The 72,089-nt window shown below is 39.0% G+C and overlaps 2 protein-coding genes across 2 annotated transcripts in view; one reads left to right on the top strand and one right to left on the bottom strand.

Moving 5' to 3' along the window:
- LOC117300137 (small ubiquitin-related modifier-like) overlaps positions 1 to 4,200 on the bottom strand; it is a 6,199-nt gene extending 1,999 nt beyond the window's left edge. The window contains exons 1-4 of the mRNA XM_033783849.1: positions 4,060 to 4,200; positions 1,925 to 2,020; positions 1,303 to 1,380; positions 625 to 696 (exon numbers count right to left, since the gene is read on the bottom strand). Coding sequence (XP_033639740.1) covers positions 625 to 696; positions 1,303 to 1,380; positions 1,925 to 2,020; positions 4,060 to 4,128 — 315 coding nt within the window. The 5' untranslated portion in view covers positions 4,129 to 4,200. The remainder of the gene's footprint in view (positions 1 to 624; positions 697 to 1,302; positions 1,381 to 1,924; positions 2,021 to 4,059) is intronic.
- A 1,986-nt stretch (positions 4,201 to 6,186) lies between these two features.
- On the top strand, positions 6,187 to 51,440 carry LOC117300042 (phosphatidylinositol 5-phosphate 4-kinase type-2 beta-like). Its single transcript, XM_033783709.1, has 9 exons — positions 6,187 to 6,466; positions 10,196 to 10,293; positions 24,321 to 24,417; positions 41,352 to 41,504; positions 44,956 to 45,141; positions 46,437 to 46,550; positions 48,328 to 48,571; positions 49,545 to 49,648; positions 50,961 to 51,440. The coding sequence occupies exons 1-9, from the start codon at positions 6,344 to 6,346 to the stop codon at positions 51,039 to 51,041; spliced, it is 1,200 nt and encodes a 399-aa protein (XP_033639600.1). The 5' UTR covers positions 6,187 to 6,343; the 3' UTR covers positions 51,042 to 51,440.
- The last annotated feature ends 20,649 nt before the right edge of the window (positions 51,441 to 72,089 follow it).

The following is a 72,089-nucleotide window of genomic DNA, read 5'->3' on the forward strand; positions in this document are numbered from 1 at the left end:
AAATACCAATACTTGTAAATACATTATACATGATAAAATAAAAACTATTTTTGTGACATACATGATAAAATAAAAACTATTTTTGTGACATTGTTTTACTAATTTTCTCAAATACTACAGCATCTCAGTAAGTAATAATTTAAGGGAAGCTTTCTACCATCATCACCTTTAAACCGTGCAAGTTTAAAGGCAGTGGACACCATTGGTAATTAGTCAAAATAATTATTAGCATAAAACCTGACTTTGTAACGAGTAATGTGGAGAGGTTGATAGTATAAAACATTGAGAGAAACGGCTCCCTCTGAAGTGACATAGTTTTCGAGAAAGAAGTAATTTTCAACGAATTTGATTTCGAGACCTCAAGTTTAGTATTTGAGGTCTCGAAATCAAGCATCTAAAAGCACACAACTTCGTGTGAGAAGGGTGTTTTTTCTTTCATCATTATCTCGGAACTCCAATGACCAATCGAGCTCAAGTATTTACAGGTTTGTTATTTTATGCATATGTTGATATACACCAAGTGAGAAGACTGGTCTTTGACAATTACCAATAGTGTGCACTGTCTTTAATGTAAATCTGTGGACATTGTATTGTGTCAACCAGACAAAGATGAACTAAACTTACCTCTTTCGGTGTTGTGTCATCATTTACCGTCTCACCATCGAAGAGAAACCTAACTGTAGATGGGGGTTTTGTCTGTCAAAACAAATCAAGAATATTTCATAAATCACTTTACGAAGTAAAGTTTCTGAAAAATCAGGGCTAGAATGTTACAGTGGACCACCTACCCAAGACCAGGGGTTTAGGGCCAGAAATTTATGACTGAACAAGTCCAGCGGGTCTTGTCTCATTTAAATAACAAGGAATTGATGGTTCAAACAGTAGGAGGGTTAACTGTGTACTGTGTATTTACAACATGATATCATATTATAGGCTGGCATAGTACATCATTCAAAACCACATTGGATTATATTGAATGCAGGCTTGATACTTCACGCAAGCAATGAAGGCGATTGCCGCGATGCCCCCTGGTCATTGCCCTGGTGCCCTTGAGATGCTCTAGTACAAATTTGCAATTTCATCATAGGGTGCCCTTTACCAAGACGAAAATGCCTTGGTGCCCTTGCCCTTTCAAAAACGAAGCATACAGCCCTGTGAATGATTAACTGTATACTGAGTATTTTTTCATTCACCATTAGGCCCCTATATTGATCAAAATGGTTTTTCCACATTCATTGATGCAGGAGAGAAATACTAAATACGAGGAAATCAGCTGAAAAGTCACAAAATGAAGTTACTCACGCTTTTTTCACAGTACTTTTCCTTGATTTTTCTCATCGCCGTGTTCAGCTTTACTTTAAAAATGACTTCCATACCCAGCTAAAAAAAAAGGGACAACAAAATCAAACGTCACATTTCAAGACAATCACTACACATTTTACACGTATTGACTGGTACCCCCATCTTTACTCGTCTCATTAAGCGCACTGGGCACTTATATTGGTATTTACTCAAACTAGGCCCTATTTGTAAGCATAAAACCTAACTTGGTAACAATCAATGGAATGCTGTTGAAAGTATAAAACATTGTAAGAAACAGCTCCCTTTGGAGTATCATAGTTTTTGAGAAAGAGGTAATTTATCACCTTAATATTTTAAAAAGGAGAGAATAATTGTCTTTTACAATTACCAATATTTTCCAGTGCCTTTAAAGATTTTCCAATTGAAAAACCAAGTTGCCAAATGAAAACGGCCCAGGCCTATGGGTGCATATGACTCTTGTACACATATTTAACGGTTGAATTATGTTCAAACGTTCTGTTAAAGTGCATTTAAAAATTGTTGTCGTGAGTTGTCGTGAGGGGTCGTGAGTTGTCAGTATTTAGTGCGACCGGGTGTGTGTTTTTTTTTCTTTTTTACTTACTTCATCTCTGACTTTTATCCTGATTGATTCTGACGTTGAGCTGGTTCCCTTAGAGTGCTCACCATCATTGGTACCCAGCTTGTTATCGTGACCACCCTGCAAATCAATACGATAGTTATACACAAAAGCAAGCAGAATAGAACTAATTTATAAACTAAACTGTCGTAAGTCATTAAAGGCACTGGACATGTTGGTGATTGTCAAAGAAAGAGACCATGATTTGGTGTATCCCATTCCCAACATGCATATTTTATTAAAATAACAAATCCGTGAAAGTTTGGACTCAATTGGTCATCGAAGTTGCAAGAGAGTATTGAAGAAGAAAAAAACACAAATTTGTGTGTGTGAAGTGTCTGCGTCCTGTCCAGTTATTATTATTGCTGAAGTGTTCCACATTATTGACACATAGAGGCACGTTAACATAACTAGTTACAGACACCCCGGTTCACACCTCCCATAATGTGATAAGATTAAGAATAATTTGTAACAGTTGAAAACTTGAAAGTTGAACTGTGCTCAACTCCTGTCAGACATTCCCTGGTTGGGCAAACTGCCCTGCCCAGAGTCTGTTAGTGTTGTTACTGCTAGTGTTGTGATGATGTCTCAACAAGGACGTCATTCGTCAACATTTTCCTCACACTCTCGGGAGGAAGTTAAAACTGGGCTTTTACTATTTAGACTTGGGTACGAAGTGACCGACAATTCAATCAGGTCAGTGTGCTGCGAATACACTGCCCAGCCAAGTTGTGCCCAGCCTGCACAGCACACCTCTTGCTTGGCCTTGCCTTTACCGTACCAATTACACCATTAGTTGCGATAATCGTAACCCTCCATCCTCCCGACGGTCGGAGACCGGAGGGTTACGACACAAGACTGATATTATCGGTGTAACTAGCAGTTTTGACTAGTTTTTGCCAGACTCGTGATCAGATTCGTCCTTTTTTTCCACTTTCCAAAATCATGACAGACATTCTAAACACATGGAGTTGATCTTTATTGTTTGACAACGTCATCTGGAACCCTTAAAACAACATCATGAAAATATTTGGCAGAAAAAACGACAAAAACTTACCAAAAGACTGACCGAATATATCCATAATCCATAGCGGGGCCAACTAGTGATTTTGAACGTCGCACTTGCTTGGCAACATCCAATCAGCGTGACCCAACCAGCACACGGTACTTACGAGCTGTATAGTTTGTGCACGCACGATGTTCATTACAGTACATGTACATGTACATGCCTGCATGCTGCGCACTTGGTGCGGGGGATCGGTGCTTACACACACAGGCGGTGAGTTTGCAAGCTGGAATGGCCGATACGCATACGACAGAGCCATGGCTCGTCCAGATGGTGTTTGGTTGGGTCACGCTGATTGGTTGTTGCCAAGCAAGTGCGACGTTCAAAATCACTAGTTGGCCCCGCTATGGATTATGGATATATTCGGTCAGTCTTTTGGTAAGTTTTTGTCGTTTTTTCTGCCAAATATTTTCATGATGTTGTTTTAAGGGTTCCAGATGACGTTGTCATACAATGAAGATCAACTCCATGTGTTTAGAATGTCTGTCATGATTTTGGAAAGTGGAAAAAAAGGACGAATCTGATCACGAGTCTGGCAAAAACTGGTCAAAACTGCTAGTTACACCGATAATATCAGTCTTGTGTCGTAACCCTCCGGTCTCCGACCGTCGGGAGGATGGAGGGTTACGATTATCGCAACTAGTATTACACCATATGTACGTGTTCGTTGTTTAATTTAGGCTAATTTAAAAAAAATTATTCTAAATCTAACTTGTTTACTTTTATTTACACTGTGACTGTTAGTTAGTGTTATTTTTAAGATAAATAAGATATTCGAAAAAGAGAACAACTTATTTTTTTTAAAAACAAGTCAAGAAATATTATGAGATATGGGAAAGCAAACGCAGTTACTTTTTTTCACGAAACAGATGCAGTGGTTTCCGCACTGATGATGCAATGGCAAAAGAAACTGAAAATGCTTCCCTTTTTATCAACAATTGAGGGAGAAAATTCTTCGAATCTAAACATAAACAATCATAGTAAGCCTCGTTTATATATAGCATAAGAAAAATGTACAAGAACATAATCACTGAAAAATAGAAAAGTACCGTACCTGTTCTGACATTTTGTTTGACTTGTGTAGTTGTTTTTCTGTGCTACATGTGGATTGTACACAAAACATGCAACGAGCTCAGTCAATCTCACACATATCGCACACACAGTACACACACAGAGCAGTTTCCGAAACAAAATGATGCGCTTTTAACTGGTTCCCGACCGCTTCACGCACGAAGGTCAAAAGGATACAAACCACTCATTCTCAGAAACGCGGGAACCTCTGTGAACGGTTATTCGTTTCCTACGATCACTTCGGGTCCCCCACATGTGGTAGGAACTAAATAATAATTGCTTGGGTTCTTTGTCTGCGACACAGGAAAACAAACAGAGGATATAGAGGGGGCTATGCAACAGCAGCAGGCCGCGGCAAGTCAAACGAACATTGTTGTGTCCAAGTTGTTGATGCTTTTGTATTACAAATTAACACAAATATAACAAATTAAGAATTTCATTTTTTTTTTTTGCGACAATGCTTTTTTCTAGTTGTTGTAATTACTGGAAGAATATTGATGTCCTTTTTTTTTTTGCTCATCACTCTTTGGTGTCTAACCATCTAACCAAGCATCCCAGAGGATAAGAGATTGCCTCTGCTCTTGGCCTCTTCGGCCCTTGCCCATGCAGCGCAACTTGTATCGCCCTCCAAAACTATCCGTTTGCAATGACAACACACAATCTCAAAAATGCATCCGGGAACATCTTTCTTTTCACAACCTCTCCACACTTATATTTTTATTTAAAAAAAATATTGTATTCGAATTCCCCTTTGGATTGAGGTGCTCCCCCCCCCCCCCTTGGTTTCCATTAAACATGGAAAAGTGTATTTTCTCTCTCCACCAGCCCAAAATGACCACACTGCTGTCCTCGGCCCGGTGATACAAGCAGCAATCCACATAATTTGTATACAGTTAAAGGCAGAGGACAGTCCGACACTTTGGTAATTACTCAAAATAATTATTAGCATAAAACCTTACTTGGTGAAGAGTAATGTGGAGAGGTTGATAGTATCATGAGTAAGGAAAAACATTGTGAGAAACGGCTCCCTCTGAAGTGACATAGTTTTTGAGAAAGAAGTAATTTTCCACGAATTTGATTTCGAGACCTCAGATTTAGAACTTGAGGTCTCGAAATCACCATGATCACACTCTGATGATGAGCTAAAGTGGGCAACCCCAACCCGAACTATAGTCCCAAACGCTGTCAAGTTTAAAGCAGTAACTGAATAAATATAAGCTGTTCTGCCATTTAAAAAAATATGGGACGAAAGTGAAAAACGACGCAAAATTCGGACTAATAGCACGCACTACAAGACATTATGGAGACACCCGGGTGTAGACTCTGGTACCAACACTGCATACGCTTTGGCAAGAAGTTCAATATCCCGTATGCTTAATAACCATGTTTTAATCGTTAGTTCATTGAGAATAAATAAACTGACAGGTAAACCAAAAACAATAAGTGTAGGCCAACTGAATATTTTTCTTCGAAAGAAACAACACAAAGTTGTCTTCACCCCAATCAATAGGCCACTTGAAGTAGTAACAATTACACTCAATCAAGAAACTTCTAAAATAACGCAACAGCAAATTTTACGAAATCCAGAGCTTTTGATGGGGCCGTCCTGAGTCTGCTGCTGCCGCCCCACTTTTCATAATTCCAATCGAGCCTGAAGTCCTTTCTTCATCATCGCGAGCGGCGGCTCAGAAGTTTTACAAGATTGATCGTAAATCTATAGGGCGCCAACATCGGTGATGAACATTACCATTCTATAATATAAAAAGTGGGATGCCTTCGCTATAATAATTATTTGTTTTTTGTGTAGGTGACCCCCCCCCCCCCCCCCCTCCCCCACCCCCTCAATTAAACTGTAATTGTTTGGATGATACTCTAAATAACATAATCTTACTTGTATTAGAATTATTTTAATTTTAATGGCATTATTGTTGAGAAAATAATCCAGAAAATCACCAACTACAAGTTCCCCTCGGTAATTTCCGGTGCGCGGCGTCCGCTGCTCATCTGCACTTAGTCTGGCTCTCAGAAACAAGCTGTGTGTATTTTGAATCTTTTGGGTTCAAGGAACCCGACTTAAATTTATGGGCAAAACCCAGCCCGTTTAATTCCTGCGTTTGACAGTGTGTGAGTAAGAAGTCGTTATCTCCTCTACAAATAAAACTGTGTTTTTCTTCATTTCCTAAACAACCAGCGGCAATTCGTCCACACAACTTTGACAGTGTTTTCCCCACTTATTTTCTCGTGGGGCCAGGCCCTGAAATCTTAAAATGGCTGCTTTGGTGCCAAAGTCGAAGAGAAAAAAGCACCTGAAACATGTCCCGCAGAAAGTGAAGCTTTTCAGGGCTAGCGAGCCGTTGCTGAGTGTGCTAATGTGGGGTATCAACAGTACGGTAAGTAGGACAAAATTACCAACACTCAACAGATAGGTGCTTGTTGTTTATGTGGTCTCTTTTGCTGGTTGTAAATAATTGACTTTTTGTCTTTGGTAATTTCAATGAAGTAAGTAATTTTACGCATGATTTGGACCGGGTGTTTACCAAAATATCTTGTTTACAAAACATGGATGGCAAGTTACACTACAAAACATGGAGGTAGAAATGCAAATGACAGTGAAATTGAGTAATTATAATGAGTAATGACAATGTCCGTGTGTTTGTTTGTTTGTTTGTTTGTTTGTTTGTTTGTTTGTTTGTTTGAATGATCTTCCCATCATGGGAACTCGGCAAACTCCCACAAGGGATATCAACACCAAGCTGACAACAGCCAATCTCTCTCTTACAAACATTGGTTTAATAATAACATCTATTATTATGAATTACATAAATCAAAAAAATGTGATTCATTTTAATCATTAACTAGACAACAATATTTATTCTAGTCATTGTGAAATCAGCAGTTAGCTGGGGGATTTGAACCCACAACTATAATAATAATGATATAATAATTTGGGGGGCTAATCATCCATACTCGCAGCTAAGAGCTGAATTGCGAAGGATGCGGCTACAACGTGTTCGAGAAGCAGGCATGCAAGGGCGCATTCAGCTGCCAGCCGCATCAACCCATTATGACCACGGAGCACAGCCAAGATCAAAAGTGTTTGATTTTTTTCCTGAGGGAGGAAAACCGGATAGTCTGGAAAACCCTTGTGGCACAGCAGAGAACCAACGCACAACTCAACTCACTTATGGCCCTGGCCGGGAATCGAACCGGGGTCACCTTGGTGAGAGGCGAGCGCTTTACGCACAAGCCAACCGTGCCACCCAAACCTTGTGATTGCCAGTCGGCTGCAGTCTAACCACTTGACCACGGTGACTGTTCATGTAAATTGTAAACTGAAATAAATAAGTTGGCCCCTGAATGGGCCTAAATAAATGTATGGATGTACTACAGTACTATAGTACTAACTTCTGCTTTTCATGTTAAAAATAAAAATAATAATATTATGGGAGTAAATCATTAATGGCCGACCGTGTTAGTCGCTTAGGTAAAAGGAAAACCGTGCAATTTCAAAGCATGTTTGTGTGGATCATGTATTCTACTTTAACATCTTTCTACCCTATGCATTTTATAAAATCGGTTACAAAAGCTTTTCAAAGACCAACTTGACCGATCCAAGGCAACGTGTTCCTTTAAAGACAATGGACACTATTGGAAATTGTCAAAGGCCAGTCTTCTCACTTGGTGTATCTCAACATATGCATTAAATAACAAACCTGTGAAAATTTGAGCTCAATTGGTCATCAAAGTTGGGAGATAATAATGAAAGAAGAAAACACCCTTGTCACACGAATTTGTCAGCGGTTAGATGGTTGATTTCGAGACCTCAAGTTCTAAATCTGAGGTCTCAAAATCAAATTTGTGGAAAATTACTTCTTTCTCGAAAACTACTTCACTTCAGAGGGAGCTGTTTCTCACAAGTAATACTTGTCACCAAGAAAGGTTTTATGCTAATAATTATTTTGAGTAATTACCAATAGTGTACACTGCCTTTAAAAACAAAGTACAGGATTAGTAAAATACAAATTTCAACACATCCACAATGAAGACTTAAACCGCAGACAGTTCCAGTTATTTTCGTCGCTTCACAATAACAAAAAGCCCTGCACCTACATAGTAAGAGATTACATAACACATACATGTACAAGCCCAGTCAAAAATAGACTATGCAAAAAATAGTTAATGGCCGACCCTGATGTTTTGAGATCCTAGCACTAGTAGACTGACTGTGCTAGGGTTAAAACATCAGGACATACCTTAGGTCTTTTTGGTTGGTTTTAAAAGCAGTTTGCAGCGTGTAAAATAAACCATTTTGGTTTCTTTGATGTGTTGGGGAAGTGAATTTTCTTCCAATCAATGATGTATATCCTGTAAAACAGATCTGTATCCTGAGCACCAACACAGCACTAATGATTTCCTTGTACCTCGCTCTAACGTTTGTTTTGTTACATGCATGTAATTATTTCTAGCCTGCCACTGCATTTGTCTGGCGTTTTGTGAATAAATCTCTCATGATTTTTTCCCTCTCTCATTGACCTAGGCTGGATTTCACAAAAAGTAAAGACTAATCTTACGTTTTTAATATCTCTTAGAACTAGTCCTAATTAGGACTAGTTCTATTTCTTTTTGGAATCGACCCCTGATCTTGTTAGATTTTTGGAAATCTTAAAAAGTCTGTTTGGAAATTTGTGAAGGGGCACTAAGGCCAAGACCAGGGGCAACATAGGCCATGGCCTCTGTGTAATAGTTCTAGGCCTGTCATAGAGCAGTGTGCTGCACTCTACACAATTATGCAAAATGAATCAATCCAAATGACTACCAAAAAAAGCACATCATGGTTATGTTGTGGAACATTCCCAGTTGTGATTGTTTAGGTGACTGCTAGCACAAGCACTATGCCTTAAATTGATGACCATCAAGAAGCTTTCCCAAATCCTCCATATAATCAAATCGATTAGAATCTTCAACAATCAACCTATTACATGTAGTGTGATGGATCCCCACTGTGTCAGTCGTACAACTGGTTGAGTGGAAATATATGTATGGATCTCGCTTCAACCCTCCAAAATCAACCAGAAGCCATTATACACTTTCGGTACATAATTTTTATTTTTTTATATTTTATTTTTACATATTTACAAATAATTTACAGGGTGACAGAAGGTAATGGTGAAAGACTTCTTTTGAAATTATATTCCATGAAATGCTTTACTTTTTGAGAAAACATTAAAACAATATAAATTCTCGATAGCAAGAATTACGGATTTATTTTAAACACATGTCATGACACGGCGAAACGTGCAGAAACAAGAGTGGGTTTTCCCATTATTTTCTCCCGACTCCGATGACCGATTTAGCCTACATTTTCACAGGTTTGTTATTTTATATATAAGTTGTGATACACGAAGTGTGGGACTTGGACAATACTGTTTACCGAAAGTGTATAATGGTTTAAAGGAACACGTTGCCTTAGATCGGTCGAGTTGGTCTTTGAAAAGCGTTTGTTATAAAATGTATATAGGTAGAAAGATGCTGTAAAAGTAGAATACAATGATCCACACAAACATGCCTCGAAATTGTACGGTTTTCCTTTTACCTCGTCGACTAACACAGTCGGCCATTTATGGGAGTCAAATTTTGGACTCCCATAAATGGCCAACCGTGTTAGTTCGCACAGTAAAAGGAAAACCACGCAATTTCGAGGCAAACTTGTGTGGATCATTGTATTCTACTTTTAAAACATCTTTCCAACCATGCATTTTATAACAAATGGTTATTAACGCTTTTTTATAGACCAACTCGTCCGATCCAAGGTAACGTGTTCCTTTAAAGCTGAGCTATACTGTACATGTTGTGTGGTGTGAATAATGCTGCCTCAACCCGCCAAATTCAACCAGTGCACCCAGTAGGACCTACGGTATAAACCTACCTCATTTTCCCACAAATCACCTAAATTCTCCAGTTCATTTTCGGAGGGAGGACTGTTGAAGTTTACGGTCTAAAGGGCGGAGCTTAATGGATTGGCTTCAGGACACATTTTCTTATTTTGCATCCTGCCTAAAAAATTTGAGAAAATGCAAAGTGGTAAATTTAAAATATTTTGTGATTTTATTTCTTTGCAGAGTAATGAATTAAGCCATGTGACCATCCCAGTCATGCTGCTACCGGATGACTTCAAAGCCTACAGCAAGATGAAAGTAGACAATCACCTGTATAACAAGTAAGTAATCCCGGGGTCTGCCCCTTTAACTTTCCCAGTGACTACCCAGTGGGACCTAGTGCGGAGCCCCAGTGGGTGTGTCCAGGGGTGTGTTTTGGCAGTCCTAACCAACAACTGTTTCGTTCATTGGCCAGTTATTATATTAAATGGCCATTTCAAACGAAACAGTACCAAAACGCACCCCTTTAATTAAAGGGGGATGAGTTCCATACACTGAACTAGCCATCTGGACCACTTTTTAACTGGTCCTTGGGCGATTTAACTAGCATGTGGCCAGCAGACCACTGTTAGAGAGGAAGGGATATGACCAATTTGATTTTGTGATGTACTCATTTCCCAATAGACAGAGTGTACATCATGTGATATGGGGAATAATTACCAGTCACTAATCTCACGTTCAAACGGTGCAAATTGCCATTGTTTTTGATACTCTTAAGCCCGGTTCATACTTCCTGCGAATGCGAATGCGAATGCGAATGCGAAGCGAATCTTGACGTCACACATTCGCAGCGAACAATTCGCAGCAGTTGAGCTCTGCTCTACTCCCTTGCGAATAATCGCTGCGAAAGGAGAGTGTGATGTCAAATTCACTTCGCATTCGCATTCACAGGAAGTATGAACCGGGCTTTACAGTTGTAATGTTTGTCAATGATTATCCAAAATATCTTATAGCATCATTCTGAGAAAAAAATGGGTCTCAACTGACTTTTTTAGAGCAAAAATTGAAACATGACATCATTGGATTCCAACAACTAAATGGATCAAAAGGTCAAATTCAAGGTTGTTTTGATTAAATATTGGTGTGTTTGATGTTTTAAAATTTTGCAATGGAAGGGTATTAATATTAATGCGATTTACACTATTACAGCCTGGTTCATGCTTCTTGCAAACGCGATACGAATGTTGGCGTCACATATTCGCAACAAATAATTCGCAGCAGTTCAGTTGTGCTCAAATCTCTTGCGAATATCGCTGCGAATATCGAGTTGTGACGTCAAATTCACGTCAAATTTGCGTTGCATTCACATTCGCATGAAGTATGAACTGGGCTTTAGGGTGCAGATCCTGTTGTCTTCACTCAAATGAGAACTTTACCTAGATTGGAAAAAGAGTATCACAAAATTTAATTTGTAATTTCCCCTCCTCTAAGGGAGAACAATGACCCCCCTTCCCCTTGTAACACAGACCCAAAAAGACTACACTACACTGTACTAAACAAAAGCAACAATCTATGAAAATGTAACCCCTGGTAAAAGACCCTCCTCTTTTTAATTCCTTTTTCTTACTAAATCAAAACAGTGTTTAGTGATTTTTTATTATGTTTATAAATAAATGAGTATTTGGAATGTGTGTGCTTGTTCAATATATGTAGGCATTATTTATCACAACCAAACCTGGACAGACAACTTAAATTATGATCTCAGAAAAATTTTCTCGGAATATCTGGTCTAGACAGCCACACCAGAATTGTTTAATTTGGATGTGTTTGTAATCTAGTCTGTTTGCCATGTAGCATGATTTCATTACCGCCCCAAAAAATGTATCACTTACATAGATACATGCATCTGTTGCTCATCCACAAAACCACGATTATATGAATTGTATTTCAGGTGTTAACCCAGTTTTGTCAATCATGAACCAAGGAAAGAAGCATAAATTGTAGAGAGGTTTTAAATGAAAAAAACTTGAGTTTTGGGGTACCCACAGACCTGTTATTTCATCTTTGAAAGGGCAAGGCCATTTTTACTTTGCTGGGCACTTCCATTGGAAAATCTTAAAAGTCCATGGGAACATATTGAAGGGGCACAAAAAGCCAAGACCAGGGCAATGGAGACCGTGGCCTCAGTGTGATTCCAGTGTAAAACCCACAAGACTGTTGGGCTTGTATTTTATATTCATAAATACCTAAGACAGTTTATCCATTCTGAGTGGTCGAGAGGGCATCACGAGGTGTTGTTTGAACGGATGATATAACACCAGTAAAAAGTGTTGAAACATGGGCGTGACACGCGCGCTTGCACCTGTTCTTATAAGACAGTTTCTTCATTCTTATTGGTCGAGAGCAACGGCTGAAACAGTTGTACAACATCACGCGATACGCGCGAATAAGGCCAGAGTGCCACTTGAAGATGCGGGCTACATTTAGCCAATTTGGGCTGTCAAACGCAAATCAAATGTCACAAGGGGCTTGTTGCCACCTACATGTACTCATGGGGCTGAAACAGGGTTATCCTCTTGCTCGGTCTGTAAGAAGCAGTATGCACTACCCTCCCAACTTAAAGATGGGCGAAGTCGTGCTCTACCCATTTATTCAGAGACAGACCTAAATGCATGACGTCACCAAACCGCCTTTTCCTTAGAAGTAATCTGATGATGGAACAATGGAAAACGCGCCAATGCGTATGCGTGTCACACAGGATTGGCCAATGAACAACCTCCTTTTGATGCGCGTCACACAGGATTGGCCAATGAACAACCTTTTGATCTCCCAATGATGCCGTTCTACTCAATACTCAAATGATTTCATGTGCTTATGTTCTATTTGCCCTTCCCATAAAATATGCTGATTAGGGCTCATCCTTAACACTAGTCTTGGTGCAAGGCATGTGGAGCAAGTATGCGATAGTTGAGTGTGTACAACAGCGTCTTGCACCAAGACTACATAGCTGGTACATTATAACATACATGTACATGTATACTGTAATTTTCTTGTAAAACTACTATGGGCTAGTAAACACCACTTCTCAACTAATGACTGATAAAATGGGAATAATATATTTTGAGAATGCTCACATATTCATTGTTTGACCAAGCAAGTTATTGTACCACACATTGTCCAAATCTATCTCATGAATGGCTTGCAAACAAAACAATTGGCTTACAATGTATTGTTTTGCAATTTATCAAGTCTTAATCTACATACATGTAATAGCCCATTTAACAATAACATATCAATGCGCTTTACATTCACATTGTACATAAATATTGCACTTATTCTCTCTGAATGTAAATATTACGTACAATGCATTATATATTGAATGTTATTACTAATGTCTTGAGAATGTCTCTCATAGTACATTCAGAGCATCTCTCTCGCAGCCCGGGGCAGCTGCTTAGCCTACAACTCAGGAGCAGCAGTCTAGTGTCCACTTCGCACGCCTAATTGAATAACACCAATCAATGTGTCAACAGCTAGCACCTGGAGCTGTTACAACCAACCCCTACTTCTCAATAAGAACAGCGTACACTTCAATGTTATTGTGCTCGCTGCAAAACTGGGTTGATTTCCTGCAAGAAGCAGGAAGCAATTTTAACCGTCTACAACACTTGAAACTGAAAACGGGTGCACGTGTGTATGTAACCATGATGTAACTACAAATTGAACAGCTTTTCTTGTTTGGAGTTATTGATCATGATCATTATCGGGGCAGCCATTTGTCGGCTATCTTCTCGATGGTAAATCCAGGAAGTGAACTTCCAAGTCAGCCCTTTGGGGGGAGTACATGTAGGTGTGGTGGCAGTTGTCAATTATGTCGTCGGCAGTGTGCATCCCTTTGCATTTGCAAAGGAGGATGAGTTAATCGTCCCAATTTCATAGAGTTGCTTTTAAGCGCAAAAAGCACAAAAACAAATTATGCAAATAAGAATAAGGTTACCAGCCAAAATAGCATGCCACTTGTATAATTTGTGACTGGTATCCTGCATCTTTTTGCTGAGAAGAAAATTTTAAGCATTAATTTTGGCTTTAAAGCAGCTAAATGCATTAATTTAGATCCAGGCCAGGGCGGCCAGGGTGGCTAGGGCCAGGAACACCAAAACTGGAAACACAAAGGACAGGATTACCACAGCCTGGAACACCAAGGCTACAAATACCAAAGCCAGGAACACAAAGGCCACGGAACGCCAAAGCCAGGAACACCAAGGCCAGAAACATCAAGGCCAGGAACACTTGGGCCAGGGGTCGATTTCACTAACGCGTTTTGGTCATCGCAAGCGCCAAAATCGATCGCTAAATCTAAAATCCATCGCAACTTAGCGATTGATTTTTAGCCGACGATTTCACTAAAACTTAACGATGAATATACTTGTCGCAAAGTTTTATTTAGCGATGACAATCTTGCGATGACATGTTAGTGGTCGCAAAGTAAAAGTTCATCGCAAACTTATGATACATTGCGCCATTATGTGCTTATAGTTATAGCTGTGTACGTTTTGACGTATAAATTGTCCGTGATTTAGAGTAAAATGAGTGGCGCTACATTATTTTAGTCTTGCTGTCTTTTACCTGATAGACTCAGATTGCCGATGACAACTATCAGCGACGCAACTGCAGCAAAGAGCCCCTTAATAACGGTAAAAAGGAGATACTATATGGGTTCGATTATTTTAACCATCATTTTTAGAATGTATTGGCAAATTGACAGTGTGAAGCTTAGTATTATTTCTTCCTCCATGGTATTATTAGACAGAGATGTCAGAATTTTCATCAATCCCGCCGTTACAACAGATTTACGAAAACTGTTTATTAAAATCTAAAATTATAATAGAGGCCATAGGCCTATAAATGCTTTAACCCTTTGTAAATGAGTGCCTAAACATTGTGCACAATGCCATTTCATTTCGAGCGACGACCGACGATTTTGTTGCGGGATGTCAAAGGTCACTACTTTTAGCCTCGTACAAAAACTTTATTTCCCTTTTAACGTCATCGCAATTGCCATGACTTTAGTGAAACGCAGAATTAGCGACATCGCAATTGCGATGGATTTGAGGTTAGTGGAAGTGTGTTAGTGATGATCGCAAACATAGCCGTTAGTGAAATCGGCCCCAGGAACACCAAGATCAGGAACATCAAGGCTAAGAACACCAGGACAAGGAACATTTAGGCCAGGAACACCAAGATCAGGAACATCAAGGCTAGGAACACCAAGACAAGGAACATCAAGGCCAGGAACACCAAGGCCAGGAACATCAAGGCCAGGAACATCAAGGCCAGTAACATCAAGGCCAGGAACACCAACGCAAGGAACACCGATGCCAGGCACACCAACGCCAGGAACACCAAGGCATGGAACACCAAGGCAAGGAACACCAATGCCAGGCACACCAAGGCTAGGAACACGAAGGCATGGAACACCAAGGCAAGGAACACCAATGCCAGGCACACCAAGGCTAGGAACACCAAGGCATGGAACACCAATGCCAGGCACACCAAGGCTAGGAACACGAAGGCATGGACTACTAAGGCCAGGAATACCAAGGCCAGCAGGAACACTAAGGCCAGGAAGACTACAGCATGGAACAGTCAAGGTCAGCAGGAACACTAAAGCCAGGAACATCAAGTCCAGGAACACCAAGTCCAGGAACACCAAGTCCAGGAACACAAAACCAGGAACACTTAGGCCAGGGACAACAGAATGTATGCCATTATAACCTGTATAGATTCCAAGTTCATCATGCAATTCCAGCCTTACATTCCAAGATGAAATTGGTTTACACAGTCGTCACCCAGGCCCCTCCTCCAAAGTCATGATACGTTTTGTGGGCTGGCTGCCCTGACATGACTAATGTGTAATGTGGAACAGTCATCAGGATTTTGCAGTGCACATTAAAGTCGATTTCAAACATTAAATTTCATGGATGCATCCTAATGTACATGTACACGTCCAGGGGCAGGTTCTCCAGAATATTTTGATATTTGGACAAAGCATGCTGAATTGAAACAAGGTCTTTGAAACGTTTTCTACATGTTTGATGTTTATTTTGGTTCTAGAAGGCCTATGGGTGCAATCTGGAGCAATAATGTTCTCCTGGTGATTTTTGTGAAATTTGGGAAGTTGCGGAATTCCCTTGATGGGAAGATAAACAGTGTGGCCTCAATTGTACATTTTCCTCTTCTGTTCCGTACATGTCACTCTGTACCAAATTGTTCGGACTAAAAAAGACATTTTCTTTTGATCTTAAAGTGAAATACTGCGTGCTAAGAATAATATGTAATGTACAACAATGTACTTGTTGTGTACAATTTTACTGTCAAATTTGAGACACCCAGCCGCACGTACATACTGTTCATCGTACATACATGAATCATGTTTCATGTACATGCTACTGTATGACGAATGACATTTTTATCCGCTGCTCAGGAATTCTCATAAATTTCTTACCCTGGGCATTTAAAGAAAAAACTTTATGTATGACATATTATAGTAGAGACTACTGCTGAGGTATCAGCGTCAGAAATCTCTAATCGTCGGCTGAATTTTTGCAATATTTTAGTTGACAGAGAACAAGGCTCTGTATGTTTGCAGTCCTTCGTTAAAGGAATATTTGCTAAGAAGAAAAATAACTTGTACATGTATAAGATTACAGATTTACATAAAACTTATACGGTCTAATGATGATGATAGTAGAAAACATCCCTTTACTTGAAATATTTCAGTTTGAAAAAATGTCATACATGTTTGTACTTGATGAGAAATAAATGAAACTAATTTCCCGTTTGGAGTTAATGCTCAGTGAGCGTTTTATACATTTTTTTTTATCAATGTCATGTAAAATATGTTTTCAGTTTTTCACTATTTTCTTGTGACCCACCCAGATGGCCGATCATTGTCAGTTTAATGCATACATGTACTGTATGGTGGATTACATGAAGTGCTTACACTGCCAGCAACTGCTTGGTTGGCAAAAACAATTCGGGGCATACCTTTAATCAACAAATTTATGACATATAGTTGAGACTACAGTTCTTGGTCCAGTTTCATAGCGCTGCTTAGCAGCAGATTTTGTGCTAACTGTGCAATTTCCATTTCATAGCGCTGCTTTTAACCGTTGGCACACGAAAAGGCATGCTAACCTTCAAGTGCTTACCACACGAAAATAACTGACGTCACAATGCAAATTCATGGTAAATGCGCAATATGGTCGCCCAATTTTTTTACTAGCCTGTGGCAAATTTTTCGGCTAGCACGTAAATTTGCTTACCGTTAAGCAACGCTATGAAATAGGGGCCCTGGTATCAGCGTCAGAAAGCGCTAATCGTCCGCTGAATTTTTGCAATTGGTAACAAAATTTAATTTTATAGACAAAAAAAATGCGCGAGACAAGTCTAGAGATCATCTCCCCAGTACTGTTTCTCCATGAATGAGATTTTAAACATTAGCTGAAGTGATGTAATTAGAGCTGTCTGCTGGCAAAGTCTCAACCTCATGACTTGACATTGAGAACAGCTCAAATGATTTTTGAATTCCGAGAATTGCTTTCTGTTGTCGGTCAAAGGCACTGGACACTATTGGTATTTACTCAAAATTTTTGTTAGCATGAAAAATTACTTGTTGGTAAGGAGCATGGGAGACAGGCTGTTGATAGTGGTAATTTCTTACTCGTATAATAAAAGATTTCCTTGGCCTAAAGCCTAAATGCATCTGAATAAGGGCTTCTTTTTTTTTTTTCTTTCGCTTTCAACCAATTGAGTCCAAATTTGTACAGGTTTGTTATTTTATGCATACTGTATGTTGGGATACACCAAGTGAGAATACTGGTCTTTGACTGTTACCAATATGTATCCAGTGCCTTTAATCATGGCAACGTTGAATTAAATATATTATCTACCGGTAACTATCTATCTACATGTACTGTTACGAATTTGGATCGGGTGAATAAAAAACTAGTCACACAACATGTAATGTAGGCAGGCAGCCATCTGTGCTCCCATGGGTGAACGTAACTTGAATCTGAGCACTTTGGAAATCATAGCTCCATAGTGATATCATGGAGGTAGAGTATCAAGTCCTGATACATACAAAATGTAGCTCTATGGTCAGATCATTGGCAAATTCTCCACTATTGATGGTGGTACACCGTATCTGGCACACAGTTGCATTTATGTACGATCAGAAAAAGATGGCAGGTCCCCAAGTTCTGGATCCGCTCGGTTGGAACTTGCTGTAACAGAGATGTTTTTTTGATGCAAATTCTCCACTATTGACGGTGGGACACTGTATCCTGCACACACTTGCGCAAGTTTGATCAGAAAAGATTGCAGGCCCCCAAGTTCTGGATCCGCTTGGTCGGAACTTGCTGCCGCGGAGATGGTTTTTTAATGCGTGCGCTGATCCGCAACCGTCCATCCTCACGCGACACTTTATAATTTTGGCACAAGGCGTCGGCAATCATCTTAGGGCATGTACGCGCTGGTAAATGTATCTGGGATGGCATATCGATAACAACGGACCACGATGATTGTTACCAATATTGCACTTGGGGCCATGAAGGTGGGACAAAATTAATAGGGAACTGGTCGACGATGCTCCTATCGAAAAATGTTCATGCCTTGGTATCTTGTTAATGTGTACACACCCGCTCTTCATAACAGGTAATGGGACACCTGTGTGCATATTATAATCACAGTTATTGATGTGGAGCTTAATACGGAATTGCTGTTTGCCGTTTATATTACCGGGGGCCAAAGTCATTGTGGAGTCCGGGAAAGAATCTCTTAATCAAATATTTCTTCTGCACATCGTTAAAGGGGAGGGATGTGCTTTTAGTAATTACTCCGAAAATTTGAAGCTTTTTTGTTAATTGAGACTACAGATCTGGTACCAGAGAAAGAAGTCTCTAATCATCTTACGGATTTGGCTAATTAGCGGAAACAGAACAAACTGGATGTTATAATGCAGTCTTTCATTTCAAAGCGAGGGTATCCTTTGGTAATTAGTCCAAAAATTAACGACTATGAAATCTTACTTTGTTATAGAAGCACTGTACAGCTGTTGACGCTGTATAACATGTTGAGAAGGGGTTACAAAACATTTCTCAGATCGTGTAATCCAATTTCGGATTATTCTTTAAAGGCAGTGGACACTATTGGTAATTGTCAAAGACTAGCCTTCACAGTTGGTGTATCTCAACATATGCATAAAATAACAAACCTGTGAAAATTTGGGCTCAATCAGTCGTCGAAGTTGGGAGATATTAATGAAAGAAAAAACACCCTTGTCACATGAAGTTGAGTGCGTTTAGATGCTTGATTTTGAGACCTCAAATTCTAAACTTGAGGTCTCGAAATCAAATTTGTGGAAAATTACTTCTTTCTCGAAAACTACGTTACTTCAGAGGGAGCCGTTTCTCACAATGTGTTATACTATCAACCTCTCCCCATTACTCGTTACCAAGTGAGGTTTTATGCTGATAATTATTTTGATTAATTACCAATAGTGTCCACTGCCTTTAAGCCTGGACATTAAAGTGCTCCAGATTTTCAGCAATATCTTAAAATCGCAACCACCTTTTGAATTGAAATTTTCACGGGTTAATTTGACTACATAGATCTTCATTCCAAGGGGTTAAAATTTATTGGGTATTTCACGTTCCATATGGAATTGCCTGTCTTGCGCGTGTGTTGCTATACAATATTTGACTTTCAATGGGGTTTGTTGGTTAGGGCCAAGACATGAGGAATTTGTTTTTATAAAATTAAATATATCTGGAACCAATGTATGCATTGTAGTTGTGATGCTGGAAAAAGTATGTGCAAATTATATCATACTAAATTAACATTTGTCATCCCAAAACAATGTAATATATTATATAACCTGTGTCTGCTCAGCATGTTTGTGAAAGCGGTATAAAATTACATGTAGACTCACAAAATGATAGAATGGTAGAAAAAGGACACACTAATAGGCTACATTGTACATGTAGGTCTATGTACTTCGTAAGCACACATCATGCACACATGTTCTAATAATGAACATGTACTATGTGTGCTTAAAGGAACACGGTGCCTTGGATCGGAAGAGTTGGTCAATAAAAAGTGTTTGTAACCGTTTGTTATAAAATGCATTGGATAGAAAGATCTTTTAAAGTAGAATACAATGATCCACACAAACATGCCTCGAAATTGCGTGGTTTTCCTTTTACTCTGCGAACCAATACAGTCGGCCATTTATGGGAGTCAAAAATTTGACTCCCATAAATGGCCAACCGTGTTAGTCGACGAGGTAAAAAGGAAAACCGTGCATTTTCGAGGCATGTTTGTGTGGATCATTGTATTCTACTTTTACAACACCTGTCTACCCATATGCATTTTGTAACAAACGCTTTTCAAAGGCCAACTCGACCGATCCAAGGCAACGTGTTCCTTTAAATTCAAACAGCTTGTGTTGTTCATGTACTAGGTCTTCCTACAGTGCCTGTATAATTATATTACTCCACAAGCAGCTTCAGCATTACATATACGTGCCACTGATATATTGTGCATGTAATTTGCTCGTTGACACGATCAAGTTCTAGATCCATAGTGACAAGTGGGAGCAATCAGTCGACGGGTCCTGCTCTGAGACAAGTGACCTGAACGAACGCCTCATCAGATGAACACATGCATTGATGGAGATTGTGAAGGGCACTTATTGCTCGATGTTGCTACGTTCACACGGTTCCGTGAGGTTCTGGATTATTTTCTGTCTTTGTACAGGTGGAAGTTTGTGCAGGGTTTTGAAGTATGCGTGGTTATGTATGGGGGATGGGGAATAATTTGTACTGCTGAGATTATGAACACTTTTATTACAAAAACTTGCTGTTGTTATGTTCACACAAATCCATGAGAAATGAACTTACATGTGTACGCACACTGTACATACTGTAATATGCATCCGTTTGTACACCAAGTCTGTACATAATTAATAAATAGTGCCGGTATCCACAAAAGTGCTCATGGCACTTGGTTGTCCTCCAGCGGTGCAAAGTTCAAGAAAAATGGAAACAATCCAATGTCTATGGAATGTTACTGAAATATTTATAAAAAAAGATGAGTCTTCAGGGTTGTTCATATGTCATGTCAGCGTTCTCCTTAACACACAAAAACCAGTCTGAATTCTTGCCTAGTGGCTTGTTCAATTTTGGCGGAAAAGCTGACTGACGAGTAAAACAACAAAGTAACTGGTCCTACTGGTTAATCATTGACAAGTTTGGAGGAAACCAACCCTGCAAAGCAAGGCTTGAATTTGGTGAGAGAAAAAAACGAAGAAAAAAAAAAAAAAAACACAGGGCATGGTTTTAATCGAAGCGATATATCGCGATATATCGTGACATCGATTAAGTATCGCAATATCGCTATGTACTTCCTAGATGAGACATCTTGCACCCCATATGTTTGGAGTAAAACCAGCAGAATAGGTCATTAGAACACCTCTCTTATGCTATGACTGTCTCTTCTACAACTTTCACTGGGAGTTTGAAGACTGATGATGTCAAATTTAATTAATCGCGATGATTATCAAATATCGCCATATACTGTCGGCGATATATCGTGAATAAAATAAATCGATATCGCCCAAGCTTACATAGGGCTCAAAGGTTTCCATGACCAGAATCAAGCATACTGATCGAAACATCGAGTTGAAAACAATGGTTCCTGTCAGAAGCACCCCAACAACTCATTAGAGATAGTCACTACTTGGTGTTACCGCAAACCTTTCCATTAGACCACAATCGTAATATGACAACAAAAACGGGTCTTACACAGTAGGCATGATGTTTTTCCTACTTAAGCCTGATTTCTATCCTTGTTTCGCTTGGGAAAGTTGTGATTTAAATAGCCTCAAAAATATTTTAAACAATGCACCGTATGGACAAGTAAGTCAGCCCTTTAGTTTTTGTACTCAAAACTTGTTTTCTTACTTTTTTCCAAGAACCAAGTATCATGCTGGACACAGTATCAGGATGAAAGTGTTTTTATTTGATCTTGCGGGTAACAGTACTTTCATATTGAACAAAACTGAAAGATATTTAAGAATCAGACTCAAAGTCAACATTTGATTATTAAAATAAAATTAAAGGGGAGGTTTAATTTTTGTTTAAACCAAGACTGCCAGATAAGCCAGACTCCAGTCGTAGTTTTACAGGCACTCTTAAAGCTAAACAAAAATTGCCTCAGTGAATAAAAATAAAATTTGGGAAAACTTGCATATGTTGAGCATTGGGAAGCAACAAAACTATGAATTAATGGAAATACAATTTGAAAAGGAGAGTTTGAGAGTAACTTTGAAGTTGTGTACATTATAAATATGACAAATAACTGTTTGTGACTGTAAATTGTACATTCAGGCATGCTATAATTCTTCCTACTCAGTGGAGTGTGTTTTCCGATTATGTTGCCCTTGGACAAATCAGATCTACTAACTCCATACACTCCCACTAGAAACCTCCGTTCTGCTAACAAAGACACCCTCGTTATTCCTAAAGTTACCACCAAAGCATATGGTCAACGTAGTTATCAGTTTGCTGCTCCTCACTTATGGAACAATCTCCCTCTACACATCAAACAAGCCACCACGATCTCAAGTTTCAAGACTCTTCTCAAAACATATCTGATTAAATCTTCACATACTTAATTATTCTTTTGTTTTCCTCTGAGCGCTTAGAGACTTTCTTTTGGAGGTGTTAGGCGCTATAGAAATACGGTTGTTATTATTATTATTATTAATTGCTATTTATAAGGCCTGACAAATCTAATACAGCCTACACCAGAAGCCAGACCTAATTTTACTGGATAAAATGTCCTACTTTTTTCCTCGGATGCAGTATCATGTCTTGTGTACACAAGTATTATATGTATTCAGTAAGCCTCTGTTGACTTAGAGGTGGAACTCCGAATTAACCGAAGACCAGAGAATAGTATGTGATTACAATTATAGACATGGTAGAAGGTCATGACTTCCTGTCGGTTACACGTATTCCTATCACTTGGCTTGATCCAGTGCAGTTCCTGTTTTTCTGGCACGACGCTGTGAATAACGACACATTTCTTTATCTTTATCAGAAGGAAAAACATTGCCATACCGGATTGGATTTGGAGCCCCTGGTTTTTTTTTTAGTTTTTTTTTTTGGTCAGCAACCTTCGTGGCTGTTTGTGAACAATGAATGCTGAATATTTACATGGGATGGGCTGGAAGCCTCTGTCTGGAATGAACAGAGTTGAATAAACTAACACTTTGTAATCTGTATTTATGAATATCTTGGCAATAAACAACTTACTTTCCCCGGCTGTTTCTTTTTTCTTAATAAAAACCCCAGTCCTGTCCTTGTTTGTCTTTCTATACAGAAAGAACAAAATGAGCAGCTGTGCTGTATGGGTTATCTGTAATAAAGATGGTTCAGATCATGGAGCTATCTTTGTTACATGCAGGATATATTTACAGGGGTGGATTTCATTTTGAACATGTTCAAAATAAGCGTTGGGAGAGCTTGAAGCTTCCCATCCTCCCACGTTTGGCCCACAATTGGCCCACGATTGGCCACGCTCTCGGTATTTTTCCATCGCAGTAGAAGGGGCGTCTATGTATGACCGGGGTATAACATTCTGCAGTAAGCAGAGCCATGATTAGCCCATTACACTCATGCATTTTTACTCAAGTTCTCAATAAACACACCATACAACCAACCTGTGAACATTTTAAAGGATGTGGGTACTTTTTCAAAATGTCCATAGATTTACATTAAACTTACAGGGTTTGAAGATAATGACAGTGGAAAGCTTCCCTTCAAATATTACTTACTGAGGTGCTGCAGTTTTTGAGAAATGAGTAAAACAATGTAATGAAAATACATTTGTAAATGATTAAAATAGTTTTCGTCTCATGAGACGAAAACAATTTTCATGACGTTGTTTTACTCATTTCCCAAAAACTACAGCACCTCAGCACGTAATATTTCCAGAGAAGTTTTCTACTATCATTATCTTCAAACTGTGTAAGTTTAGTGTAAATCTGTGGACATTGTGTTTCTTGTCCTACAAAAGTTACATAAACCCTTTAACAGCCAATGGTTCAAAGTTGTTACATTAGTTTCTTCAGAGGGTACATGTAAGCTGTCTACTTAGCCCAAAACTTCTGTGCTAAGCGAGTTTTGATCAACTTTCCTAGAAATGGACCTGGGTGTAAACTTCGGATCATCTAGATAACCTTACGAATTCCAGTAATTTTTTAATCTATTTTTTTTTCTTCTCTTTTTTTTTGCAATTGTAGAGAAAACCTACCGAGCCACTTCAAAGTCAAAGAATACTGCCCTCTGGTGTTCAGGAATCTAAGGGAACGCTTCAACGTCTCGGACCTCGACTATCAGGTTGGTAGAAATAACGTAATCAATGTGTAGTGAAGAGGTTTTCAACTAGTGGTTTAAACCAATGAGGCACGGTTCTTGATAAAGGCCTCGGCAGGTTTAAACCACTAGTTAAAAAACAATTCAACACACTTTGATTCCCATTCATATACCTTTTCGGTAAAAAAACATCAACACTTTTTGGTCAAAAAGTAAAATAAATGCAAATATTATAATTGTTCAATGATTTCTTTCAACACAACACCCCTCCAGCTATGAAATGGTAAGGCCCTCGGGTAAACAACTCCTTATAAGGGAGTGCTGTGGGCGTCGTGCGTATCACGTGATGTGGCGCAACTGTTCTAGCCGTTGCTCTCGACCAATAGGAATGAAGAAATTGTCCTGCTCACAACCGGTCATAAACATTGGTCATTATCAAAGGTTTAAACACCCCCACATGACGCGCTCTCCACCAAGGAATAGCGAAACTGTCTTAGGTATTTATGAATATTTGTTCACACTACATAGTACTCGATTCCCTGGGGTTTCCCGCGGGGATTAACGGACGGCCTTTTAACACCACGGTTGCTTCACCCCTGGTCTGCCCTGGTAAATGGACATACTTGTGGGGAATATAGCCACCCCAGTTCGAAGCAGGGGTAAATATAGCCACTCATGTGCATACTTGATATGTGCAAATGGCGCTCTCTGCTTTCTCTTGGTTGCCATTTCTTCCCTCAGTTGTACAAAACACCATGGACCCGGCCACAGCGTGCAACAATTGTATAATATCCCCCTGTTCCCAATCCATCACTAGAGGTTCATGTTTTTTTAAACCTTTTAAAAACAAGAAAAGTACATTTATTACTGTACGTACAGTTACAGTATGATTGTACAGTCCAATTAAATTGGGCAACTCAAGGACTATATAAATCCAGCAATGCAAATTAATTCAGTGAATTTTGCAGGTACCATGGTCCATTACAATATTATATGCAGGCATAATATTTTTCCTATCTTAGATTGGTTTGTTGTTGTCCCATAAGAAATATCGATACAAATGTGATGAAATAGCCTGAAAAGTCTATTAAAGCATTGTACGTCAACCTTTGTACTTCAATAAAAATGTTTGTATACCGGGTTCTCCCCAGTTTTTTTGTTTGTTTAACTGGGGCGGCATTCGGGACCCACTGAACCCACGTAATAATAATAATAATAATAATAAAAACCAAAAGTTTGCACATATCGTCAAGCAATAGACTGATTGCGCTGCCAATGTTTACATCACGTGACCTATAGTGGGTATACATAGAAAAACACAGCTACACAGTAAAGACATGGGAAGACTTGTACCAAAGGACCATAATTGGCTGTATTTCCAATAAATAACACTTTTTAACTAAAAACTTAACCCTTTTTATAAAGTTGAATATTGTGACATTGATTTAAAAAACATTTGTGATGAACCAATTTGACAATCTCCCTGTTTATGGAAACTTTGTACCTAATCATGTATGATGAATGTATACACATGTCCCTGATTGGTGTGCAAAATCTACCTGATTCTTGAAATGTTTGCCCTTTTACAAATTACAGTATGTTGAATAAAATTCTGAATATCTCCCTGATTGGTGTGCCAAATCTACATGATTGCAAGATGCAAATGTTGGCAGCTCTGTTATATCATAGAGAAACCTTTCTCTATGGTTAGGCCCCATAAAAAAAAAAAAATTGTTGATCGTCTTTTTTTTTTGCGGATGGGGGAGGGAGGGAGGTTTTTTTTTTGGTTTTTTTTGGTTGACATGCCAAATATGAAATAAAGAATAAAGAAATCATCACAATCACTATAAATCAGAGGGTTTGTGTTTTTGATGTTTTCAATAGTTTTGTCAAACAAATTTAACTCCTAGATGACATTTTCTGTAAACTTTTTCAATCAACTAAGCACAGTGTAGCCCAAGTAAATGTTTGAAGAATTGTTCTAGTTTTGCCAACATGAATAACAACCTTCTTTGAAAAAAATATCAGCTGAAAAATATGGGCAGTAAAAGTATAAAGAGCTATCCAGACATGGAGAAAAAAAACAAAAAAAACAAAACAAATTGGGTCGGGGGGGGGGGGGGGACGATCAACAATTTTTGTTGTTTATGTGGCCTTACATCTACATGTACATACATGTGCCTGCTTGTCCTGTAGCTTGCCTTTTTACATAAATCACTCTGTTTTTACTACTGGTCCAACATTGCAGAACACTGACATTGATAAAACCACTTGGTGATTTACGAGCAATACACTACATGTACAATCATGGAGGAAATGGTACAATGTAGTAAGTAGCCTACATGTACATCGTGATGTAGATAATGTGTGTATACAAATACACTGTATCCACCAGTTTTCTCCAGAAGACGATCAGTGCATACTGATCGAAACGTAGAGTTGAAACCAACGGTTCTTTTCAGAACCACCCCAACTCATTAGAGATAGTCTACATGGTGTAACCACAGATCTTTCCATATTGTATGCACTACATTTGTATGTATCCACTTACAAAAATTTGTCAACGTGGTTAATGGACTCACATTTTTACCTGAGGGGGTTCCTTAGCAAAGGCTTAATGAGCCTCTCGGAGGAAAGCTCTCTGCTAGGGTCAAAACGTTTCCTGTACATTAACCCTAACCATCAAAAGGGTCCGTTCACCTACCCTGCCAAATACAACAGAATGCAACACAGTTGAAATGAGAGCCATGCCAAATGCAACACAATGCAACAACGAATTCTGTTGCATTGTGCAGGCATGTGTTTGTGACAGGAATTAGCTTTGGGTAGTTGCCCTGCTAATTGCAACAGTATGCACAGTTAACATGTGGGACTATTTATTAGGGCTCAGTAATCTTGCATGCACTGCTTTGTGTCTGACTGCAAAAGAAATAATCATCATTGCCCTATGTTTTTTTTTTTTTTTTTTTTTGCCAACTTTTATTTACACTATATACACTTCATGTTTTTTGCCCTGTTTCTTCTTCTTTTGGGAACTTTTATTTACACTGTACACTTTGGCTTTTTTGGCCTTGTTTTTTCTTCTTTTTGGGAACTTTTATTTACATTGTACACTTTTTTTTTTTTTTTTTTTTTTTTTTCCCCCTTATTTTTTGGGAAAGTGTTATTTACACTTGGGCTTGTTTTGTTTGGCTTTTTTTTTCTCTCTCTTTTTCTTTTCCTCTTTGGTGTACCGGATGTTTGTTCAATTTTACTGCTGGCCGCCATGAAACTGGAGGAAGCAGGTGCCCTCGCACAAGTGAACATTGCAAGTCAGGCAGCTGTGCCTACTCATAGCTACTCGCTTCCCCGCCTTCTTCTTGCCTCGCAGGCACCATCTACACTGCTTGGCGTATTTCCCCGGCATCTTCTGTCTGTGGTGGAGAGGCATGGTGGCAGATGACAGTGGCCTTGTGGAGGACTGACGAGGAGTGCTCCCCTTTGAGTAGCCTTTGATTAGCCCAGTTCCCACCTCCATGACGAATGCAGAATGGCTCATTCTCCCTGTCTTTCTGCCTAAATCATCCTCGGATGTGGTGGTTGTCGTGGTACCCTCTGTAGCGGCGTGATGGCTCTTGTAAGCTACCCAGGCATTGGTTTGAGCGATGTCCACAAGGAAGTAAAGCAGCTTTCTCCACCAGTACTGAGACTTCCTGGAGCAGGTGTAGTAAGCTCTCAGCTGGTCTCCCCTGTCGACACCGCCCATATTCCTGGTGTAGTCTACTGCCTGGCTTGGGGCTGCAACAGATGATGACACCCTCCGGCCACTCTCATCCTTGACTCTCCGTGTGAGCTTGTCGGTTGTTCTGTTTCTGTAGCCCTGGTGAGCAGAGCTAAGCATTGTCATCACTCTGGAGTCCTTCCAGGCAACAGCAGTGAGTTGGTCAGCTTGTCTGCTGTAGAAAGTCCCACGGGGCATCTTGTTCAGGGCCTTCAGTTTCCTGAAGTGGCGTGGGTTTTTCTCTGAATTCTTGCTGAAATCGGTGGGCAGACCTTTGCTCGTTGACTTCACCGCTCCAGTCAGGTAGGTGTTGGCTGCTAAAAGTCTCCGAGCAAGCTCAACAGAGGTGTAGAGCTTATCCGTGTAGATGTGGTGGTAAACTCCTACAAACGGACTGGCCACAGACATCGCAATGTCCACCATCTTGGCTGGCTTGCCTGTTTGGAAGGGATGGACCATGAAGTTTGCCATGTACCCAGTTGAAGACTCAGCCAGGGCGTAGATCTTGAAACCCGATCTGATGGGTTTCAATGGCATAAAGAACTTCCGAACCTTGGCCTTGAAACCAGAGTACTTGACCATGGCCTCGTCTATTGCCAAGTTCTTGCTGAGGTTGTAGTTCCCCTTGCATTTTGCTAGCACAGCATCCCAAACAGGCTGCAGGGGATAGAGGGGGTGCTTCCGCATGTAGCTGTAGTGGTGTTTTTTGTCAGCAAACATGGAAGGGTCTCGGTGGGGATATGCATCGGGGTTCGTTGCTGGATTTGCACAGGCTAAATGTTGAGTTATCTGGTCAAATCTACTCCTCGTCATGGTGGTAGCGATGAGTCGGTTGTAGTACCCAGGACTGTTGGACCAGTAGTCCTGGTAGTAGGGTATCTTGACTAGGCCCATGACTATGCGGATACCAAACCAAGCACGCAGCTCTGCCACTGACGAAAGAATTTTACACCCCCCATCACGGAGATTGATGTTGGTCCATTCCGCAATGAGGGAAAGCACAGCTAGTGGAAAGAAGGCCAAGAAGTACTTGGCAGGTGTCCTGTGCCGTCTGAAGGTTGGGCCAGTTGGTGTCGGCCCCTTGAACCTCTGCGCCTTCACTCGTCTGAGGGTTCGGCTCCATCCAAACTCATCAGGCGCATAGTGGTGGTCATCAGCACCCGGTGGGTCTGGATCGTTGTCCGAGTCTGGAACGTAGACCTTCCTGGGGCGCTTCTTCCTCCCAGTTGATGTAGTTAGAACCTCCATGGCCTCTTCCGGGGAATCAACCTCATCTTCAACAGACTCTACGTCATCGAACTCTCCCTCTTGCTCCTCTGAAGACTGGAAGTCCTCATCTGCCTCTCCATCATCATCTACCGGGCTCTCAGGTGGGCAGTCTTCCATTAGCTGATCAACGATCCCATCTAGGTACTCCTCTTCCGAATCGTCTGACACATCGACTACAGCTCGGTAGTTGCCTCTTGTCATTGCAATGCCGGCCTCATTGCAACTCCTTCTCAGGGACTCTCTAAGGGCTTGCCTCTCCTCCTCCTTCTTTCGCTGCTGGTAGCGCCTGTCACACTTATCCAGGAGTCCTTTCCCTTTCCCTCCATTCCTCTTCTTTCCTCCCGTAGGCCGACTCTTTCCTCTACATTTCCTCTTCTCTTTCTCCATGATGGAATCCATAAAGATGTTTCTCTCACTTTTCTTCAATCCAAACTGCAGAACCTTGGCCTCACGGCTTGACATGTTAACAGGATGCTACCACATAAGAATGTGTGGGTTGCTGGAGATTTGGAAGGCCTTATATACTTTTTTATGTAACTGTTATTTAAATGTAACTGTTATTTAAATGTTTTTACTGTTACATTATTCTTTTCAATTCCATTTAAATTATAAATATTACCCAATATTACATCATAATTACTTCCCAATACTTTTCCCACACAATAAATTATTTGTGAACACCCATTATAAGTTGCTCAGATACAATGGAATCACCCAAGCTCTAAGTTTACATACAATGGCATAGTTAACATAATAATGAGGCGTGATTTAGAGCTTACATTACCCACAACCCCTGTATATTGACCTTGCAACCAACAGAAACTAGTGGATGTGACCCCAATACAATATAAGTAACCAAGCATTTACAACTATATGTAATTCACCAAATAACAATAACATCATTGTGTGGTTGCCCAATGAAATAACAACCCTAATTACAACAGAATGCAACATATGAAAATCACTTGGCTGCTAAATGCAACAGATTCCATCAAGGTGTGAATTTGAGTTGACTGCCCAGTGCAACACAATGCAACACCAACACACAGTCACTTGACTGCCAAATGCAACAAATTCAGTCAAAGAAAGACATCTGAGTTGACTGCCAAATGCAACAAATTACAACAACTTCAAAAAATTGGTGCATATTGTTGCATTTAGCATGGTTAGGGTTAAAATGGTTTTTTTTGCATTTATCCTGTTGGTCATTTGGGAAGCAAAGCAGTTTGCAAATTAGATGTATTCGATTATATTGAAACAGTTGGGTAGTACATGTACATATACAATGTTCAGATTTTAGCTTAGAACCACCTATGGAAGTGTCTGGAAGTGTATGGAAGTGTCTATTTTGTTCGAGTCTGACTTTAAACCCTGTACATGGTGCACATGCAAAATGTGTGTAATGTACACTCGTGAACAGTTTGCATAATTTAATTGCGCATTTTCTTGCACAAAACTTCTTTCACATGAAAACATATACATGTACAAGGTTCTTGTAAGTCTGAACATGCTTGAAACTATATCAATCCTTTGATTATAGATGTGTTTTTTTTTAGTGAGTTCCCCCATTGTGTGTTCTTGTTTGGGGTTTCCGTTGAATTTGTCTGTGGTGATCATATTGGAAGTCTGTAATTAAATTTGCATGGAAATTATTTTGAACTTTGTCCCCGTCGAGTAGATGTACTGTCACTACAGTGTAATGTACAAATGTAGGTCTTGAACTATTGTCCACGTTAAAGTGCGCACTTTTTGTTGCCTTCACACGATAAACATACAACACAAGGTTCTTGTACAAGTTTGAATATATATGCGTGAGGTATGCAGAGTCTATTTGTGGAGAGATCTGCTGCATGTGTACTGCCTTGTGCTACGTACATGTATTTGTTTGCAGTAAAATTCTTACCAACGATGCAGTACATTCTGTGAACGATTTCCCTTGTATAACAGAGCAGAATGCTACACAAAATGTGTGGGTTGCTACTCAAAAATCACCGTTCGCTACTAAATATAATCAGCATTCAGTGTGCACAAAATATGTTAAGTCAAAGTGTCTTGCTATGCAAAATTACCAGTTGATATCAATCCCTGTTTTTTTTTTATTGTTCGATTCTAATAAAACTGTTAGATCACGGTGTAATATCTAAACCGGAACAAGTTTGTTCAAATGTTGACTTTGAGTCTGAATTTTTTATTTTTTTAAAGGCAGTGGACACTATTGGTAATTACTCAAAATAATTATTTGCAAAAAACCTCACTTGGTAATGAGTAATGGGGAGAGGTTGATAGTATAAAACATTGTGAGAAACGGCTCCCTCTTAAGTGACGTAGTTTTCGAGAAAGAAGTAATTTACCACGAATTTGATTTCGAGACCTCAAGTTTAGAATTTGAGGTCTCAAAATCAAGCCACTGAAAGCACACAACTTCGTGTGACAATGGTGTTTTTTTCTTTCATAGTTATCTCGCAACTCCGACGACCAATTGAGCTCAAATTTTCACAGGTTTGTTATTTTATGCTATGTTGAGATGCACCAAGTGAGAAGACTGGTCTTTGACATTATTTTACCAATAGTGTCCATTGTCTTTAAGTCTATGCTGCAAAGACCTATGAGATCAATTTTCTCAATGTTCGCCTGCATTAAAATGCATGTATCATGTAGGATTCGGGATTTTTTTCCCTTATTTTGGTTCTGCTCGTGTAAACAAAATTTTGGTCCACCAAAGAATTTGAGCTACAGTACAAACCCTGTGGTCTTGTGGATTTTTACAAGCCCCGTTTATGTAAGACTCTGGTTATGTTGTTGAATTGACATGTAATTTGTCATCAACATTGTTATTGCAGTGGGGAGACTTTTGAGACGCTGGCGGCAGCAGACATAACGGCCCTTTTCTGCGGCTCTGCATGTGCGGGCACATGCTCAGTTTTTCGGGTAGGTCTGAGCATGCGCACTGCTGGCGAGAACTGTGAAAAAGTATCATCCAAAAGTCTCCCATTGAACAATATTGTTATTGCAGTTGGAGACTTTTGGGACGCTGGCAGCCGCAGTTATAATGGTCCTTTTTCGCGGCTCAGCGTGTGTGCGCACATGCTCAGTAATGCGCAGCTGGGTCAGGGCACGCGCACTTCTGGCGAGAACTGTGAAAAAGGACCGTCCAAAAATCTCCCATTGATCGAACATTATTTCTACATCTATGTCTATGACTTGAGAGGCTTTTAAACACATTTCTGCCGTTTAGACGCTGAGGTGTTTTTGTTTTTTACTCTTCTTGACCTTGGGATGTGAAGAGAAAGCCTGTGGACCTTGATGTGTGTTTACTCATTAGTCTTGACTATCATAATAGCCTGTAATGACAAGACCAGTGTGTGGAGTATACAAATCCTGTGTGCCACCGAATTCGAGCTGTAGTTTTGGTTCTGACTTATCAATGTATCCATGGTATTGCCCCTGTTTATCTTCAAAGCTTAGTTCAGGAGTACAAAACAACCAGAAATCTTCGATCTTCAAATAAATCCCTGCTGACTCCCCCTGTTATCAAAACCAAGTCGTACGGATCCCGCTCTTTCCAATATGCATCAGTTCAGTTATGGAACAGTCTTCCAGAGGTTGTCAAACAGGCTGAGACATCAGAACAATTCAAAACCCGGTTAAAAACATATCTGTTTACTTTGTACAATAATTGTTGATTTCCTTTTACAGCGCATAGGGACCTCACGGTGATATGCGCTATATAAGAATGGTTTTATTATTATGATTTTTAGTACATGGTACATCTACCGTAAGCAAAGAATCGGCGCTTGCGACAGCAGGGAATTCTGTGCTTATTTACATGTAGGTCAAGCCTACAGGGGTTAGCAGGGAATTTTGGCGATAGCATCATGTGCTTACACAGCTAGCACAAAAATTCAGTGCTTGCACATAAACGGAGAATGGGTGATCGTACGCGCAGAATTGGGTAGTAAGTAGAGCCATAAATTGAGCACAGGTCAGGTTGTCCTGAATTGTTAAAAACCTTTAAGTAATATTTGAAATTTGACCCTGGTATCAAAATAGTTTTATGAATGATTTTCAGGACTTTGTATTTAAGTCAATGTTGATAACATTCATGTAGGCCTACTTGTTTTTGTGGATAACAAAAATCAACATTCAAGTCACAATAAGTCATACAAACAGCCAGCTGGTACCCGTTGTATGGTTACCAGTGAATAAACTAGATCACTGTGGAAATGCGGATGCGATAATTGTTTTTTATTTTGGTATAACCCTTACACTCATGCAGTGTCTTAGCCAGGAATTTGGAAAGTGGGAGTGCAAACTGAAAAAGTGGGAGTGCAAACTGAAAAAGTGGGAGTGCAACCTAAAATCACTACAAAATAACGTAGCACACAACACGAGCGCGCAGCCCTCTCACAGTCTGAGTAACGTTGAGTACGCACGCGCAGAAGCCAAAATTTTCCGCTAACCCGTGAAATATGCTTGCCGTAAGCACAGAATTCCCTGCTTCTGTAAGCACTGATTCTGTGCTTACGGTAAGCAGAGACATGAAGTTGGGCCCTATATTTGTTTTGTTAGGGAGATCGGTAAGCCGCACAGGTTGTACAGCTTGTGTGACTTTCCAAGTCTCTGGATTTGTTTATTTTATGTCTTGTGGTCTTCACCCCCAGAGCAAGGAAATCGTGTCCCAGGCTGCTTAGTGTAAAAGCAAACCAGGGGCCTTGATAGATGCTCCTTAATTACTCGGCAATCTCCTGTGTAAACAGGGGCCCTCAATTAGTCCCCAACGCTGAACCGTCGGACGGATGATTGCATGTATGACCCAGACAGGGCTCGTCCCCTATGACAGGAACCTACTTGCTCTTAAGGGGGTCTTGATGCTTGCAAATCACGATTCTTCAGTTTCTACGTCCTCTGCGTACATTTTACACACTTTAAAGGGAGGGTTTACGGCTTCCTTATTGCTAAAAATAATTGACCATGAAAACAATCACTTTGTAAAGATGAAGCACTGCAGCTGTTGATAGTTTGTACGGTGTTTTGAGAAACAATTCTCTAATAAAAGGAATGTGGTTTAACAGAGAGGGATTCTATAAAACAATTTCAATCTGAGAAAGTTTTTCTGCATGAAGCGTTTCTCAGATTGTGTATTCCAATTACATTATGGATTTTTCTTCCTGCGCGGACAAAACGACACCACATTTTCTCAAAAACCTTTTGAAACAATATTTTCACTGGTTAGCTTTATTGTATGTTGTATAAACATACATGTATTTAAGATTATAACAACAACCAAACTGTTAAAAACCCAATACTTTGCCTTTAAACATGATAAACTGTACAGATGACTACTTGGCTGCATGTCATGTGTACATTGACAGTTTATACATGGCTCGAATTACACTGGGTAGCAGTTCCAACGCCAGTGGTTTTCATGTTCGGCCAGTAAGCTCACGACCGACCGGACAAGTCTGGCAATCTACATAGTATTCCACTCAATGTTAAAACATGTCATCTGCTTATATTTGAACAAGCAGGGATAATTGATCTCATTTGTGTTGATGGGCAAGTACACTTTGATACTCAACAGAATGCAAAGAAGAAAGTCATAGTATTCCACTCAATTTTAAAACATGTCATCTGCTTATATTTGAACAAGCAGGGATAATTGATCTCATTTGTGTTGATGGGCAAGTACACTTTGATACTCAACAGAATGCAAAGAAGAAAGTCTAAGTCGACATTTGACCACAATTTTGTTTTTATTTATTTCACACACTTAGCTATCATGTATCAATAAAAAACACATGTTTTTAATTGATGGTTTTGCAAGAGTGTATTTAAATCTGTCCGTCTGATTGAATGTTGTATTCTTCTTTATGGGATTGCACTTTCAGACAGTGATTTAGTTCGCTTTTGGATTATCCCTAGGCTGAAGTTTGTTTTTGTATTTCTACAAATTCCCCTGTTTTTCATAATTCTTAGTCTGATTGTCATTCTAAGTCTTCTGTGTGTTGCACAATCAGGCAAGATTTGCGGTAGTATCATGTGTAAATCTCTTTTGAGTATTTGGTGCTGAAAAGAACTGATGGTCGAAAACTCGACTCTGCATTTCCTGTGTTTATCACGTGTTCCTCCTGAAGCCGATCAGAGCATACTGATCGAAACGTTGAGTTGTCAACCATCGGTTCGTCTCAGAACCAACACTACTCAAAAAGAGATTTACACTGCAAATCTCACCTGATAAATACTCCCACCATCCCCTTGCAAAGTTTCAGGTCCTACATAATTATTGTAATACTTTTAAAAGCCTGGATGAATTAATAAATATAATATTAAATAGACAGCAAGACTTGTCCAGTCCTAAGGGAACAGCCATAATAATGAAAGATGTTTTAAGAGCCCTAAACTTGCCTTGAAAAAAGTGCATATTAAATGCATTTTATTTTTTAGTTGCACCAACACCATACTGTATAAATTCCGAATCGTGTGCATAAAAGTCACTATGAATTCACCTTGTTATATACAGGAGCAAAAGCTTTCACTAGGATTTGTCATTGCTGTTTGACATTCCGCACCCACATTTGTGGACGTTTGGAATTGGCCGTACCAAGCTAAATTTAAACAAGGCCTCCTACTGGGTGTTTATCTTGGCATTTTTTTTAAGCCTTATTCACTTTGGAGCAATCGTTATGGTTTTCTCTTATTTTGTTTTTGTGTAAAATAAAAATAAATTAAGCTTATTATGTAATTAATATTTTTCTTGTTCATATTATCAGCCGAAACTTTGGCGTATCGGCACGTACATAACTCGTGGGTATCAGCCCAGTTCGCTAGCTTGTGCATGGGGAAAACTCCGGGAGCCCTGGATTATTTATAGAAATTCTATCTTTTAAGGAACATTACAGAATTGGTGAGAAAAAAACTCATCGAAAATACCAGTTTTACATAAAACTTACACTGTCTAAAATATTCCTTTAAAAAAATTCCGTCTGAAATATTTGATGAGAAATATCCCGTTTGGAGTTCATCGCTAAGTGAGTGTTTGGTACATTTTTTTTTAAATCGATGTCATTCAAAATGTGCAATCGGTTTTTTACTATTCTCTTGATGAAGTATGGCTGATTGATCGATCTCAAACTTCTACAGGTTCGTCAGTTTATGTATGTGGTGGATTTATTACATAAAGTGCTGCCACTGCCAGCAACTGTTTTGTTAGCAATAGCCAATTATGTAATACTCATTTCTCAAATTGAAATGTTTTAAAGACAATGGACACCTTTGGTAACTGTCAAAGACCAGTCTTCTCACTTTGTGTATCTCAACATATGCACAAAAAAACAAACCTGTGAAAATTTGAGCTCGATTGCTCGTCGAAGTTAAGAGATAATGATGGAAGAAAAAACACCCTTTCAGATGCTGGAATTGAGGACCTCAAAATCTATTATACTGAGGTCTCGAAATCAAATTCAAATATTTTAGTTTGAAAATTACTTCTTTCTCAAAAACTATGTTACTTCAGAGGGAGCCATTTCTCACAATGTGTTATACTTTCAACAGCTCTCCTTGCAGTTACTGAGTAACTTTTTTTCCTAACTATTATTTTGAGTATTTACCAATAGTATTCAGTGCCTTTAAATCACCCTCTCTACTGTAAAATCACCTTTCCTTTGAAGGGATTCAGTGCTCATGTTGTTAGACATTATAAACACATTGCTTCTTACTGAATTAGTTTTTATGGTTATTAAAAAACAGAATGAACAGAAAATAAGTGCAAAAACCAAATGATTAATTGTACAAATATATGGATATTTTTGAAAATAAATGAGTGTATTTTATCGCTTTGGGTGGCCGTTAATAGTTGTAGTACTATAGTAGCCAGATGTACTTCATTCAAGTGTGCTCTCAGAAAAATATCTGACAAGCTAAAAAAAAAAAAAACGAAAAAAAAAAAAAACACTTGTCCGTTTATCATTTATAAGCAGAGTACATGTAGATCTATGTTTACTTGCTACAACTGTAAAGATAAGATAATGTTTAGAGATGGCTTTGAAAAATTCCCTCAATTATAAAAGAATATTAAAATTACAAAAATAATTATTGCCCTTAAGTTTCAACCCCTACCCCTTCTTGAAGGCCTTTTTTGGGGCGAAACATCAGGCCATTTGAGAACGACTCAGCTAGGGTCAAAACGTAAGGCTGCTTCAACCCTAGCAGTAATTCTTGAAGACCTTTTTTAGCCTTTGAGAAAGACTCTGCGAGGGTCGAAACATCAGACCATTTATAGCAAGACTCCGCTAGGTTCGAAACGTCAGGTCATTGACTATTTTTTTTCGCAATTATACAATAATTTTGTTTTGGTTGGTAAACAGTTTGCAACCACTAATTCTATTTTCTCAATGTTACAATTAAAATCTTTTCAGCCAAAACTGTTTAGCTTAGGCCTATCGACTATTTATTTATAATGTTATTTTGTCAGAGTACTAAATGTACATAGGATAGATATTGTAGAAGCTGCTATTATGCATGACTGCACATGGCCAGGCATGTAGAAATCTACTAGGGCTTATTTGGTTTTGGCTTGTGCTGTACATGCATTACATGTACTTGTCTGTGTACATGTACTTGAATCTGTGTAAATACGTTGTGAGTAGTGAAGACAATTTTTCCCTCCAACCATGGAGCTATAAATAGCTCTATGCCAGAGCTGCAAACTCTCCCTGATTGTGCACAAGGTTCCTTGAAAATAAACCAATCTGTCCATGCTCAATTTTGAATATCTCTCTGAACTCTCCCTGAGTGTGCACAAAGTTCCCTGAAAATAAACCAATCTGTCCATGCTCAATTTTGAATATCTCCCTGAACTCTCCCTGAGTGTGCACAAGGTTCCTTGAAAATAAACCAATCTGTCCATGCTCAATTTTGAATATCTCTCTGAACTCTCCCTGAGTGTGCACAAAGTTCCCTGAAAATAAACCAATCTGTCCATGCTCAATTTTGAATATCTCCCTGAACTCTCCCTGAGTGTGCACAAGGTTCCTTGAAAATAAACCAATCTGTCCATGCTCAATTTTGAATATCTCCCTGAACTCTCCCTGAGTGTGCACAAAGTTCCCTGAAAATAAACCAATCTGTCCATGCTCAATTTTGAATATCTCCCTGAACTCTCCCTGAGTGTGCACAAGGTTCCTTGAAAATAAACCAATCTGTCCATGCTCAATTTTGAATATCTCCCTGAACTCTCCCTGAGTGTGCACAAGGTTCCCTGAAAATAAACCAATCTGTCCATGCTCAATTTTGAATATCTCCCTGAACTCTCCCTGAGTGTGCACAAAGTTCCCTGAAAATAAACCAATCTGTCCATGCTCAATTTTGAATATCTCCCTGATAGTAGAAACTTTGTCCCTGTTATGTTGATTGTACTTCTAAATATCTCTCTGATTTAAAAGATGTTAAATTTGCATCGGGGATAAAGAATATTAATTTTTGGTTTTTACCCATATACACCGATGTGTGTTAGCACTGTATACTCGGTACTTTCCCGAGTCCTGTGAAAAAAATCACAGGCATTTTACTCGGGTGGGATTCGAACCCACGACCTTTGCAATTCTAGAGCAGTGTCATAACATCTATTAAATCGTTTGCAGTACCCGCTGCTAAAACATAGGATTCGAACTGCCTCTAGCTACTGGGCAATCTCGGTGGTCTAGATGGTGCTAACACACATCGGTGTATGGGTAAAAAAATCATCTCAAAACATTTCTATTTCGGAAACAATAGCCTCCAAACTTTTGGTTGTCTTGTGTCATTGTGTATTAGCAGAGTTCTTGTTTTATTGCGCCAGGAGTGTCATCATTGACAGACATGGTGCACTGGAAATGTTCAACATTATTAATATATTGATATGTATAACATACATACAATGTAGTACGTTAGGTGTATAATGTAAATTATGAACAAAACAAATCCAAAGATTAATAAGCCATCATGCCGTGGATAAACTTTGCAGAATTCCTGTCCCGAGGCTCAGAAATCCTCAAGAGAGCATCCTTTGAAATAATAAGACTTCTGTCAGAGCAAATGAAGGGAAAGATTGCTTAGATCTCGGGAGCCTTCAATGACGAGAGAAAAGAACGCATCATCAATTACTTTTTCTTTTATTGTGTTCCCCGTTCCAATGACGTTATAAATAATTGCATTGTGTAGAGCATAGTGCAGTGTATTTACAATGGCAAGCTTCTAAGTACCTGTATTGTACACATGTATATCACTTTGTTGCGCCCCGTGAATGCTTCAAAAGCTAAATATAGGCCGCATGCAGCAGAACCCACATTGTGTAATTATTCATACTTTTTTTTTAGGATTCATGCACGGTTTATAAGGGAGTTCAGTGTCGTGCAAATACGATACTTTGGGTTGAATACATTTCACACTGCTCATCTTTTAGTACTGAAAGTGAAAGTTCTTTGGCATCGATTGTGTATTTTACAGATTTTAGTCTATTTTAAGGAAGACATACATGTAATTTGCACTTTTCCTGACATTTTTGTGAGAATTTGTGTTTGGATGCCCCGATATATCACTAGACTAATTCAGCATCTCCTTCCCCCCCCCCCCCTCCTGCTTCATGCTTTACTAAACCCTTAAGAGAGCATAGTGGCCTCAATCAGCTTGTTCCTATGTAGTACATGTAGTTAAAGCCATTGGACACTTTCAGTATTAAAACAGTATTGTCCAATGCCACCACTTCTATATAAAACAACAAACCTGTGAAAATTTAGGCTCAATCGGTCATCGGAGTCGGGAGAAAATAACAGGAAAACCCACCCATGTTTAGGCACGTTTCGCTGTGTCATGACATGTGTTTACTATAAATCTGTAATTCTTGATATATCGAGAATTGATATTGTTTTAATGTTTTCTCAAAAAGTAAAGTATTTCATGGAATAGTATTTCAAGAGAAGTCTTTCACCACTACCTTCTGTAAACCCTGAAGTTATTTGTAAATCTGTGAACTTTTTTTTTATTATTCTGTACCAAAAGTGTCCAATGGCTTTAAAACAAATGTTTTAAAAGTGAATTTTATGTTTCAGGTTATTTCTTGACATTATGACTGACAAAATTTCCTAACCCATAGCAACAGCAGGTTCTTGGTGCCCAGTAGATGTCTAGACACAGTATGTACATACTGCGTTTACTTGTGCTTTGGTTGAACCTGATGAGGATCACCTCGGGAGTCCCAGTTTTAAATGTACATTTAGCACTCAAAGCAGTCAATAGACAAATGACTACCAGTAAAAGCTGTACATGAAAGCCACAGTAAATGCTGGCATGCTGTACACATTGTCCACATGCATGTTTGCGTACCGCCACAGGCCTGGTCTGGTTATGATCTTGACAACACAACCCCTTGAATTAATTTTTTTCATAATCAGGCACAAAACTTTCAGTTCGTTTTTACCAAATGTACACGCCTTTGCTTAGACAACCCTATGTTCAGACACCACTACGTGTTTTCCTAATCCTAACTCTACACGTACATATTGTACAGGCGTACAGTTGTGACCCTAACCTTAGTATGTAGATCACGAGATGTTATCAAAACATGTTTTTTCTTTTTCTATTTTTCTTCTGCTTTCTTCCTTCTCCAGAAGACGATCAGAGCATACTTATCGAAACGTCGAGTTGAAACCAACGGTTCTTTTCAGAACCACCCCAACTCATTAGAGATAGGTCATTACATGGTGTTAACCTCTAACCTTTCCATAAAACATACATTGACATGGGTTGTCGGAATATTATGGATAGTAACATGGACATCCAATGTCCATGATCAACCCATTTTAAATCCAGCATACACCTGTTTTACATTGCAATACACTGTATGTAAATTGTTACCATTGAGTGACATATCTATCCTTGATTTATTCCTCCATAGAATTCCTTTGTTTCTTCCGCCCCGTCTTACGACGACTCCTCCGGCAAGAGTGGCTCCAAGTTCCTCAAGACGCACGATGGCAAATTCTTCGTCAAGACGATCACGCGGGAGGAGGTTGAGCTTCAGTTTAACATCCTCGCGGAGTACCATAAGGTGAATGAATTAACTGTGAACTCCAAATTATTTCAAGGCGAAGTACATCTTTGGTTTTGGAACTGTCTGTTGTTTTCTTACTGTATACATGTAAATGTTGATTTATACAACAAAACTAACATGTGAAAACTCTGTTTCAAAAGGTGGGCGCGTTGTTGAGATATTGCAGAAAATCCGGAGCGAATAATATGTCCATGATAATAATAATAATAATAATAAACAGCATTTATAAGGCGCATTATGAATAAAAGATTCCTCTATGCGCCCATGATGCATGAAAAAAAAATTCCCAAGAATACACAATTTGAGTAATATTAAGCAGTTACACTCTTCTGTTTCAAACTTTTGTACAGTACAGTTTTTCGATTGTGCAGTCCTATTAGGGATTAGTCTTCTTGTGTGGACATATTCACTCCGTATTTTTCGGCTACATATAAAAAACTTGATCACCCTTTTGAAAATAAATGGTTACATATTAGTTTTATTGTATAAACATCTGCATATATACAGGATTGAAACAACCGAACGGCTCCAAAAACCAATATACTTTATAGAAAGGTTTGCGGTAACACCATGTAATGACTATCTCTAATGAGTTGGGGTGGTTCTGAAAAGAACCGTTGGTTTCAACTCGACGTTTCGATCAGTATGCTCTGATCGTCTTCTGCTATCAGTATGCTCTGATCGTCTTCTGGAGAAAGCTTTCTCCAGAAGACGATCAGAGCATACTGATCGAAACGTCGAGTTTAAACCAACGGTTCTTTTCAGAACCACCCCAACTCATTAGGGATAGTCAATACATGGTGTTACCGCAAACCTTTCTATATCGTATTCCTATCATGCAAAGTTCCAAATCCTACAATATGCTTTTAGCTTTTAATAACGATAATGGTAATGGAGTCTTGTGGTGCACTCATTTCACACGAGATACATGAAAGTGGGGGGGGGGGTTAAAATTTGCAAAAAAATTCATAAGGACTCTATCTACTGGGAAAACCCAAAACTATATTTGACCTTAGAGCCTATCTTTAAGTGTATAGTGTAAACTATCATGACCAATGAGATGAAAGCACATGTGCTCTTCCGAAAAACCAATAACACGCGTGCAATCCCAACGAATATGTCTTGAGGGAAATCTTCAATTGCCGGCCAACTCCACACTACACGTAGGTGATCGTTGTTGCATTGCTGATCAATATTTCATTCTCAAATTTCATGGTTTTCTTTTGAGTCATCTGAGCCGCCATATAAGATGTTTTTCCTTTTGTGTAGTACATACAGATGTACTTCATCCTTATAGAGTTATATATAAGAGCTAGAGGGTGCACTGGTGATGCTGCTTGCACAAACGCGACGGAACAGCAAGGAGACACGCCGCACGCCATTCTGCACGGGCGTTGAATAAGTACACGTTGGAGTTTGTTTTTATTGAATGCTACGCGATGCTGTTTTGTCAACTTACAAAATGGCCGCACAAACACACACTGTGCGATGCTGTTTTGTCAACTTAGAAAATGGCCGCATGCCGCGTATATAGGCCAGTGTGCCCTCTAATCCTTATATATAACTCTATGACTTCATCAAGTTTGCTTGAAGAAGTATCGGTGCAAGGAATACACAATCTGAGAAGCGTCACTGAGTGTCAAATTCAAATTTTGGGGCATAAAAACGTATATCTTTTTACGTTACCTTGTTACTTTTATATGAACTGTTCTAAAAAATAGTTTATACTATCATAAGCTGCTGTACTTAAAAAAAAGAAAAAAAGTTTTTATTGCCAGTATGGGAGAGTGATTGTAAAAAGTCCCCTAACCACCATTTTGTACATGCATGGAGACCATTAAATCAGTATACCGTGAGTGTCGTATACTATGAGTGTCGTTTTACTCAGTAGTGATGAAATACATGTATAATAAACCATTCATAATAATATGTAGCTGATGCCACATTGGTCCTAGGACAATGCACATGTTTTTTTAAAATCTCGATCAGAGAGAAGCAATTATGGTTTTGCACGTTTCGCCGTGTCATGACATGTGTTTAAAATAAATCTGTCATTATCGATATCGAGAATTGATATATTGTTTTAATGTTTTCTCAAAAAATAAAAGCATTTCATGGAATAATATTTCAAGAGAAGTCTTTCACCATTACCTTCTGTAAACCCTGTAAGTTCTTTGTAAATCTGGGAATTTTTTTTAAATTTTCTGTTCCGAAAGTATCCAATGGCTTTAACACTTGGCCTTGGTGCCCCTTCGAAAGTTCACCATAGACTTTAAGGTTTTCCCAATGGTTGGAAGTGCCCTTTGCAAAATGACCATGGCCTAGCCCTTTTAGAGATGAAATTCCACGTCCGGAAATTTGAAAAAGAAATTCTTCTACATGTAAATTTTCTAACCTCAGGTTGAAATGGTACAAAATGCCATTGTATTTGATACTTTTAAACATTTTGGGAGCTGAAGGAGTTGGGCTAGGATTCCATGTGTCAACCATGCGTTGTGTGTACCGCATGAAAATACATGCCGTAGCAGATAATGCAGTACGTAAAATGGATATGCAGAATAAGGTGTGTTGCATGGCATGTATATAAATTTGTACGCATTGTGCAACTACATACGTGTACATTACACACAGTGCTTGACGGACATCCATATTGATTCCGGCCTTACATGTATGGGGGAAGCACTGTTTGAAGTCTCCGGTTTTAACTACATCAACAATGCCCTCAGTGAAACTAAACACCAAGGACTGGCATTCAATTGGTTGCCGAGTGCACCGCAGCACCTCGCAAAACCCTTACAAAGTGCTTCATAAATAGGTCTCAAAAACTTCAAAACCTGTCTTAAATAGATTCTCTCTTTGTTCAAGCACCTTTGATATTTTATTGGTGGATACATGTACATGCTTTATAAGACTTTATCTTTAAAGGCACTGTACACGTTTGGTAATTGTCAAAAACCAGTGTTCACACTTAGTGTATCCCATCATAAGCATAAAATAACAAGCCTGTGAAAATTTGGGCTCAATTGGTCATCGAAGTTGCGAGAAAATGATGAAAGAAAAAACACCCTTTTTGGACGAGTTTGTGTGCTTTCAGATAAGAAAAAATAAAATAAAAGTCTTTTATTTTTTTAGTGATAAATTACCTCTTTCTCAAAATCTATGCTACTTCAGATTGAGCCGTTTCTCACAATGTTTTAAACTATCAAAAGCTCTCCAATGCTCGTTACCAAGTCAGTTTTTAAGCTAATATTTGTTTTGAGTAGTTACCAAACGTGTACCTTCCCGTTGAGATAAAAATATTTTCACACGCCTGCTCGTGGAATACGGAATATGAAATGCGCTATATTTTTCCGTATTCCACTTGCGCTTGTATGAGGACTTATAATGATATAAATTATATTGTTATTAATTACAATACTCTTGCTTTCTTTGTTTTCGGCATGTACAGTACATCGTTGAATCCCACGGTGAAACCTTACTACCGCAGTATCTAGGCATGTACCGGCTGACGGTAGACGGCACAGAGACCTACATGGTGGTCTTAAGAAGCGTCTTCAGCTCCAGTCTACCTGTCCACACAAAGTATGACCTGAAGGGCTCCACGATAGACAGACAAGCCAGCGATAAAGAAAAGGTTTGACTCGCACTTTTTAAATATTTTTTATACAATTCGCCAGACACACAAGGCCTGAAGACCACATCAAGGTGTGGGCTGCAGTTTCCAGGGGCCATTGCCACCTACTCCTGGAGCTGAAACAGGGTTACCCCCTTCACAGTCCGTAAGGATGTAATATGCTTTACAAAGCAGTCGTGGTTAAGTGTTTTTTGGGGGGCTTTGTTTAGTGAGCCGTGTGGAGACTTCCTGCTTGTTTTCCAGTAGATAGCGATCTAATAATAATAATAATACCTAGTCTTATATAGGGCTTTATCAAAGCGCACAGTATTTTTTTCCTGCAAGGTATGTGGAGCTTCGATTTCTTAAAGTTCTACGAGAACTTAATTCCTTTAAAGCACCTTCTAATGCTTTACAAGATGCTGTGGCGCAATATGCTGCTGATCAGACCAGGAACATCGCGACGTACCCCTTCTCTTTTCGATAAGTGCACTGGGTTCTTTTAACTGAGAATACAATGCGCAGGACCAAGGGCTTTGCGTCCCATCACTATGAAGTAATGGTTAAGTGTCTTGCTCAAGTACTCAAGTGTCACGACTGGGACTCAAACCCACACTCTGCTGATCAGAAACACCAGAGTTTGAATTCGTTGCTCTTAACCGCTCGGCTATCATTTGTAAACAAATATAACCCCAGGCACTGTGAACCTCACCATGTATTCTCCGACACCTAATTTCTAACAAGGTGAATTAACAGCAGGTTAAAAAACCTTGTCCTTGACGATATCCGCTGGCTGTCCTGGACCAATTTTGACAAGGTCCCTATTAATGGAAGTGAGTTGTTTTTAATACCATCAAAGTGGCTCTGTGCTTTAAGGCGTGTCGAGGCATGTAGCGTGTTGTGGTTGAGCGGAAAAGAGCACCGGACTCGAGCTCTGTTGTTTCTATTCAGCAGAGTGTGGTTTCGAATCCAAGTCGTGACACTTGTGTTCTTGTTGCTGCATCCTTCGGATGGGACGTTAAGCCAGTGGTCCAGTGTGTTTTGTAGTGCATGTAAAAGAACCCTGTGCACTTATCGAAAAGAGAAGGGGTTTGCCCTGGTGTTCCTGGTTTGATTGGCTGCATATTGCGCCACACCTTGTAAACCAACACATGGTGCTACATTTATAAAGTAATTGTCTCATACTTGTACTTCAACCTTCACAAAACCTTATAGGAAAAATACTGAATGTTGAAGCGCCTTGAGCGTCACTGAGTGACGGATATGAGTGCTTTATAAGAATCCACGATTTTTATTTTTTATTATTTTTATTTCAGGATAAGGAACTACCCACCTTTAAGGACAATGATTTCTTGAGTGAAAACAAGAAGTTATACATCGGCAAGGAAGCTAAGGACAAGATGTTGGCTAAACTCAAGAAAGACATTGAGGTAAGACGGCATATGGTATGGTCAGGATACGGCAGGTTCTTTTGGTATTGGTGCGGGATAGAGTTTGGTACCTGAGGTATCCTGTTAGGGGTGGTGGATGGGTCTGTCTTTGGTGTCGGGGGGCCTTGCTGGAATACATTGTACATCAGGGGTGTGGTTAGGGCTGAAGGGTTCTGACTAGGGCCCAATTTCATAGAGCTGCTAAGCACAAAAATTTGCTTAGCATGAAATTTCTTCCTTGATAAAAACAGGATTACCAACCAAATTTCCATTTATTGCATATTGCTGGGTACTTGTATTCAGCTGTTGTTTGATTATCTTGAAAATCCTGTTTTTATCAAGGCAACAATTTCATGCTAAGCAAATTCTTGTGCTTAGCAACTCTATGAAGTTGGGCCTAGGTTGCAGTAGGGGGGACCGGCAGGTGACACAATGGTGGTTCACCGTGGGGTGTGCAACAGCGGTTTGCCGGGGGGGGGGGGGGGGGCAGCAGGAGGAGGGCTGGTTTGGGCTGAAGTAGAGAAGTAGTGGCTAGAAGGATTCACTTTATGTCGACACACGATAAATGTGATGAGTGCAGTGCTCATGCAGCTGGACGCGCACCATATGTTTGACTCCTAAAATGGCAGAACATCGAGCAGAGATTACATGTAGCTGTGTGTGACAGAAGTGCAGGGAGGCAATAGACAGAGCATTCATTCATTTATTCATTCAGTCGATGCAGAGCATCAGATGATGGCCCTCCAAACACGTTGGTCCTCCATTGCTGTACGCAGCTCTTCCCGAAGCAGTCCAGAGTCCCGGCACAAGGTGTCCACATAGGTGGTTTGTGGTCTACCTCGGGAACAGTGACCCTGAGTAGAGACCCATAGCACCAGCCTGCTCACTGCCAGCTCAGTTTGTCTGAGACATTGACCTGCTATTCTCAGCCTTCTTGTCCTAATCTTGGTGCTAACTCTCGGTAGTCCACCGTAGAGTTCCAGGTTTGTGACATACCTCTCCCAATGAATCTGTTTTACACAACAAAGCATTCTTGTATAGCAGTTGCCGAGTCTCTTCTCTAGACGACTGGCTAGTATAGACAGAGCAGGACAGTGTTATAATTTGGTGCAGCACAGGTACATTAGGGAAGGGGTACAGAAAGTGTTCAGTTCTGCTTCTGTGGGAAAATGCTAAAGTATAGCAGTACTGAGGTTGCATCTAGCGCAGACCTCTGGCTGTTTTGTAGCAGGAATCCAAAAGAAAGTGTTTGATACCTCTATTTATGTCTACAGTACAAGGTCCAATTTCATACAGCTGCTTAAGCACAAGAATGTACGTAGCCAAGCACAACAAAGTTATGCTTACCTGAATAAGGTTGCCAACCAAATTACCATGTCATATCTACTATCTGTGACTGGTATCCTGCCCTGTTTTGCTAAGCAGAAAATTGTTGAGTAGTATTTTCTGCTTATTTTCATGAAATAAGTGTATGTGCGTTCTGCATCTAATCCACTCTAATGTAAATCCAATAATAAACACCTTAGTTTTCTTCTCCTGAAGATGAGCAGAGTATACTGTTTAAATCGTCTAGACCCAACCGGCTCTTTTCAGAGCCAACACTCACCCTAGATATTAACACATGGTTGTACCCGCATGTTTACTGTTTATTTATAGTTTCCTCTTATTTCTCCACACCATGGAAAGCTTCAAACAATACCTACCATAGTTTTGTTTGAAATGCTTAAAAAATGTTCACCTCTTTTCATCGTTTTGACCATCTTCTTGTCGTTTGCAGTTCCTCGCCGAGCTGAAGCTGATGGATTACAGTCTCTTGGTTGGCATCCACGACTGCGATCGCTACGAGGTCGAGCAGCACGCAGAGAACAACGACGAGAACGGCGAGGAGGAAGACTCCGGCAGCGGGGGCGCTCTGACGCCTCCAGACAGCCCAGGACCAATCACGAGGCAACACCACCTGTCCAGCGGGGAGTATGAGTTTGACTCCACCCAGGACGTGTACGCTATTCCATGCCATGAAAGTAAGTTTGTAATTAGCTAATATTATATGACCATGTTCATATTATATTACCACTTTATATTACCATAAGGTTTATTATTTGATATAATAATAATAATAATAATAATAGTGGCAATTTATAATGCGCCATGTCTGTCTAAAAGACACTCCTGGCGCAGGAGAGATGCCGAAGCCAGAATGCAAAGAATATAGTTAAGCACACAAAGTTTTCAAACGGGTTTTGAAGCTGGAATATGTAGTGAGTTGTCTGAGTTTAGGGGGGAGTTCGTTCCATAGTGATGGGCCAGAGTGTGAGAAGGAGCGGGCTCCACATGAATGGCGTGTGCGTGGAATGTTTAGAAGTGTGGTGGACCATGATCTGAGGTGCCTGGGTGGAGCATGAAGATGTAGCAGGTTCTGGATGTATGTTGGTGCCGTGCCCTGGAGAGACTGATACACAAGAAGGAGAATTTTGAAGTTCTCCAAGATATCTGAAATAAAAAGTTGCATCCCCTTAGGGTGATCCCCTGGCTGCTGCTTTCCAGATTGTATTGTAAACTTGGGTGTGATCCCTGGCTACATGGCAGTAAACGGTCATAAATACCTCTTGTACATTGTATGACTCGCACCCCGAAGTAAGAAATTGACAAAAGGGGACCCTGTCAACATAGGGCTAGATAGCTAAGTTTGTAGAGCGCTGGCACGTTAATCAGGAGGTTTTTGGGTCAAATCCTGCTCTACCAAATCTTTCTTTGTTCAACCCCAAATCATTGGAAAACTTACTCGGTCAGTTTCCCTTGTGGTGTACTTTTTGATGTCTGAAACAAACATGCCACACCCCCCTAATGTAATCCCCTGGAGGCCATATCGTAAACTTGGGAGTGATCATTAGCTATTAGTTAAAATTATGCTTAGTATTAGCCAAATTAATTAAAGTGCTTAAAAGTCTGTAACAAAGTCTAAACAACCCAAACTTCCATATTTCACACAAACAGGTTCTCCAAGAAATGAGGTGTACTTCATGGCACTTATAGACATCTTGACGCACTGGGGAGCAAAGAAGAAAGCTGCACAGGCAGCAAAGACAGTTAAACATGGGGTAAGTAGTTATCTTAGAGTCCCCTAAGAATCCTTTTTTCAGAAAAGACTCATTGAAAGGTCTTTGTACGATTGATGGTTTCCTTAAACTAGTCGTTTGAAAATCAGACTTGAATGACTGATGCTGTTTCAGTACAAGAAATAATATACACATAATTTGCTGTAAGAAACACTATGTTACTTTGCTGTATAGATTGGTCTTATTAGAACTTGTCCTGCCTGCTCTAACTTCAGCGAGTAGATTTGAACAAAAACTGCCCAAACTACAGAGACAAACCCTTTCTCATATACCCCCCTATCACACGGAACTCGTTCTCACTACCTTCTGAAAAATGTAGTCTTGGTGCAAGACATTGTTATTCACACTATTGCTCAACCCGCTCTCTCCCTCCTCACCGAGCACATTACTAGTGTCTCGGTGAGACAAGTCCTACGATTAACTCTAAGTGAGAACGAGTTCAGTCCGATGGGAGTATTGGCTTTAAGTGTTCTGGGTTATTTTACATGCGTAACACAATCGCTGATCAGAAAGGATGAAGCAATAATGGTTATGTGTCTTGCTTAAAGGAACCTGATGCCTTGGATCGGTCGAGTTGGTCTTTGAAAAGTGTTTGTAACCGTTTGTTATACAATGCATATGATTAGAAAGATATTTTAAAAGTAGATTACAATGATCCACACAAATGTGCCTCGAAATTGCGTGGTATGGGAGTCAAAAAATTGACTCCCATAAATGGCCGACCGTGTTAAGGCCCGGTCACACAGGCCCCGATAACGAGAACGAAAACGAGAACGATAAAAATGCACGCTCGCGATTAGTTGAATTGCTCCACGCAGAATACGCCCACGCTCATTCGACCAATTGAGGGCGTGCATTTTTATCGTTATCGTTTTCATTCTCGTTATCGGGGCCTGTGTGACCGGGCCTTTAGTCGACGAGGTAAAGGGGAAACCACGCAATTTCGAGTCATACTTATGTGGATCATTGTATTCTACTTTTAAAACATCTTTCTCACCATATGCATTTTATAACAAACGATTACAAACACTTTTCAAAGACCAACTCTACTGATCCAACGCAACGTGTCACGACTCTTGAGCCCACACTCTGCTTAACAGAGACACCAGAGCTTGAGTCCGGTGCTCTTATCTGCTCGGCCACGACGCAAGAACAATCTTGCACTATATTTGTACATGGTATTTACATGATATTCTGAGTAGCAATTTTTCTTTTACATCAATGCTTTTGTTTTGCCCCAAAGTGTTACACTTCTTTAATCTCTCATTCTCTCGTTTTGTCTATTTTTTGTCAGGCTGGTGCCGAAATATCCACAGTTAAACCAGAGCAGTATGCCAGGAGGTTCCTGGACTTCATAGAAAAAGTATTAGACTAAAAAGGTAACAACAGTAAATATACAACTATCAACTTTGATGTAATCTAGCTGTTTATCGGGGCCAACGTCACAAACCTTTCTCTCTGCTAGTCGCGTGATGAGCAGGTTTTTTAAAGAAAAGCTAACACGCTTATTTCATGAGAGGTTTACCACAATTTGCTAAGCAGAAACATGATACCAGCCTTATACATTAAATATGACATACACTCATGCTGGTTGCCTCTGGTAACCATCTGATTTTTTGCTTAACTAAAAGCTTGTTGAGGAACATTCTCAGCTAAGCATCTCTACGAAATAGGGTGAGGGTTTTGATGAGTCTTGTACATCCTGGGGTCGATTTCACAGAGTTAGGACTAGTCCTAAGTTAGGACTAGTCCTAGGAGATATACAAATTGCATGGATAGTCCTAAGTTAGGATGAGTAACTTGTCCTAACTCGAGATAAGACTAGTCCTTACTCTTTGTGAAATCGACCCCAGGGGTGGATTTCACAAAGAGTTAAGACTAATTTTGTCTTGAGATAGGACTTAAGTTTTTAATAAATCCTTAAGAGTCCTAGGACTAGTCCTAAGTTAGAACTACCTTTGTGAAATCGACCCCTGCAGACGATTTCACGAAATGCTAGGATTAATCCTATCTCGAGTTAGGACGAGTAACCCGTCCTAACTTAGGATGGGTTCAATTCGTCCCAACGTCTTCGGATACGGAACTGAACTGGTCCTAAGTCCTACGATTAACTCTAAGTTAGGAAGAGTTTGGTGAAATTGATGGCAGGCCAATAACTGGTTTATTATCTCATAAGCTTCGTACGTAGCAGCATAACATTTAGCGTAATATTTTAAAGATTGCGATATCCAGTCAATCCATTGATGTGAGCTGACGTCCATAATTTCTTGTGGTATTTTCAAGGATTCTTATGAATGAAATATCTGAAACTTATTCTACTCATCAACCTGAGCTTCTATACACACCAGCAGTATTACCCACATTTTACAGACTGCATGGGATTAACAGAGGGATACAGTGAAAAGAAATCACGTTATTTTGTTGGTTTAGTCTTGGTAATCAAATTTAGGTCAAACGTCATAAAGCCTGTTAGCATACAAACTTGATTGTCGGCCAAACTTCCATAAAGTTTACATTATTGCAACTGGCGCCCCAACCACTTTTAGCAAAGAATTTTGCTAAACAGTATTTTCTTTGTGAAATTGGGCCAAGGCCTCCAGCTTCAAATAGGAAACTGCTCCAAGTTTCTCACAGTGTTTTTGAGGACATTTTTAGGGGGAACCTTTGTCAAGACTCTTGCATCAAAAGGTAATGCTAGCTTTTTTGTTTCCTTTCTTTTAATAAATGAAATTTTGACAGAGAGTGTGTAGGTGAGTCGTTGCCCGTGAAATCGAGTCTCATTTTTGTGATGAAATCACAAGGAATTCCAGTATCAACAAATCATTCACTTATTTATTTGTGTTTTTTTTTTTTTTTTTTTTTTTAAGCTAAAAGCTTGGAGTTTTGTGTTGAATAATCCTCCCACTTTCTACGTCGTTTCTACAGACTGGAGGAACTAAAACCAACTTAATGTCGGTTGTTATTTAAAACTAGTTAGTGAACTGTTTAATAGAGGGCGCTGTTCGCAGTCTCTGTTGAAATTGAGTAAATTAATGTCAGTCGTTGAACTGTTCAATAGAGGGTGCTGTTCGCAGTCTGTGTTGACATTGTGTAAGGCTCGGTCACATTGAGGTTTATGGTGAGTGTACATTTTGGAGTGATATGCTCAGTTTGTATTGTTTTATTCCAAGTCTGTGTCCAAATTGGTTGCTGAGGCTGATACTACAACGCATGTTGCCGTGACAATCACGTCGTAGCCTAAGCCACTAATTTGAACACAGCTTTTGAGGCCTTTATCATGCTGTTGACATATTTGCTAGGTTCCCTGTATCCTCAAATACACATTGATAATGTATGCAAAAAATGGGACCAGACTATCCATGCATCGTCACTTGGTCGTTGTGGTTTGTATCAGAAGAACTAGACGACGCACTGGTGATGCTGTGTGCACGGCATGTGCGCCTTTTTGTACGATGAACATTGTCAAGCGTTGAGTTTGAACTTCGTCATTGTGTGCAATAAATACACGCTAAGCGATGTTTTTGGGTTTTTTCAACTTACAAAATGGCAGCACACCAAGCCGTGTAAGCTAGGCGAGTGCGCCTTCTAGTTCTTATATATAACTCTATGGTTTGTATTTAGAAACAAGAAAGTTAGTAAAGGAAGCAGCTGCACTATGATAAAGGCCTACAAGTTTCTGCCAATTGTTTGACTTTTAGATTATTTGAGGTTTAATTTTGCAATCAGTGTAATAAATTAATTAAAGATACATGTATGACTATTATTTGTTTTAATTTACAATTTATAAAGAGTTTTGGGTTATGATAAACTAGTATTTTCATTTTAATATTATTGTTAACTGTAGTATAAGCCTACCTAAGAATATAAACGTGACCATGAATTTGGCCGCCTTGTTGCCGAAAATATTTCGAGTGGAAGAAGGGATGAGTAACAACTCAAACATTCAAATACTCGTCTGTTATAAATAACTGTTTATGTTTGTGAAGAATATGCATATTGTGTTTGGGGTTTTCTTTTTGTAAAGAGAAAAACCTACACAAGCATTTTGGCTTGTTTGAAGGGAATTTTTCTATGAATACCATGCTCTGGAAATTGAATACCATGCTCTGGAAATTGAATACCATGCTCTGCCATTGAACAAAAAGTGATAACTCAGTGTTGAAAGTTGTCCCTCCCCAAAAAGGAAAACAAAAGAGTTATTCTTGGATTCTGATTAAACGTAGAACACACCCAAGTCATAGGGTGCTACATTTTTCACATTTAGACGTTTACTTTGTTTATGTTTTACAGAAGTGTATATGGCGTTTATGATTCAATTAGTCACAGATAATTGTTTTAAACTTTATATGAAGAGGTCGGAGGAAAAGAAAGTGTCCAAGAAACGTTTTCCTGGGGTTTATTCCTTCTTGCTGATATCTACATTGTAGAAGAACAATTTGTCGGGAATAAAAACTTTTGTTTTATCTCGAGTTGTTGACAGTTGGGAAGGCCAAGTTGTTTGGTTTTGGCCTGCGTGGAGTGGGAAAAAGCAGTCAAATGGGGGTTTTGGGAGGTCTTACGTCAGGCACCAATGTCACAAACCACTCATGGGTTTCCTCTCTCAATAGGTTGAGCCTAAAGGGATTGTATGCATTTGGTAATTGGAACCATCTGTTTGTTTCAATCCTATAAAGTTGTAGAGGTATAGACGATGTGATCTCTGACGTCACTCGAAAATCATAACATGATTCGCGCGCATACCGCCGGGCAAAACCTTTGTGTTTTGGCAGCCAGCTAGAAAGTGTAGGCAATCTTACCATGACTACGAGTCTTTTTGCCCGGCGGAACATGACGTATGTAATGTTTTGTCAACAGAGGGCGGTTTGAATGTAAACATAGGTCACATTGTTTTTACCATTAAACACCTTTCATTTCAAAAGGTGGTAGCCTTTTTGAGATGCTGCGGAAAAATCTGGAGGGTCTTTATCCATGCAGGATCAATAATCTGCAATTGGAACACATCATCTGAGAAACAATGCTGTCAGTAGCACTTCTCAAATTCAAATTGTTGGGGGACCTAATAATAAAAAGTGATACCTTTTTCCATAACCCAGGTCCAAATTCCAGTTGAACCTGGTTAAACTGGGTTTAACTGGAACTAGTTGAAACCAGTTGATAAACTAGTTTAAACACAGTTAAAACCAGTTGGTTTAATATGGAAAATGGACAGAGACCAACTGGTTTACAATTTCAAACTAGTTGAATACAGTTAAACTTAGTCCAAACCAGTTGGTTAATATGGAAAATGGACGAGTTTGATCACTATCCAGTTGAACCAGTTGACCCCAGTTAACTAGGTTCAACTGGAATTTTGACCTTGGAACCGCAATACTTTGAAGTGAAAAGTTTCTCAAAATGCATTGCACCCTCCAAATGCTGGTGTGCTTCTTACCAAGCAAGTTTGTATTGCCATTCATTTAAGAGTTATAACCAAATGTATACAGACCCTTTAAAGGTATCAGGGGTCGATTTTCACAAAGAGTCAGAACTAGTCCTTACTTGGAACTAGTCCGTTAGGACTAGTCCTTACTTAGGACTAGTCCTAGGAGATATAACAAACGTATGGCTAGTCCTAAGTTAGAACGAGTAACTCGTCCTAGGTGTCGAAATAAGACTAGTCTCAACTCTTTGTGAAATCGACCCTAGGAGATACTTCAAATGTTACTCTTGACCTGTCAACTTTTTTGATGAAACGCCATGTTTTATTGACAAGTAGATTAATACTTTTGAAAAGAATTAATTTTGTTTTTGTTATAGATTGTTTTATTTGACTCACCATTACTAAGGTACTGTATGTCTTAGTTTCACCCACGTACCTCAATAGTCAGTTTTATAATGCAGAATAATGGCAGTGGACACTAGTGGTAATTGTCAAAGACTAGCCTTCACAGTTGGTATTTCTCAACATATGCATAAAATAACAAACCTATGACAATTTTAGCTCAATCGGTCATAGAAGGTGCGAGATAAGAATGAAAGAAAAAACACCCTTGTCACACGAAGTTGTGTGCGTTTAGATGGTTGATTTCGAGACCTCAAGTTCTAAACTTGAGGTCTTGAAATAAAATTCGTGGAAAATTACTTCTTTCTCGAAAACTATGGCACTTCAAAGGGAGCCGTTTCTCACAATGTTTTATACTATCAACCTCTCCCCATTACTCGTCACCAAATAAGGTTTTATGCTAATAATTATTTTGAGTAATTACCAATAGTGTCCAATGCCTTTAAAGACAAAATTTTTATGAACGATTTTTAGGATTGTTGGGGTTCTTTTTCCCACATTCCCTTTCTACACTTAGTGGCAAGTCTTATGAGTATTTCAACATAAGAGCATCCTAATAGATACATCAATCCAATTTGTTTGTATAGAAGACAATAATTACAGTTTTAGACGTCGGAGGAGAACCCTTAAAGGAGAAATCGGCTGCAGAGGCGACAGGTACGGACATGTACCATCGAGCCAACCTGACTGCCAATGGAATGAAAAATTAGCATTGGACCCAATTTACAGAAAGTAACATGACTGTGTAACATAAAGAGTCAAAGGTGTGCTTTTTTGAAGAAGAAAAAAAATAAGACCTTAACAAATTTGTATATTTTAACTGTATTGTGCTTCCTCCTTGCTGTTGTGACATAGACTTATTATTAAATGGCTGTAAATTATATGTGTGCAAAATATTAATTAACACAGCTTTGATGGCTGGCCAGTATACAACATTTTTGATATCTGAGAAGGGTGGGGCTCACAGAAGAAAAAATGAAACTTTACCCAAATTAAAAGTGTATAAATGTCTTTACAGTAATTGAGTATATGCGTGTATGAAAGGAAAACGAGTATACAAAATGACTAATCGATTTGCAGCCACTGGCTTTTTCACTACATACCTAAAAATCCATAAGTTGTTGGTTCACATCCTGTTCTAGTTGAGTATTCTTTGTTCAACCCCAAATCTTTCAATATTTATTCATGGCGTCAACATTGTCATCTAATACGAAGCTACAGGTGCAGTGCCATATGGTGATCACAGATTTACCGGATGTGATTAGTCAATAAGAAATTGGGCGGGGCTTATTGTTTCAATGTTTTGGGGTTAGTGGTGAACCGGTAGTTTGGATTACATTTTGGATAACAATGATGACATCATGCATAGCTATCATTACTGTATAGATTCATGAAATACGCAAAAATAATACATCCTTTTTTTCTGTAGCAACTCACACCTGTTATCTCCTTGATGAGAGACCACAGTTTGTATCATATCAAAATTAAGTAAAGACTCGCCCATAGTAGTGTTTGGTTGATGTGCAGCAGCATTGACACCCATCAGATAATTTTTATTGGCCAAGGGAACAATTTTGAATACTGTTTATGTCTTATGTGTCCGTGTTTTGTGTCATTACAATGAATGGTTAATTACTATAACTGTAAAATGCAATGTAATAGGGACAAGTCCACTTTGGAGGATTAAAACCCATGGTGGGATACAGTAAACTCTACTAGTGTCTCTGTACATTTGTACTTCATGAGATTGTAACTTAAATTGAAATTATGATGCATACCATACGAACCCCTTCATCAGATTGAAATTTGAGTGGTTACAAGACTTACCCCTTGATAAGAGTGAAAGTTGAATGGAAACAAGACTTCCCCCTTAATGAGTGAAAAATTAGTGAATACAAGATAGGAGATTGTAACTTTGGTAAGTACAAGATTGATGAGTGAAATTTTAATGAAAACAAGACTCACCCCTTCAAAAGAGTGAAAATTTAGTGAATACAAGACTTACCCCTAAGAGTGAAAACTAAGTAAACAGGCCTACAAGGCTTATCCCTTGATAAGAGTGAAATTAGAACGATTACAAAAAATACCCCTTGATATGAGTAAAAATTTAGTGAACACAAGGCTTACCCTTTGGAGTGAAAACTTGAGTGAATGCAAGACTTACCCCTTGAAAAGAGTGACATTTAACTGATAACAAGACTTACCCCTCAGAGTGACAACTTGTGTGAATACAAGGCTAACCCCTTAGAAATCAAATTGAGTGAAAGTTGACTGAATACCAGGCTTGCCCCTTGAGAAGAGTGAAATTTGACTGAATACAAAAATTATCTCTTGGTATGAGGGAAAATTTAGTGTAAACAAGACTTACCCCTCAGAGTGACAACTTGTGTGAATACAAGGCTAACCCCTTAGAAATCAAATTGAGTGAAAGTTGACTGAATACCAGGCTTGCCCCTTGAGAAGAGTGAAATTTGACTGAATACAAAAATTATCTCTTGGTATGAGTGAAAATTTAGTGTAAACAAGACTACCCCTAAGAGTGAAAATTTATTGAAAACAAAACTTACACCTAAGAGTGAAAATTGAGTGATTAAGGGCTTTCCCTCAGAGGTGAAAATTGAGTGAATACAAGGCTGACCCCTCGGAGTAAGAAATTGAGCGAATACAAGGTTTATCCCTTGATAAGAGTGAAATTTGACTGAATGCAAGACATACCCCTTAGAGTGAAAATTAAGTTAATACAAGGTGTATCCCTTGATGGGGTGAAAATTTGACTGAGTACAAGACTTACCCCTTAGAGTGAAAATTAAGTTACTACAAGGCGTATCCCTTGATGGGGGTGAAAAGTTGACTGAATACAAGACTTACCCCTTAGAGTGAAAGTTGAGTGAATACAATGCTTACCCCTTGATAAGAGTGAAATTTGACTAAATACAAAAAGTACCCCTGATATGAGTGAACATTTACTGAAAACAAGACTTAAACCTCAGAGTGAAAAGTTTCACTCAGCAGAGCCAAATTTCATAGAGCTGCTAATTTTTGCAGAAATTGTTCACAAGGCTTTGTGGACTTATCAAATTTTTCACAAAAATGTTCAAACGGCTGTAGCCTTGTGAACTTATACACTTTTTCACAAAAATGTTCACAAGACTATTATAGCCTTGTGAAGTTATACAACTTTTGCAGAAAATGTTCACAAGGCTACTTGTCAAATTTTTGCAATCAGTGGAGCCGACTGCACTTAAAAATTGTATTAATACAATGTTAAAACAAATTTGTGCAGAAAGTTAGTTAGTCAGAGTGACGACCGGGCATTCAGGGGACTCGAAGTCTGGTCGAAACCAGCGTGGTGATCACCCATTAGAACCTGTAAGGGACTTGCCGTCCCGGTCCCTCCTTTACTCTCCCACACGGTAAAACATTCACACCAAATTTGGGGATAGACATGACGGACCCAAATCCATTGATGGTGCAAGCAGTATTAGTCATGTCCCTCTTGGTACGGGTAGGATTCGAACCGGTGCCCCAGCTCTGGATTACACGCACAATGGAACTATCCAGTACACCGTGTCGCCACAGTGCCCGCTGGTGTTTGGAGATGATTTTAACTGCAAAAAACACATGGTAAGTGCGGATTTTTCTTGAAAGTTTTTATGTCTGTAGAAAGGTAATAGTAATACGTTTGTAGCTTTGGGTTTATGACTTGTAAGTGTTAATTCATGGGCGTGACACGCGACCTTGCACCTGTTCTTATAAGACAGTTCCTTCATTCCTATTGGTCGAGAGCAACGGCTGAAACAGTTGTGCCACATCATGCAACATGTGCGACGCGCACAGCATTCCCTTATAAGGAGTTGTTTACCTGAGGGCGGCGGAGGGCTTTACCATTTCATAGCTGAGTGGTGTTGTGTTGAAAGAAATCATTTAAAATATATAATTTTAGCATTTACTTTACTTCTTGACCAAAAAGTGATGTTTTTGATCGAAAAGGTATCTATGAATGGGAATCAAAGTGTGTTGAATCGGTTTTCAACTAGTGGTTTAAACCCGCCGAGGCCTGGTTCTTTACAATTTACCTCGACTTCGTCTCGGAAAAATTATCAAGAACCAGGGGTGGATTTCACATCTCTTAGCATTGCCTAGGACTAGTCCTAAGTTAGGACTACCTTTGTGAAATCCACCCCAGGCCTCGTTGGGATTAAACCACTAGTTGAAAACCTCTTCACCACACATTGATTCCCTTATTTAAAGCGATTTTTATTTAGTAGTTGGAAGGGATTTCTCTCTTTAGATAGTGATGTGGTGTGGTTCGTATTGGGGATAATGTTATTTTAATTTTATTGTTTACCATGTTGCGCTTGGTATTTTTAACCAGATTTAATCAAAATTATACAGCAGGTGCATCAATTAATACAAGCTCAATAACTTTGCGCGGGAGACTCTACAATCCACTGATAGAGGGCGCGATTCCTATTTAAATACCCAGTCAGATACCAAATTCAACGCTGAACGTATGGATGAAGTCAAGCTTGATAAATCACGTGCGTCCCATCCATTCAGAAACGCATTCTGGATCAGAATTTCTCAAAAACATGGACGGAGAGGAGCCGTTTGCTTCTTCGAGAGAATTTTGCCGCAATTTGGCTCCATTTTACCGTGTCCTGAAAAAGGAACGGTAGTTATGAAATGCAAGACATGTCCTTACAAAGTCAATGCAAAAAGTAAGTTTGAAATATGTATATTTCTTGTGGAAACCGTGACTTGTAAAGTTGTGTGTGATGGCACCCTTGACTTGTGCGTTATTTAAAGGGGTAGGCGGGGTCGGGACGTGGCTAAAGGAGGCGGCGGGGGAGGAGGCTGATGCATGATCGCAACAGACTTTGAATATTAAATACATTCATGCAAATTCAGCTCAATGACTTTGACTCGACTGATAATTTGTAGTTTTCCAAAAAGGATAACTTTCCGTACGGCGCCACCACGTTTTCACTAATTTTTACAAAAAGGGATATCTCATTGTGAGGTAAATTAGATACTATATTATTTCATATCGAATGAAAAAGTGGTGGCGCCATACGGAAACTTTTCCACTGAATGTTTTTTTCTTCAAATCATTTATCAAATTTTTTAACAATAACACTTACACTTCATGGTGTGTTGAAAGTTTTGGTTTTACGTTGCGAGAGACAGTCCGCCATTAACAGTGCTTATGCATGCACGACATTGGAGCAATGTCATATGTTTTCACACCTTTCATTGGTTGGTATTTTATTGAATATTCCGAAGCTCGTATGGCGTGCAAAATAAATCAAAAATATTATTTAATTACTACTTAACAAATTAAATTACATTTTTGTCCAAGGCATTATGGCTACTATATTAGAATCGAGGGATATCATAAGGCATGATAGTAAAACACCCCACCCCCCTTAAAACACACACACTTCATAACAATCCGTTTCCCCTGATTTAGACCGGTAATGTTTTGTTTCAGGAGATAAGAAACCAATCTATGATATCTTCTCTTTAATATAGACGTAAATATTTTTTACGCTTGTCATTTTCACTTAAATTATTTAAATTTTTTCCTCATATTGGCACACCATAGAATCCCAAAAAGTAACCACCTCACTTGATCCATCTAGTGACTAAAACAGAATGAAACTCAATCTGCTGATAGTAATTTTGTTTTGAACTTTCGAGGTTGGATGATGTTTCTTTGACTCCTTTGAATGTTGGCATAATAATGCACTAGTGATTTGTACCAAAAATCAATAATTTTATAAATATTTGAGCATAACCAACGTCAGGAAACTTTATTCTCAGCATGATTAAGCCTGATGAAAATACAGAACGGAGTAAACTGCATAGCTTCTGCAACCAGTGCAGCTTGCACAATTTCGCGGTAAACGGTAATCAAAGTTGGGTGTTCGAAAACATATGAGGGTCAATATCGTATGACGCTACGATATTTCAAAGAGTATCCCCCCCCCCCTGAAGTCAAACGAAAAAAAGTTTAACTTTTACTTTTAATGGTCAGGAACCATGAAAAAAAATTAAAATGTTTCTTATAAAACACATAAGAATTGGTCAAGTGATATATTATCGGGATCCTGACAAAAACTAGTTTTTAGCACTTTATTTCACTGATACTAATAATTGGCGGACTTTTTCGAGCAATGGCTCAGATGAAAGCTTGTAACTTTCTCGACCCCCATCAAAATACATATTGAATTTTAGATCAAAATTTGTTGGTCAAATCGGCCAAAAATTTGACATAGCATCTTTAAATATTTTTTTTAGTATAAAATATACATACCTGTTCATATGTACGCATGTACATGTATATCAAGCAAGGCTATGGTCCCCAAGCAAAATCATGATATACATACGTATGAACATGTATCTAATGTACATGTACTTTGCACAGGAAAAGTGAAGTAGGACAACTTTGAGTGGAGCTTGAAAGCAAGCCAAAAATATTGTATCTCTAAATTTTTGATACTGTGGAGAAAACATATAAGGGTAAATTTTCACTGAAGTTCGTTGCCGGGTCACATGATCCACAAGGTCAAATTCAAGGTCAAAAGGTTATCATACCTAAACATGTTCCTACAAAAAAAATAAAGACATATTTGGAAAGCTTACACAATTTCCTTTCCAAAGACACCAATTTCAACCAATTTGACCCAAAGGTTACCGATTTATGGTCGTTTGAATGTCAGAGGTCAGGCGCATTTTGACCGAAATCAACAAGAAAGAGCATATTAGATGTTAAATTACCAACTAGACTACCGAGGTTGCCCGGCAGCCCATATATCGTTGCGGTACCCGCTGCCAAAACATAGGATTCGAACTGCCTCTAGCTGCCGGGCAACCTCGGTAGTCTAGTTGGTAAGACACTGCTCTAGAATGCAAGGGTCGTGGGTTCGAATCCCACCCGAGTAACATGCCTGTGATATATTTTTCACAGGACTCGGAAAAGTACTGAGTATACAGTGCTAACACACATCGGTGTATGGGTAAAAAACAAAATTAATATTCTTTATCCCCGATGCAAATTTAACATCTAATATATCGTTGCGGTACCCGCTGCCAAAACATAGGATTCGAACTGCCTCTAGCTGCCGGGCAACCTCGGTAGTCTAGTTGGTAAGACACTGCTCTAGAATGCAAGGGTCGTGGGTTCGAATCCCACCCGAGTAACATGCCTGTGATAAATTTTTCACAGGACTCGGGAAAGTACTGAGTATACAGTGCTAACACACATCGGTGTATGGGTAAAAAACAAAAGAAAGAGCATGCCGAAGCGCGAAAACTGTTTATCGGATGGAGCTGAAATTTAAAATTTGAGCTTGTTGAGCCACGATTACCCCATTATCAAAAATGAGCAAATTTGAAGAGGGTAAGGTTTGAAATGGCCTTTTTTGGGGGGGGGGGGTGATTTGACACAGAATGACCCTTCATACTAACATGTCAGGTCCAATGCTTAGTTTGGTTGTTAACCATTTATAGGTTAAACAAATGGTTCATGATGTTTTTTTTTTCAAATCTCAAGTCGGTTTTGCTGTTTTCTCCTCACTAAAACCTCCCCAAATTTATTTTTCAATGCAAGTACGTTTTTTTTGCCCAGTGGAATTTGTCTTTTGTAACTGTTAGTTCTTTATTTTTTACAACTTACCTTTGACATAGTTTCACAAATTTAACAACCCATAAGACCTAAACGTTATAAAACCTAAACAAATACGAAGGAAAATATTAATTACCATGATCAGTCAGTTAAAATTAAGCAAACAATTATGGTACATGTAATGTAAATCACTCTTGGTATTTTGATTGGTTGCAAATACTTGTGTGAATCATTATTTTACATTTATTAATTCATTTGTTTAAAATAATACAAAAACAAGACAAGAATGGATAGAAAATTAACATTGGTAAATGATAACTCTTAATTTCTTCAATAAAGAATACTTAAAAACTACCTCTTTATTTTTTTAAAGTCTTAAAACAAAAATCTGTATCAAGAGTATCATATTACCCTAAAATATTTTGTGGACAGCAAGCTTGTACTGCATTATTTCAGACTAAGTGGGTCCAACTCCACAGTTCAAGTAACTGCTCTGAAATGGCCTTAGAATGCATCGGAAAACATTTTATAGAGTTTGTTTAATATTGTGTATTTTATTTTAAGTTCAAAGACAAACCTTGTCAAACCATGGAGGTAGAAATAGCTCCATGGTCAAACTGGCATGTGACTATAAGTGACACAAAAACGAAGGATTGACTTATTGTAAATTGAACTGTGCAAGTCTTCATTGAAAAACAAAAATCAAGTAGACTTGGTTGTAACCTGTTTGAAATTATTCATGTGTTATTTGCATCTTCTTTGTTGCAATGTTTGATCATTATTGCAAACAAGGAGCAAAAATAGTGGACGTCTTTCATCTGTACAATTTCTGTGCTTTAAAGCCTCTCATTTTCAAGTTAATTTTTTTTTTCTAATCGAAATAGTTTACTTGTACCAGAGAAATAGGTACCAGAAATGCATCAGAAACCACCAGAGAGCACCTACAGTATGAAGCCAGAGCTTCAAGGGCCCTTAAGAGGGCCATGGACCCCGGCGAGACAGACTTCGTGCTGCGCGCTCATGTTGTGTGCTACGCACACAATGTTTCTATTGTGTTTTTTTAGTGATTTTAGGTTGCACTCCCACTTTTTCAGTTTGCACTCCCACTTTCCAAATTCCTGGCTATAGACACTGGGTCAAAGGTTCATTTTTTTATGTAAAAGTATTTTTTTACTTGTTTTGTTGATTGACAGGCATCAAGAGATTGAGTACTCCTGAAGAGAATCAATATCTTGGGATCGGTCTACACTGAGAGGAACTCAAGGCAAGAGCTCACTGGAACAAGGAGATGAAATCACCACCGACAACGACGACCACCTGATGCCATTTGGTAAGTTTTGAAATGCAAGCCCCCAAATATTTGGTTTTAACAGAAGAGCAAAAATTCAGTGACAAAGGGTTCGCCACCCGTATGGAAACCCATGGCCAATTTTTTAACTGTGTTTGATTGAAAATTGCACCACTTCAAATTAAAAGTTGACATTTGGTAAAATTTGAAAAGTAACATAAACCCCAAATATTTTGATATACAAATAGGTTCATTTTATTTCAGAGGTTTTATATTTAACCTGTGATATCAGAGGAGCAAAAATCAGTGACAAAGGGTTCGCCACCCGTAAGGAAACCCCTGGCCAATTTTTTTTTATTTTTCGAAAAAAAGCAAACGTAATTTGTTGATTTATCGAAATCATTACCTCGGATGGATTCATTGCTACTGTGACAGGGTTTTGCTTCTTTCTGTTTTCTCAGCAAGTAGAACCAGTATACCTTTTTTTGCTGAAACTTTCACAGCTTTATTTCATCTTTCTATATTTTGTCCATTAATCATTGACAAAAAAAACAAACTTATGGCCCTACCTTTTAGGCGTAATATCACAAATTTAGTTTTTCAACGCTTGGTTATTTTTCATCACTTCTTAATTTCATTTTTGTATCTGGTCTGGTTTCAGATTGACAGAGCATGTGCCAAGTGAGGTCACGATGGACTTCATTTCCACACCAGGCAAACACGATCAGCTGATGAAGGACAAAACGTCTTCTATTTCTGCCCATCATGCAAGTAAGTTAATCACTACTTAAGCCTGGTTCATACTTCCGGCAAATGCAAAGTGAATTTTGGCGACACAGCCCTGTTTTCTTAGCGAATGTTTCGAAGGGATTGAACACAGTTCAAATGTTGCGAGTTATTCATTGCGAGTTCGTGACAACAAAAGTTGATTCGCATGAAGTATGAACCCGGCTTTAGGCTTGTAGACACTTTTAGGTTCATCATACAGTTTCCATAGATTGTACCGGGTTAGTAGGTACCTGTGAGGGTAGAGATGGTTCTTGTAATTTATTTAGCTTGGTCACTACATATTTGGCTGCACAGGCAGTTTATTCCCAAGGGAGCTGAGTTGGTTTGATCTGATGAATGAAATAAATCGCCTAGTGATCAGGGGTAACATTGTTGAAGAGCCACGAGGGTCACTGAATTACAGATTTCAGTGCTACATGAGGATTAGTACAAGCAGAAATTCACTGTTTACATGACATGTGTGTAAAGAACAGTATGGTTACAAGTGCAGCAATCAGCAAAACAGAAACAAACAAACAAACATGCAATTTGATCTTGAAGGATCAGTGGTGGATTTCACAACGAGTTAAGACTAGTCTTATCCAGAGATACCAACATACACGATTTGGGCGTAGCAAATACGATTTCGAGCCGTGACTACGACGCTACGATAATACTCGATTAAACACGCTAAACAAGCCGCCCAATATAATTTTATTAAATCGTACAATACATGCAAACAACGAATGAACTTATTAGTGGAAATAAAAATTAAGAAAAATATCAAAACAATTTTAACAGAAAAGAAAAAAACATTTTTAATTTTAGAACGCAGTGTTGAATAATAGCGGCGAATTCACTCGAACAATTCACGCGAACAATGTACGTGTCTCGACGTAATGATTGTTGCGTGCCCTCCCCCGCTGGCTGGCCAGCTGAGTGTGCATTTTTTACGCTAGTGCATTGCTGCAAGATCGTACCCATTGATCTCTATTACACGATGGGGAATAGTGCACACGTGCGTGGGGAATGAGGTTGTGTGTGAGCTAACGTGTCACAGTAACCTCATTCCTCATGTATCCACTGTTATTGTGCCCACGCTGGCTAGCTGTACATGTACTTCATCGAAGCTTGGCAAAAAAAGTACGAAATAATGGCGACAAAAAAAGGAGACCTTCTGAACAAAAATACCTTCAACTGAGTGACCTGTGAGGTCTAAGCTAGACAGTTTCCATGTTTTCCTACCAGTAATTGTAGCGCCGATGTCCAGACAATGCCCAAAATACAGACACGTATTTTTTTTTTTTTTCTCTCTCTCTCCCAATATCTTGTTGTTGCATTTCTGATCATTAAAACAAAAACATTTAAGTAAGGCCACCCTTTTTTATGTTACATTTAAGTAAGGCCACCCTTTTTTATGTTACATTTATTTTTGAAACAAAGTCAGAAGATGAGGGAAATCAGGGTTTTTTCAAGTTTTTTTTCACTGGCCGTTATAAACATTTGTAGCTGTTCTGTTGATGCATACAGGTAATTGTTATTTCACAACAATACCTGAAAATGAGCTAATTAGCATTGTAGAGAGTAATAGAAAGATCGGTTTAGGGAGCCCAAGCTGCGCTCGCCCTTAACATTTGGGAGATGCTACTCTTTTTTTAAATTCAATGTTGGCATCTCTGCTTATCTCAAGTTAGGACAAGTTCCTCGTCTAACTTAAGACTAGCCTTAAGTTTTAATATCTCCTACGTTAGGACCAGTCCTAACTCTTTGTGAAATCGACCCCGGGATGGTTAGGGTCAAAGGTTCATTTTTTATGTAAAGTATTTTTTATTTTTTTTTTATTTTTTTATTTACAGGCATCAAGATATTGAGTACTCCTGAAGAGAATCAACATCTTGGGATTGGTCTACACTGAGAGGAACTCAAGGCAAGAGCTCATTGGAACAAGGAGATGAAATGACCACCGACGACGATGATGACGACAACCTGATGCCAGAAAGATGTCTTACTGACGAGGAGGTTGAGCATCCATCCCAGTATGGGTATTTAAATAAGATCAGGATCCTTTATCACTGACAGTGCCATCAGGATTGTCTCAAGAAACAAAATGAGGCTTGACATCAAAATTTAGTGTGGTTCCTTTTTTCAAACTTTGAGGGTTGCGAGCGGGTTTTGATCGGTACACAGGAACCAGACAAAATGGCCGAACTGTGGTAAAGGTGTTTTTTAAACATTCAGTGTTGCTTACATTTAGTTTTGTGACAACTCATGCTGTATAGCTAGTTTCAAAAATCTAAAATTTAATTGTTTACCTTCATGAATTGATGTTATTGATCGATTCTCCCCTTACCCCTGGGGTGGGTTGATCGATTGAAAGAACGAACAAGAAACTTGAGTGCACACCTTCTATGATGAAAGCCTTCCAGAGCCCAATTTCATGGCTCTGCTTACTGCTGAATTCTGCGCTTACGATCATGATTCCCTGCTTACTTGCAAGTGCTGAATTTTTGCGCTAGCCTTGTAAGCGTGGAATGCCTAGTAACGTGGAATACTCATGCGCAAAAGCCAAAATTCGCCGCTAACCATATGCACAGAATTCTCTGCTTCCGTAAGCGCAGATTCTGTGCTTATGGTAAGCAGAGCCATGAAATTGGGCCCAGCTCATGGCATACTTTTTAACTAATGTGGCATGACAAGACTTAAATTCCCTTTTTCCTGAGAGTTGGTCATTGCACAAATGTCATCCTTGATACTGTTACTACGACACGCCTGCTACATTACGGAGGCAATGTTGCCCCTGGTCAGTGCCTTGGTGCCCCTTGAAATGTTCTTGCAATTATTCCATAGAGGTGCCCTTTACCAAAAAAACACCTTGGTGCACTTGCCCTGTTTAAATGACTAAGCTGTCCTTTTCTGCTAGGGGTTTGTGTCATAGCAAACTAGGAACCTATCAACGTGTTGTCTCAGTGGCTTACTGTTGTCCACTACCACGGTGCATGACTCTCATCCCTTTTTGCTAGGGATTGGGTCGCAGCAAACTTAGTAAAGTTTTCCATTAGTGGCTTACTGTTATACCACTACCATCACACATGACTTTCATCCCTTTCCGCAAGGGATTGGGTCGCAGCAAACTAAATGTTGAGGTTCATATGTACACCTTCGCCCCTTCCTACGTTGGGGAAATGACTGGTACTTTGTATGAATCCACCTGCCATGTGACCTCTGACCCTTCCTCTGTGGGTGGTTACTGTAAACCTTTGCGGCTGTATGTCAGAAATGGCCACTTGCCATTTTAACTCTGCCCCCCCTTCCCACCTTGGGTATTTGTTGCAAAAACACAATGATAAATCTTGAATCATGTGTTGTGAATTGTTTCTATAGACTAACAGGCCTGTATGCCTCGTTTTTGAAAAGGCAAGGGCACCAAGGCATTTTCTCCTTGGTAAAAGGCACCCTATGAGGAAATTGTAAATCTGTACTGGATCATTTCAAGGGCACCATAGCAATGACCAGGGGCATCAAGGCAATCGCCTTTGTTGCCTCCGTGAAGTATCAGGCCTGGATTTATTCATGATTGTGCATTTCACTGCATCTGTGATCTAACTTGACAAAAAGAAGAAGACAAATCATTACGTGAAACATTTCGCTCTTTCTTCTTTGTGTTGGCCACACACGCAAAATAAATTGTTTCAAAGCTGTTCTTAATTTTGGCTATAAACTTTATTTTGGGACAGGAAATAGGACATTGCGAAAATATTTGTCCTTTTTGGTAGTTTGGGTCACAGCTGCATAATATTTGTGTATTTTACCTAAATTGTCTTAATACATTTTATCGAGACATTCCCACAAAACGAGTTCACATTACTTCGTACAAAATGCATACATTTTTCATATAGAACGTTTGACTTTACTTTCCAAAATACAGAATTTTAAATTCTTTTTTTTTTTCAAAACTCTCTTGGCAAATGTTTTTTTTCCCTACTACTTTGAAAACTTTGCTCGCTTTAAAAACTCTTCTTTTCTAAATTTTCCCAGAGTTGGAATATCTTAAATCGGTTTAGGAAAACAAAAATTTCTGTAAAATTTGCTTGTGACTCAAATTGTGGGAGTGCCTCTGGTTCTATATTGATACTTTGATGATTGTTAAGCCAAGTACAACTTGCACTCCAGACAATTAATGCAAGCGAAACACATCCTAAAGTTGTATTCTTCTTGGGACCAATCTTCATGACATACAAGTACGTCATCAATTTAACCAATTTGATTGATTTCAGGTATGACATGTTTGGATAAGTGTGATGCACACCTGTCCAAACTAAAAGTGAAATTGATTAAAAAGTACAATATCTTTTACGAAACAGTCACAAACTTCATTTGAAAATGTTGTTTTTTTCTTCTTTGCATTGCTGCGACAGTAATAATTAACAGTTCTAAATTTCATTGCATTTTTTTTTTTACATCAGCTGATGCAAAAACAAATTTAATTTCAGAGATAACTTTCATTTCCACTTGAGAGTTAATGTTGTACTTGGCTGTTTTTATAACTTGGAAAAATTGTGTCTTAAATTATTTGGTTACCATTCATTAAATGCTATAGAAAGCACCACTGAACTGTAGAAGCAGCAGAGTTGTGCAAACGTGTGTGCCGGTCGGTGTGGCCAACTACTATCTGGAATGTGTGGCGACCTAATGATCCAAGAGTTAATGGTTGGGTAAGCATTTTGTTAAGTGAAATCTTGTTAATGTGGCACTGGTAGTCTGTCTTACCGGTGTCCTACCTTACATGATTGACAAACTATTTCAACTTCTCGATCTCCGACAAAAAAAACGAAACCTAAGAAAGAAAGGATTTGGTTGCCTGTTGAAGTCTTTGGGACCTGTATCATAAGTGTCAAGGACTGAGGACCATTGCACTTTTTTTCACTTTTTTTACCTGATCATTTTGTTATCCTAAGTTGGTACCCGTCTCTCTATACTGTTCCTGTGTAAACGGGTCTACTTTTTGATCAATCTTTTCTACACTGGACATCCTCTTCTGATTTTAGGGAGCCTCTGAACCTGACGGATGACAGAGACTTCTACCCAGATGTTGGTGCGAGGGTCGGAGAAACGAGATTCTGAACATGGCAATTCACATTTCAATCAGGTACTCAGGTGTTTTACATTGGTTTCACTTGCGTTATAAGTTTTGACTGTATCAAAAGGAGATATCAAAGATGACATTGGGATTGTGTAGGAAGTAAGCAGGGTCGTTAATTGTAGAAGAAACATCGTCGCGTAGAAAGATGCTGTTGTGCATTATGTTATTGTGACATGTTTAATTCTCAGCCACAGTAGGTTACACAACACTCCTTCGTAAGTTAGAATAGTGTTAAGATTTCAGAGTTAGCTAAAACCCCTGTTGAACTGGTTGACGTTATTCAGTCTATGACTATTGGTCTATTTCACAGACCAATTAACTAGGTTGTTCATTGTAAGTTTTGAGTGGTCAGCTCTATGACAGATTCTACAGTAGGTATGTTAACGACAATCAGTTGAGGAATTGATTTACAAATGATGTTGACCAATAGACACTGCTTTTTTAACAAATACTGCCACTGTGCATGATTTGTATAAATTTTTCATAAACGTAGTAATTTAGCTGCAGTAGATGTTTTCAATCCTTTAGAGTATTAATTATTGATAAATGTGAACAGTTTTTACAACTAGTTAACCCTTTTCCAGCTGAACGTGGTGACGACACCCAGGCGGTTTACAAAAACTCACAAAATTTGTAAAGTTCAGCCGCAATGTTGGAACCTTGTTTCTCTGATCAGCACATCATCATCTGGGTTGAAGTCTTAGTTATTCAGGCTGTTAAAGTGACAAAGACACTTGGTCATTAATTATTTTGACAGGTTCTAAAAAGAGTAGGCAAATTTATGATATTCCCGTGGAACTGTTGGGAACAAATGCAAGCTGCTAGTTTTTGTCAGTATAGGCTAACAATTGTATTTTGTTTTTGTTAAGATCTCTTTGAAACAAAACAAATTGTATACGATGTCCATCAATTATTTTCATTCTTTTATGGTAAACGTGTGAATGTCTCAACCGGACAACAACAAAGTGTACAATGGATTAAACTAGGTGTTTATTAGCGTACTAGCAGTATAAGTGTAGACTTATTCAGTTAAACAACCTTAGAACAAACATAGTAATTTGTCACATGGCTAGGTAGTTATAGGAAGCATACACACTAGTCCAGTATTAGTGTAGAATCATTAAATAAATAACTTCAAAACTAAATTAGTTATTTCTCAATTCGCTTGTTAGATTGATTTTGTTATGAATAGTATGCCAAAAAGACACAGCAGGAATAGGTTATCTAAATAAGACGTCACTTTGTTACTTTAGTCATTTTTTTAGTCATTTTTTTTTCTCAGTCTAGTTGTCCTCCATAAACCCAATGTCATCTACAATATCTCCTGTAATGATACTCAATGCAATGGAGATGCAAATCTGATGTTTGTGTACAACCTCACTTTTTACTTTGAAGTTTGACTTTGAAATTTGACTTCGTTTGAACGTGTAATCACACACACTGTTAAAATGTTACGATGTTTTAACAACCCCAAAACTTATGATTGATTTGAAACAAAATTTATGATGAAGTGTAGTACTTAATGCAAGTGAAACCAATACATTCCTGAGTATGCTGTTAATATTGAAAAGAACATGCGTATTTTAGTTCTTTTTTGTGCTTGTCACAAGTTCAGCCGCCATGTTTAAAATCTTGTTTCTCTGATCAGCGCATCATCATCTGGGTTTAAGTCTTCGTTATTCTGATGGTACAGGACTCAATCAGTGACGGAGTGGAAACGTCCTTTTACACTTCAACCAAAATTCAAACTTGAAACTTTACTCCAAGAACTTAGCG

Source organism: Asterias rubens, chromosome 15 (genome assembly GCF_902459465.1).
Source record: "Asterias rubens chromosome 15, eAstRub1.3, whole genome shotgun sequence".
NCBI lineage: Eukaryota > Metazoa > Echinodermata > Asteroidea > Forcipulatida > Asteriidae > Asterias > Asterias rubens.

What these genes read in the sequence shown, in the direction of transcription:
- LOC117300042 (XM_033783709.1), top strand. Translation starts at nt 6,344, where the DNA reads ATGGCTGCTTTGGTGCCAAAGTCGAAGAGAAAAAAGCACCTGAAACAT. An exon ending in AACTCAAGAAAGACATTGAG is followed by an intron (nt 46,551 to 48,327) that starts GTAAGACGGCAT and finishes TGTCGTTTGCAG; the next exon opens with TTCCTCGCCGAGCTGAAGCT. An exon ending in CGCTATTCCATGCCATGAAA is followed by an intron (nt 48,572 to 49,544) that starts GTAAGTTTGTAA and finishes TCACACAAACAG; the next exon opens with GTTCTCCAAGAAATGAGGTG.